General features: G+C 45.6%; 5 protein-coding genes across 5 annotated transcripts; all 5 read right to left on the bottom strand.

Annotated features, from left to right (window-relative positions):
• Positions 1-2306: 2306 nt before the first annotated feature.
• Positions 2307-5025, bottom strand: LOC139405729 (growth hormone secretagogue receptor type 1-like). The gene is made up of 4 exons (XM_071148154.1): positions 4939-5025; positions 3350-3745; positions 2775-3240; positions 2307-2599 (listed from the first exon to the last, which is right to left on the bottom strand). The coding sequence occupies exons 2-4, from the start codon at positions 3662-3664 to the stop codon at positions 2319-2321; spliced, it is 1062 nt and encodes a 353-aa protein (XP_071004255.1). The 5' UTR covers positions 3665-3745; positions 4939-5025; the 3' UTR covers positions 2307-2318.
• An 83-nt stretch (positions 5026-5108) lies between these two features.
• Positions 5109-10021, bottom strand: LOC139405730 (protein phosphatase 1 regulatory subunit 35-like). Its single transcript, XM_071148155.1, has 6 exons — positions 9890-10021; positions 9192-9442; positions 8879-8999; positions 8416-8640; positions 5577-5710; positions 5109-5433 (listed from the first exon to the last, which is right to left on the bottom strand). The coding sequence occupies exons 2-6, from the start codon at positions 9393-9395 to the stop codon at positions 5263-5265; spliced, it is 855 nt and encodes a 284-aa protein (XP_071004256.1). The 5' UTR covers positions 9396-9442; positions 9890-10021; the 3' UTR covers positions 5109-5262.
• Positions 10022-10252: 231 nt separating this feature from the next.
• On the bottom strand, positions 10253-14556 carry LOC139405716 (TSC22 domain family protein 1-like). Its single transcript, XM_071148138.1, has 4 exons — positions 14527-14556; positions 11027-11238; positions 10856-10907; positions 10253-10721 (listed from the first exon to the last, which is right to left on the bottom strand). Exons 1-4 carry the CDS (start codon positions 14554-14556, stop codon positions 10575-10577), a joined length of 441 nt encoding a protein of 146 aa, XP_071004239.1. The 3' UTR covers positions 10253-10574.
• Positions 14557-15276: 720 nt separating this feature from the next.
• Positions 15277-18024, bottom strand: LOC139388261 (ictacalcin-like). The gene is made up of 3 exons (XM_071134817.1): positions 17931-18024; positions 15969-16111; positions 15277-15715 (listed from the first exon to the last, which is right to left on the bottom strand). Exons 2-3 carry the CDS (start codon positions 16104-16106, stop codon positions 15575-15577), a joined length of 279 nt encoding a protein of 92 aa, XP_070990918.1. The 5' UTR covers positions 16107-16111; positions 17931-18024; the 3' UTR covers positions 15277-15574.
• A 5894-nt stretch (positions 18025-23918) lies between these two features.
• On the bottom strand, positions 23919-26715 carry LOC139388252 (ictacalcin-like). The gene is made up of 3 exons (XM_071134805.1): positions 26652-26715; positions 24604-24746; positions 23919-24350 (listed from the first exon to the last, which is right to left on the bottom strand). The coding sequence occupies exons 2-3, from the start codon at positions 24739-24741 to the stop codon at positions 24210-24212; spliced, it is 279 nt and encodes a 92-aa protein (XP_070990906.1). The 5' UTR covers positions 24742-24746; positions 26652-26715; the 3' UTR covers positions 23919-24209.
• Between the last annotated feature and the right edge of the window lie 34233 nt (positions 26716-60948).

Below are 60948 nucleotides of genomic sequence, written 5' to 3'. Positions count from 1 at the left end.
ATTTGACGTGATTTCTGTGGCCAATGACCGTGAGCCTTCTTGGAAGGGCACTTCTAATGTAACTCTATGCAACACCCAAAGGGCTCACATTATTGATGTCTAACCTTACTAAAGGCGGGTGACAGTATCTCCATGAGTGACAGAACACTGAGCCAATCACTGTGCAATGCTCCTATTTTCTGCTGGCCTGCCCCACCACTACAGAAAGGACTGAGCTAGGCTGAAGCACCTGCATTTTGGAGCTACCTGTTTGTGCGGCTTTATTAACTCAATTATATGTATATATATATTTTTAACGTTGTTTACAAAACTGATATGTGACACCTATTAATGCCAAAAGAACATGCAAAACAGGCAAGCCCGCCCATTTGTTTTGCAAAAAATGTAGGGCTCAAAACTTAGACCCACCTGCTCTGAATGACGGGTTGCCACTGGTTATGATTGATGTACTGTAACAGGCCCTTTACAGATCTACTAATGTCCGATTTGGATATATTTGGTTGTTTTTGCTGTATAACATTTAGAAGTTGTTCCTTTTCAGGTTTAGAAAAAGTGACTTAAATGCCAACTCCCGTTCGTATAAGCTGGTAGTATAGTTAGCAGACGGAAGTCAGTGGTGGTAGTCAGTTGTTCTTTAACTGCAATGCAGTTGATTGGTGACGATGATGTGTGTTGGGTTTGACATCCAGGCAAGTATTATGTTCTGATTTTTACCACAACATAGTGTAAAATACACATATAAACAGCCTAAATGTCAACTCATTTTGCTGGGGGACAATGTATTTCCATTGGCCTGATACCACATCTATCAGCTCTCCTCCTGAGAGGTATAGTAGAATGGAAGCAGGAAGAATAGCAGAGGCTAGAAGACAAGTGTGCCATGATGGTGCTAGGCAGGTCGAGGGGGGTGGATTGGCTGAATAGGAACTCTACTCTGAAACACAGAGCCCAAGATACACACAATATAAAGACACATTTCAGATTCTGTCATTCTCTCTCTCCATCATGACAGGTTGAGCGAGTCTGTCATGAAAGAAAGTGAATCAAATGAAGAGTGCAGGGTTTATTATCAGTCAAATGTTTTATTTAGATTAACTTCAAAAATGTACATTAATAGAAAATACTAAAATGCACAGTAGAGGACTGAATATGTTGTACTGTAATGTGAAAAAAGGGCCTTTAAAAAAACTTTGCTGTGATATTCAGATCTGAGCCTGGAGGTTTGCAGTAGCCCCTAGTGTCCTTGTCTCCCTTGTTAATTGATGTCACTGATTTCCTAGAATGGGGGGCCCCCCAAGAGCTTCCCAGGAGCTGTGTGAGAGAGTGGGGTGGGTGGGCTTGCAGGTGTCAAGTCTGCTAAATCAGTCAGTCTGTGATGAGACAGAGTGGAACTCTGAGCACGCTGTCAACTCAAAGGCTGCAACCTCCTACTGCTACACACACACCTTACATCCCTCCCTCCCTCACATTAACCAATAATCCCAGTAACCCCCTCTAATCAATCTTCCAACCCGCCAATACTCCCCAGGGGCCATTCTTACCCTCACCAGTCACCATGGTGACACAGAAACACAGAAACACACACACACACCAGACCTAAAGTACCACAAAGACAAAAGGCTGTTTATTACAGTTTATTACACATCACTCTGAGAACACACACACCTTCAGGGGTTTAGAACCAACAGTCATCAAAATGGCAAATATATATGAAACAAATATTATACAATAAATCTGACAATATGTCTCACTAAAGACAAAGTCTTATTCCTCCATCCATCTCCAAGGTTTTCTGTGTGTGAGTTAGAGTGGTGGTAGAGTGTTGTGGGGTGAGTGGGGGGTGGTGGGAGCGGGGTGTGTGTGAGTTACAGAGTGGTGGTAGAGTGTTGTGGCGTGAGTGGGGGGTGGTGGGAGCGGGGTGTGTGTGAGTTACAGAGTGGTGGTAGAGTGTTGTGGGGTGGTGGGAGCGGGGTGTGTGAGCAGAGTGGTGGTAGAGTGTTGTGGGGGGTGTGTGTGAGTTACAGAGTGCGGGGTGTGTGTGGTAGAGTGTTGTGGGGTGAGTGGGGTGGTCGGGGTGTGTGTGAGTTACAGAGTGGTGGTAGAGTGTTGTGGGGTGGTGGGAGCGGGGTGTGTGTGAGTTACAGAGTGGTGGTAGAGTGTTGTGGGGGGTGGTGGGAGCGGGGTGTGTGTGAGTTAGCGGGGTGTGTGTGAGTTACAGAGTGGTGGTAGAGTGTTGTGGGGTGGTGGGAGCGGGGTGTGTGTGAGTTACAGAGTGGTGGTAGAGTGTTGTGGGGTGGTGGGAGCGGGGTGTGTGTGAGTTACAGAGTGGTGGTAGAGTGTTGTGGCGTGAGTGGGGGGTGGTGGGAGCGGGGTGTGTGTGAGCGCAGCAGGCTGCGGACAGCGTGGCGGTAGCGTGCTGACATGGTGTTGTAGAGGATAGGGTTGACAGCAGCACTGAGGTAGAACAACACAAAGGAGACCAGGTTAAAGTACTGAGAGATGTAGTACATATCAGCGCTGGAGCCCAGAGTCATAGAGAACAACGTCCGACCAACGTGGAACGGCAGCCAACACAGAACAAACGCCAGCACGATCATCCCTAGAGAGAGAGGAGAATATGGGATGGAGCGACAGAAAGAGTTGACATTAGAACTCATTATTACTGTATGTGTGATATAGTTGGTTCACAATGGCTGCTAAGCTGTAGTATTGCTGAGGCCCAAACCAGTAAATCAAAGTAACTGTAAAATACAGAGACTCTCTCACAGCCTCACCGAGCATCTTGATGGTGTGTCGCTGGGCGCGGTCTCGGCTGCTGCGTTGTGGGCGGAGCCAAAGCTTCCTGCCGATCAGACCATACACAACTCCCAGAATGCCCAGCGGCACCAGGAAGTAGAGGTTGGAGAGCCACATCATGGCCCCCAGCAGGCCTGAGGAGACGGCGTAGTCCGTACACCGACACTCGCTCTCCCCCTCACCTCCCCCCAGCTCCTCTACCCCTACCATAGCAAACACCGGCCCAGCGCTGATCACGGCCACAACCCACAGGCAGCCAATGAGAGTGCGGACGCGGGTCCGTGTGACTAGGGTCTTGGCTGTGAGTGGTCGACAGACAGCGAGGTAGCGCTCCAGAGAAAGGGCGGTGATGTGGAGGATGGAGGAGTAGGTACAACTCTCACTGATGAACACACTCAGCTTACACACTGCATCACCCAGATCCCAGGGCCGGAACCTCCACAGCTAGAGGGACGAACACACAGATAGGTTACACACACACAACCCAGCACAGACCCTATATCATCTAACCCCCAGGGCCAGAACCTCCACAGCTAGAGAGACTCCCCCTTACCTTGTAGTACAGATCTAAAGGCATCAGAAGCAGTATGAGGAGGTCGGAGACGGCCATACTACTCAGGTAGAGGTAGGTGGTGCTTCTCAGGTGTGGCCGGAGCCAAACTACCAGGATGGTTAACATATTTCCTGCGATGCCCAGGGCTAGCAGCAGCACACACACGGCTGTCACACACACCAGCTCAGCCCCACTGAAGTCCTCCCATTCCCAGTCAGTCTGGTCATTCTGGTTCCCACAGTCCTCCAGACAGCCAGACCCTAGCACACAATCCTCTGAACAGCTGCTCCCACTGCCCAGCGCTGACACGTCCATGGTCAGAGAGAGATGCCCAGGTCTCAGAGACTGGGGTGTGTGCGTGAGAGAGAGAGGTGAGCTGAGATGGTACAAGCGTGCCTGTGTGTGAGAGAGAGAGAAAGTGTGGATGGTCTATATCACCCAGGTTACAGCACAGGGTGACGTAGGCTGATGGATTCTAACTGGAGATGGTCCTGAACCACACATCTAGGAGATGTAAAACACAACACATCTAGGAGATGTAAAACACAACACATCTAGGAGATGTAAAACACAACACATCTAGGAGATGTAAAACACAACACATCTAGGAGATGTAAAACACAACACATCTAGGAGATGTAAAACACAACACATCTAGGAGATGTAAAACACAACACATCTAGGAGATGTAAAACACAACACAACACATCTAGGAGATATAAAACACAACACATCTAGGAGATGTAAAACACAACACATCTAGGAGATATAAAACACAACACATCTAGGAGATGTAAAACACAACACATCTAGGAGATGTAAAACACAACACATCTAGGTGATTTGGGCTCAATTCCATGTCAATTGAGTTAATCTGGGAGATGGAGTACCATTTTCACAAAATGACAGAATTGTTCCCACCACTGAAACACAAACATGTCTATCCTGTGGTAGGGAAAGGACTTGCTCGATGTTATCAATCACACACACCAACACAAAACTCCCTGTTATACCAATGTGTTACACACAACAACACTACATAATAAACACACTCTAACCTCTGGTTCGTTCAGCCATTCCTATTGGGGAAATTAAATGGGGAAAGAATAGCGTTTTGGGATAAACATAGAAAATAAGGTCTGAGGTTAACACAGGCTTAGATCTTATTCATAGAATATCAGAGAGACTCCCCCTTACCTCGCTACTGTTATTTCACTGTCTTTTTACTGTTGTTTTTATTTACTTATCTATTGTTCACCTAATACCTATTTTTTACTTAAAAATAGCACTGTTGGTTAGGGCAGGTAAGTAAGCATTTCACTGTAAGGTTCACCTGTTGTATTCAGCGCTGGTGACAAGCAAACTTGGATTTGGTAATGCCTTTGTGCTTGTTTTGATTACATAAATGCTTTGGCATTTATCCTCAAACCCTCCAAAAAAACCCATACATGTGGCCCATACTTTGGCCAACAAGCCATGGCAGAGTTAGCTTCCGTTAGTGTCTACAAGAGACACCATTACTATTGCTCTCTATACCACCGTTACAAACAGTACACACCCAGCAGTGTGAATTGAAGCTGTGTACTCACCTCACAGCAATCTTCGATCCCTGGACAATCTCTCCCTCACCTCTTCATCCCTCTACCACCTCTACCTCCTCCCTCGCTCTCCAACGCCCACAACTCGTACACACATGCAAGCAAGCATAAACGAAGGCTCAAGCACACACGCAAGCAGTAAAGATCGCTCAACAACATGATACAGGTTTATTCCTTTAATATCTTAAATTAGTTTAAAATATAATATTTATATCTGAGAATGACGGAGGTAGGGAGGGAAAGAAGGGATAATGCTTTTCTTAAGTTTTGGGACAGGGCCTTTCAGTCTAGAGGTTCAGAGTAAGTGTGTTTGTGTCAGGGTCCAGCCTCCCAGCATGTGTGTCTATGGTAGAGGTCGAAGGTTGTGTCTGCGGGGCGTGGGATGGGCTGGGGGCGTGGTATGGTAATCTCCTCCCCTGGTAGGAGGGGCTTCTCTCTCAGCAGATCCCCCCTGAAGAAAACCTGCAGGTCAGGACTGTCCTCTTTCTGCTCACACACACACGGATTACAAATACAGTTATGGACTAGTTGCAGGTCATGAGTGCTTTCGCTCTACACACACTTTTATTTACATATTACTTACACACACACGTAAATGTAATCAGATGGGGTCAGTGAGAGGGACTTGCCTTGTTGCTATGGCTGCATGTGGGCGAGACCAGCTGAAGCCTGTCACGTAGAGCCTGGCTGATAAGCTCCTCCTCCTCCACATTCACATTGACCAATGCCATGTAGAGGTGCTGGGATGGAGGGACGTTCACCCCTATAGACAAAGACAGGACATACACTCAGTTAGTGTGTGGTGTGTGTTTATGTCTGCATGTGTGTGTTTATGTCTGCATGTGTGTGTTTATGTCTGCATGTGTGTGTTTATGTGTTTATGTCTGCATGTGTGTGTTATGTCTGCATGTGTGTGTTTATGTCTGCATGTGTGTGTTTATGTCTGCATGTGTGTGTTTATGTCTGCATGTGTTTATGTCTGCATGTGTGTGTTTATGTCTGCATGTGTATGTTTATGTCTGCATGTGTGTGTTTCTGTGTGTGTTTATGTCTGCATGTGTGTTTATGTCTGCATGTGTGTGTATGTCTGCATGTGTGTGTTTATGTCTGCATGTGTGTGTTTATGTCTGCATGTGTTTATGTCTGCATGTGTTTATGTCTGCATGTGTTTATGTCTGCATGTGTTTATGTCTGCATGTGTGTGTTTATGTCTGCATGTGTGTGTTTATGTCTGCATGTGTGTTTATGTCTGCATGTGTGTGTTTATGTCTGCATGTGTATGTTTATGTCTGCATGTGTGTGTTTATGTCTGCATGTGTGTGTTTATGTCTGCATGTGTATGTTTATGTCTGCATGTGTGTGTTTATGTCTGCATGTGTATGTGTATGTTTCTGTGTGTGTTTATGTCTGCATGTGTGTGTTTATGTCTGCATGTGTATGTTTATGTCTGCATGTGTGTGTTTCTGTGTGTGTTTATGTCTGCATGTGTGTTTATGTCTGCATGTGTGTGTATGTCTGCATGTGTGTGTTTATGTCTGCATGTGTTTATGTCTGCATGTGTGTGTTTATGTCTGCATGTGTGTGTTTATGTCTGCATGTGTGTTTATGTCTGCATGTGTGTGTTTATGTCTGCATGTGTATGTTTATGTCTGCATGTGTGTGTTTATGTCTGCATGTGCATGTTTCTGTGTGTTTATGTCTGCATGTGTGTGTTTATGTCTGCATGTGTATGTTTCTGTGTGTGTTTATGTCTGCATGTGTATGTTTATGTCTGCATGTGTGTTTATGTCTGCATGTGTGTTTATGTCTGCATGTGTATGTTTCTCTGTGTGTTTATGTCTGCATGTGTGTGTTTATGTCTGCATGCATGTGTTTATGTCTGCATGTGTTTGTTTATGTCTGCATGTGTGTTTGTCTGCATGTGTATGTTTCTGTGTGTGTTTATGTCTGCATGTGTGTGTTTATGTCTGCATGTGTTTATGTCTGCATGTGTTTATGTCTGCATGTGTTTATGTCTGCATGTGTTTATGTCTGCATGTGTTTATGTCTGCATGTGTTTATGTCTGCATGTGTGTGTTTATGTCTGCATGTGTTTATGTCTGCATGTGTTTATGTCTGCATGTGTTTATGTCTGCATGTGTGTGTTTATGTCTGCATGTGTTTATGTCTGCATGTGTGTGTTTATGTGTGTGTTTATGTCTGCATGTGTGTGTTTATGTCTGCATGTGTGTTTATGTCTGCATGTGTGTGTTTATGTCTGCATGTGTGTGTTTATGTGTTTATGTCTGCATGTGTGTGTTTATGTCTGCATGTGTGTGTTTATGTCTGCATGTGTGTGTTTATGTCTGCATGTGTGTGTTTATGTCTGCATGTGTTTATGTCTGCATGTGTGTGTTTATGTCTGCATGTTTCTGTGTGTGTTTATGTCTGCATGTGTATGTTTCTGTGTGTGTTTATGTCTGCATGTGTTTATGTCTGCATGTGTGTGTTTCTGTGTGTGTGTATGTCTGCATGTGTTTGTTTATGTCTGCATGTGTGTGTTTATGTCTGCATGTGTGTGTATGTCTGCATGTGTTTGTTTATGTGTGTGTGTATGTCTGCATGTGTGTGTTTATGTCTGCATGTGTTTATGTCTGCATGTGTTTATGTCTGCATGTGTTTATGTCTGCATGTGTTTATGTCTGCATGTGTTTATGTCTGCATGTGTATGTTTCTGTGTGTGTTTATGTCTGCATGTGTGTGTTTCTGTGTGTGTTTATGTCTGCATGTGTATGTTTATGTCTGCATGTGTGTGTTTATGTCTGCATGTGTGTTTATGTCTGCATGTGTGTGTTTATGTCTGCATGTGCATGTTTCTGTGTGTTTATGTCTGCATGTGTGTGTTTATGTCTGCATGTGTGTTTATGTATGCATGTGTATGTTTCTGTGTGTGTTTATGTCTGCATGTGTATGTTTATGTCTGCATGTGTGTTTATGTCTGCATGTGTGTTTATGTCTGCATGTGTGTGTTTCTCTGTGTGTTTATGTCTGCATGTGTGTGTTTATGTCTGCATGTGTTTATGTCTGCATGTGTTTGTTTATGTCTGCATGTGTGTTTGTCTGCATGTGTATGTTTCTGTGTGTGTTTATGTCTGCATGTGTGTGTTTATGTCTGCATGTGTGTTTATGTCTGCATGTGTGTTTATGTCTGCATGTGTTTATGTCTGCATGTGTGTGTTTATGTCTGCATGTGTGTGTTTATGTCTGCATGTGTTTATGTCTGCATGTGTGTGTTTATGTCTGCATGTGTATGTTTCTGTGTGTGTTTATGTCTGCATGTGTATGTTTCTGTGTGTGTTTATGTCTGCATGTGTATGTGTATGTTTCTGTGTGTGTTTATGTCTGCATGTGTATGTTTCTGTGTGTGTGTGTGTGTTTATGTCTGTGTGTGTGTGTTTATGTCTGCATGTGTGTGTTTCTGTGTGCTACCCTCTGTAGCCCGGGCGCTGATGCTGTTCTTGGTTCTGTCTGACTTCTGTAGTTGCTCCTGCACAGCTTTCTGGGAGTTAAACTCTGCCCCTGCCACGTTATCTAGCTCAGCCCTCAGAGCCAGAGTAGTATTTAACTCCGCCCCTTCAGGGAGGCTGCCACCCCTCTCCTCACAGGGAGCCTCCTCATTGGTTGCTGACCTTGCCCTCCAACACAGATCTCCACCTATGTGAGGAATACAGGAAGAGTTATTGACCAGTCCTCTGCTCAGACATTGCTGACTCATGCCAGATCTTATAACACCTGGATAGGTATTTTACGTATCAACCTAACCACATCACGTTATAGCAATCTGGTGCGACGGCACAGTCCATGACGTGGCAGACAAACATTGGTTGATGCATGCAACTCCTGTGCAGGGGAACATGAGTACATCAGACTCTAGACCAGGAGGGTTAGTTACCATGGAGTCTTTTCCCCTTTGAGTAACTGCTGGAGTGTCCAGGGCATTGCCAAGGTGGAGGGTCTTTGCTAGGCTCTGCTATCACCGTGACAACCACAGGCTCCTCGGAGGCAAATCGCACCTGTAGAGTCAGGGGCACACACTTCAGTGATGTCTCTCCAAAAACACAGACCGACACACACAGATCTCTCATCATTTCTACGGCTGTCTTGACAACTGAGAAAAGCACCATCTGTGACTATCCGTCAGTGTGTGTGTGTGTGTGTGTGTGTGTGTGTGTGTGTGTGTGTGTGTGTGTATGTGTCAGACTGACCTGCCGGTGGCTGCGTCCTCTCAGCAGGCTAGCTGGGTTGGGTCGTGGCGGGTCTGGGCTGAGGGGGAGAGACAGGTCCAGTTCCGGGCACCGCAGGAGGCTAGCGGGGACCAGGGGCACCGGGGCAGGCATTGGGACCAGTCGGATGTCTGGGTCATTGCACCCTGCTAGAGGACGCTGCTGCAGGGGACCTACTCTGGTCATCTTAGGTCACCAGTCTGGGTCTTTATCTTTGGGCGACGGCTCTGTTACTGATGTTAGGTAAGATACAAGGCAAAATATTTTGTGTGGTTCTGAATGGCAGTTACACTTTGCCTAACACCCCCTAACCTAACCTTTCCGATGGAGCAAACTGAACATATTTTGAGTCCTATGCCGAACCCAGTCCCTTACCATTGTTGGATCTGTAGTGTAGGTTGAATAACGTTAACTTTACACTTCCAACCAGATATGACGATGTGACGTTATCTAGCTAACGTTAGATCTCTGGCTAGATTCCATTCAGTGGGAGCTTTCAGCACACAGCCAGCTAGCTAGCTAACGACGACAGCAGACATTCTAGAAAGTTCATCAGTCAGTTAGCCAGCTAACTGTACTTGTTGTACTACTAGCCAGCTAACGTTATAGGGTTTGTTTGGCTAATTAGCTAGCTAACTAAAGCTATGCAAATTCAATCATGTCGTTTATTCTCCGCTTACTGTTATGAGGAAGCGCCCCGAATGACAGCTGAGCTCACGCGTTTCTTGTAGTTTTCACTGTTAATACATGAGGTTAGATTGACTCTATTTAGCAGGATCTGCTCACTTTTGAAATTCCCTCCACTGGCGCCGCCATAACACCTTCTACAGAACAAAACAATCACACTTCCGGTTTCTTCGTTAGTAGGAAATTATCCAATGGCGCCCCTTGGCGTGCATGTTACGTTGCGTGTGCTTGTGTAAGTGGTGGACTCTAGAGCACAAGTCAAACTCTTCTTTAGTAACAGTTATTTTTTTGATTCATATTTTTTTTGCAGAATTACAGAATATGCACACCACACTTTCTCTTTCAGAACCCCTCTTCATTAGCCTGGTTACCAGTCTCCGTTTAGCTAACATTCCACTCATTAACTGCCATTGGCACACGACATGGAATATACTAAGAAATGGTACGTTATAGAGACTGGCAACCAGGCCTCTTCATAACTACAGAATCATCATCATAGCCAGGCTGTCATTGTAAATAAGAATATGTTCTTGACTCGCCTGGGTACATAAAGGTTAAATATAAATACACATTTTACAGGACTAATCAAAACACCCCTTTAAATAGAAAATGAAAGGCATGTACTAATACTGTTAACTTCTCTTTGTGTATGTGTTTGTGTGTGCGTGGATGAGTGCGTTAGTGTCTCTGTCTGTCTCTCAGTGCTCTCAGTATGTAGTTCTCTCTCTCCAGCTGGGCGTTCCTCTCTGACAGCTGGTTGATCCGCTTCCTCAGTAGCTCCTCCTCCTCTCTCACAGCCAGCATCAGGTGGCTCTTCACCAAGTCCTACAGCAATATACAACATATCATTATAGCATATCATCAAATATGTCACAATTCTTCCAGCAACAGATGGGTCTTCACCAAGTCCTTCAATACAACACATTACAGACACTATAACCATAAACACACGGTCCTACCATGGCTTGCTCAATCTTGTTGTCAATTGCAATCTTACTGCTACTGGAGCCACTGCAACAACAACAACAAAAACAAAGGAGATTGTGTCTTAGTGCACATGGTTCACATTGATGTCTATTCCTGAACAGTCACCTCCCAACAACAAATGGCCAGGCCATTTCCATGGTTACCTGTGGCAGAAGAGCAGCAGGGCTGCCTCAGCATTCCGGACAGAAGGTGTACCCTTCAGACACAGCGACCAGGATGGGAGCGGGGCCAGGGTCTGGTGTTGAGGTTGGGGTTGAGTAGTTGTCTGGGGTTGAGGTTGAGACTTAGAAGTAGTCTGGGGTTGATGTTCGGGTTGAGTAGTGGTCTGGGGTTGAGGTTGAGACTTAGAAGTAGTCTGGGGTTGATGTTCGGGTTTAGTAGAGGTCTGCGGGTGAGGTTTTGGTTTTGGTTGAGTATTGGTCTGGGGTTGAGGTTGGGGTTGAGTAGTGGTCTGGGGTTGAGGTTGGGGTTGAGTAGTGGTCTGGAGTTTAGTAGTGGTCTGGGGTTGATGTTCAGGTTGAGTAGTGGTCTGGGGTTGAATAGTGGTCTGCGGTTGAGATTGGGGTTGAGTAGTGGTCTGGGGTTGAGGTTGGGGTTGAGTAGTGGTCTGGAGTTGATGTTCAGGTTGAACAGTGGTCTGGGGTTGAATAGTGGTCTGCGGTTGAGATTGGGGTTGAGTATTGGTCTGGGGTTGAGGTTGGGGTTGAGTAGTGGTCTGGAGTTTAGTAGTGGTCTGGGGTTGATGTTCAGGTTGAGTAGTGGTCTGGGGTTGAATAGTGGTCTGCGGTTGAGATTGGGGTTGAGTAGTGGTCTGGGGTTGAGGTTGGGGTTGAGTAGTGGTCTGGAGTTGAGTAGTGGTCTGGGGTTGATGTTCAGGTTGAGTAGTGGTCTGGGGTTGAATAGTGGTCTGCGGTTGAGATTGGGGTTGAGTAGTGGTCTGGGGTTGAGGTTGGGGTTGAGTAGTGGTCTGGAGTTGAGTAGTGGTCTGGGGTTGATGTTCAGGTTGAGTAGTGGTCTGGGGTTGAATAGTGGTCTGCGGTTGAGATTGGGGTTGAGTAGTGGTCTGGGGTTGAGGTTGGGGTTGAGTAGTGGTCTGGAGTTGAGTAGTGGTCTGGGGTTGATGTTCAGGTTGAACAGTGGTCTGGGGTTGAATAGTGGTCTGCGGTTGAGATTGGGGTTGAGTAGTGGTCTGGGGTTGAGGTTGGGGTTGAGTAGTGGTCTGGAGTTGAGTAGTGGTCTGGGGTTGATGTTCAGGTTGAGTAGTGGTCTGGGGTTGAATAGTGGTCTGGGGTTGAGGTTGGGGTTGAGTAGTGGTCTGGAGTTGAGGTTTAGTTGCGGTCCAAAAGTGTTGTGGAATCTCCATGGTGACAGATGTTTGGTTTCTTATCTGAAGCTCCTGCCGTCCGCTCGGCCATGAGTTCCTAACCCTGACCCCCCCACGACCTCTCAGCCCTCCATGACCCCAACCCGTATCACTCACTCCCTCCCTGCCTTCTTCTCCTACTCTCCATCTAGCAGGAAGTTGTAGTGGTTGGTGGACAGGTGGGGGGTTAAGGGGGGGTCTGGGTTTGGTCTGAGGGTAGAGGGAGGAAGGGCAGCTGGAGAAGGAGGAAGGGCAGCTGGAGAGGGAGCCAGAAGGAGAGGAGTGTCTCTTTAAGGGGGACTGGGGGGCTTTTTTACTGGACCTGAGAGGGGATAGGGAGGAAGGGAGGGATAGGGGAAGAGATGAAGAAACAGATGCAGGAAGAGAAGGAGTTAGAGATGGAGGGAGAGATGGAGGGAGGGAAGGAGTTAGAGATGGAGAGAGAGATGGATGGAGGGAAGGAGGTAGAGAGAGGGGGCGAGGCTGCCGTCGAGTCTCAAACAGAGAGATGATTTTCTTCACACTGCCGAACATGTCACCAGACAGCCAAAAGCAAACAATAGATTATCTAAACCACATCAAAGGCGCTTCCATCCACCTCCATTCACTACAGCCTTCTGTGCAAAAGCCGGTTACTACCTGTAGTAGGTAGAGAGTCAGAGAGGGTTTAAACTTAGATCCAACAATTACTTCCATGAACAACTACAGAACAGGGGTAGTTGAACAGATCACCATGTGGTTGTATTGAGGTCAATGGGAGAGAGGAAGATTAGATCCATGTGCGTGCTGTCACAAGCGTGATCTGGGATTCCTATTGGAGAAATACATTTTGGGTATCCTCCAATCTTTGCTGGATCAATCCTACAGACCCAGCCAGACGAGCCCAGCCTGCCGAGAAGACCTCCGATTAAAATGGCCTTTGTCTGTGGATTAGGATTAGCCTATGCAGATTACTTCCTTATTCCATCCAGCCGCCAGGTGTAAACTATATAATTCCGGTTAATGCAGGGCGGAGTCTACTGTCCAGGTGAGGAGTGTCTCCACGACAACCCAGAGGTGAGAAGCGTTTCCATGGTGAGGAGCATGTGTGTGTGTGTGTGTCTTTGAGCTCTCACATGATGAGAGACTGTTTTACTTCTCCCCCACGCACACCCCACTGTCTGGCACTCTGATTGGCTCTTACAGGAACCCTCTCATTCCAACCTCCGCCTACTCACTGCCTCAGCCAATGGCAAAGTTTGTGGCATTCCTTGCCTGCCCACTGCCACTGAGCTTATGCTAATTCGTTTCCCAGTACGACAAGTATTGACATCCATAAAAATATGTCCACTGCCTTTGTCCTCCTTCCTCTGGACAGACCACATTAATAAAACTGATGGTCACATGTCTCAGACGTATGTGTTTAGGCTATCTATCTGTGTATGTTGTTGATTGTGAAGAGTATTGAATCCCAACACAAGCTCCTATGGTCTGATGGTGAATGTCCCTGAGTGCAACCTGTCTTTTCAATCATCACAAGAACCGGTGAAGGCCTAGAAGGAATAGGTGCCAAATAAAATACAATGTGTTCTCAATCAACCTACTCTGTAAAATGAACACACAAACAGTAATGAGAACCCACTGGGGGTTCTGCTCAGATGTTCTGGCCGAAACCTTGATGGATGAGAGAACAGCCAAGAGCTCAGCTCAGAACAGCCTCACTCTTTCCTGGCCTCACTTGGCCCTGTCGGTCTCCTCTGCTCCGGCTCCCTGCACTGGACTGGAGCACAACAACATCCACCTTCTAGTCTCACACTCACATATCAAGTACCCTGGATTACTGTAGGCCTAAATGTTATTTTTATTGACACCAGAGTTGTGTCAGTCAATTTCAATTCTCATCAGTTGAATTTGACATAGATGTTCTCCATAGTAGTTCAGTTCAGACTAGAAAGTCAGTGGAATTGGCCCAAACCCTGATCAAGATTAATGCATCATTGAGATGTGTTAGATTCAACCGAGTGGCTGCGTGACCAGGGGCTGTATGTATCGTGCCTCTGAGGAGGAGTGCTGATCTAGGATCAGGTCCCCCTCTGTCCAAGTAGTATCATTCATATTGATCTAAAAAAGCAAAACGGATCCTAAATCAGCACTCCTACTCTGAGACGCTTGAAACATACAGCCACACACTCTCAGGACACCTGTTCCTGACACCTGAACAACCTTTCCTTCTACTGCGTGCTACTTTACACACTGTTTTTATGTAGCCGCTGTTGCTTTCCCCTTCCTTCCTGCTCTGACCCGCGGCGATGATCGTCTGGGGATAGACATGTACAAACTTCCTTACGCAGCCTTGTCTTAGATTTAATCTAAGACTAGGCGATTGCTGGACTACGGATAATCTTAATTTTCATCTTCAGTATTGTCCAATAGGTTCTATATGGAGACCTGCGATACAGTATCATTATTTGGATATTATCTTTGTTGTTTCATTTTGCTGGGTAGGAGGCTTCATCTTGGAGATGGTTCTCTATGGAGACCTGCGATACAGTATCATTATTTGGATATTATCTTTGTTGTTTCATGTTGCTGGGTAGGAGGCTTCATCTTGGAGATGGTTCTATATGTGGCTCTATTGAACCTTCACAGTAACAGTTGACTTCCAGTATTCTTACTGGCTCTGGAGTAGATAACAATATTGTGATGTAATTAAGTAGTCAAATATAGGCTATGCCTCATAACCCCTAATTTCATTGTGTGATTTTGGGTTACGTTGACATAATCAACATATTGTATTATTTCACCAGGTGTCTGAAAACAAAGGTTCATGTTTGATTCATGTTGCTTGCTGTATCCTATTTAGGACATACACAGGCAATCACACATGCACAAACACACAGACACACAGACACACAGACACACACACACACACGCACACGCACACGCACACGCACACGCACACACACACACACACACACACACACACACACACACACACACACACACACACACACACACACACACACACACCTGCACAAATTATAAGTCAGCTTTCTTCCAAACATATTAAAATAGTTTATTTCATTTTTCACTTTAAACAAACCAAAGAGCTTCCTCTCCATCTCATGAGATAGTAGCCTATATGTCTGTATGTGTGACAGTGTCTGTGTCCTTCACCTGTCTGTCTATGTGTGGTGTGTATAATCAACCCAACCCTTTTTCTGTGTATGTGTGTAAACCTGCATCTCTGTCCCTTTGAACCTGCATTGAGGATCTTGCTAATCTTATCATGAATTCACTCATGGAGCAAGAGCTGCTGTTCTGTGGAGAGTGGGCAGGGGGAGCTGTTTCACTTCTTGGTGAAGAACTCATTGCACATCATGGTCAGGCAGGCCACCAGTGTGACATACTCCTGGAAGTCCACACTGCCATCTGAGTTAGCGTCCAGATCTTTGAAGATCTTGTCAACCTTTGCCTGGTCAGTGTTTTTCTGTTATAATGATCAGAGAGAGAGAGAGGTAATGGGTGAGACTTTGATTTCAGAAGTTAAAACTAGAATCCACACAGTTATTTGTTTATAAAGGTGTGAGAGATTAAGTTATTCTATTGGATGAGGCGGGTCATGTGTTTGTGATGTTCCAAGCAATTCAATATTTCAATGGTGTCTGTCTTTAGCAGTATTGTATTTGGTTGTGCTGCTAATAAAGCATGACTGAACTGAACTGTTCCTAGGATGCACTCACCCCCATGATCTCTCCAAGCTCAGCATTGAGCAGATCTTTGAGTTCTCCCTTGCTCAGGGTCGTCTTGTCGCCCTCCTTGCCAGAGTACTTGTGGAAGGCTGAGATGAGCAATGCCATACCCTGCTGGACCTGTGCCATGGTGACTACAACACACACAGAGAGAGAGAGAGAGAGAGAGAGAGAGAGAGAGAGAGATAGAGAGAGAGAGAGAGAGAGAGAGAGAGAATGGAGGTACAAGTATAGGTTATTAATTTGTGGTATTATCAATGTTTTATTATGATAGCAGGATGCTATCATGATGTCCACGCACAGAGAGAGGAATGTTTGCTTACTCTGTATTCACAGTATAATACATCTAATATTATCAACATTATATGAAATATTTGATTAATTTATTTGACTTTTTGAAATGTGAAATCCCAGAAACTAAGTTAAAGGGATAAATGTCTTATTGTTGACTGAATTATCCAATTCAAATCTATTTTTATCTTACATTCGGGTTACCATTCCATACATGTCTGGGAAATAAAGTAATGTTGGCACTGGTTTAATCGTGTTTAAACATAAGGTTCAGGTTGAATAGAGGGTTTAAAGAATATTAATGGTTGTTGCACACGGTTGTTACACACACACCACACCCCACTACTGCAAACAAGTTCTACATCTCTACCACAAAGGGAGGAAGAGAAAGAGAGGGGGAGGAGAGACGGAGAGCAACGCAACAGAGGCAATAAGAGAAAGAGAGGCGGATATGGATTGGAGAAAGGAAGAGAAGAGGGGGCTGAGTTGTTTAAACACAAACAGAGATGGCTCTAGCCAACGCCCTAGCATGTCTCTCTCATTAACTCTGGGGGATTTTAAGGAGAGAAAGATATAAAGTATATATATATAAAGAGAAAGATAGAGAGAGAGGGACAGACACATAGACAAAAAGACAGATGGGAGGAAATTGGTGGGCAGGCTGAAAGCCGCGTTGGTAATTTCAGGCAAACAATAACATAGAAATCCCAGCACCTCCCCACCCCTCACCTGTCTCCACCCTCTTTCTATCTAGTTAGGTTAAGGTGTGCCTCTTCACTCTGTCCCTTCACATATCTCACCACTATATAGGGAGGTGGCTCTCTCTATTCTCTCTTTCTCTGCCTACCCATAGTCTAGTTCTTGAGTTTAAGGAAGCGTCTGTAATGTAAATCCCTCATTTAGCTGACCCTCCTCTCCAGTGTGACTTGCAGTAAGTGCGGTCAAATAAGGACGTTGAAGCAACCATACAGTACGAACATGGTAAGCACAACATTATAGTTGTAAGGAACAACCCCAGTCACTGTGGTGGACTCCACTGATCTCTCTCTGAGTCACTGTCTGCTGCACCAGGACCAGCAGGCATCCAATCAGACACACCTTCTTACCCCCCCCCCCCCCCCTGACTGCCCATCTGATAACTAGAAACACACTCTACTCACAGAATGATCAGAGCGAGGGGAGAGAGAGTTTATGGTAAGGACAGAGTGAAGGAAAGAGAGAGCGAGAGAGAGAGGGTGGTATGGAGGATAGAAAGAGGTAGTGTTCTGCACTATGGAAGGATTGAGGGAGAGAGAGGGGAGGAGGAGGAAGAGAAGAGAGATTCTTTCATTTAAACTGCGTAGTGCTCTGAGTAGCACCCACACGTTTGAATGGAAAGGCAGACAGAGTTACGCCCTCCGCAGAGCTTGGCTCAAGAGCACAAACAGTGTAGACAGGCGCTTACTAACTGTTGCAAAGCACACCCTGAAGTCATTCATACTTTTGCAGTCAAGTATAAAACATTAAACTACACACAATTGCAAATAAATGTTGTAAACCCCCCATTGAGAATGTATAATTTGACACATCTAACATATCAGAGACAACACAGCTAAAACAAACTGAAGGTTTTATTAGCGAGGCACTCAGGTACATGTTTTACTAGGTTTAGTTTTCACTCACCGAAGTTGTGCGAGGAGTTGGACAGTCAGAGAAAGAGAGAGAGAGGGAGTGAGGAAGAGAGGGATGGGCTGTTGGTTTTATACATTGATTACCACACCCCACTCTCCCCTCCCCTTTCCTCTCCTTGTCCCTCTTTATCTGATGGAAATGGAAACTCTAATGTACATGTGAACTAGTTCTTCATGTGAACTAGTTACTGAACAAATTATACTAGGCATATATATTTTCTAAAGTTAGTAATTACTTCACATGACTGTATCACCATAGTAACCAAACAATAACAGAAAACATACAGGAAGGAGAAATCCCTGCATATGTCTAATGTCAACGCATCATCGGGGGCAAACTACCTGCCCTCCAGGACACCTACACCACCCGATGTCACAGGAAGGCCATAAAGATCATCAAGGACATCAACCACCCGAGCCACTGCCTGTTCACCCCGCTATCATCCAGAAGGCGAGGTCAGTACAGGTGCATCAAAGCTGGGACCGAGAGACTGAAAAACAGCTTCTATCTCAAGGCCATCAGACTGTTAAACAGCCACCACTAACACTGAGTGGCTGCTGCCAACATACTGACACTGACTCAACTCCAGCCACTTTAATAATGGGAATTGATGGGAAATTATGTAAATATATCACTAGCCACTTTAAACAATGCTACCTTATATAATGTTACTTACCCTACATTATTCATCTCATATGCATACGTATATACTGTACTCTACATCACCGACTGTATCCTTATGTAATACATGTATCACTAGCCACTTTAAACTATGCCACTTTGTTTACATACTCATCTCATTTGTACATACTGTACTCGATACCATCTACTGTATCTTGCCTATGCAGCTCTGTACCATCACTCATTCATATATCCTTATGTACATATTCTTTATCCCCTTACACTGTGTACAAGACAGTAGTTTTGGAATTGTTAGTTAGATTACTTGTTATTACTGCATTGTCGGAACTAGAAGCACAAGCATTTCGCTACACTCGCATTAACATCTGCTAACCATGTGTATGTGACAAATAAAATTTGATTTGATTTGATTTGATTTGATGTCTTTGAATGAGAGTGAATACCTCTTATTCTGACTGTAGTTATTCCTCCAACTACTTTTCAGTTAAGAAGAATGTAGTAACACTGCAGCGTTCTCCAAACTGGCCAAGCTTCTCCAAACTGGCAAAATTTCTTCAAACTGGTCAAGCTTCTCCAAACCGGAAAAACTTCTCCAAACTGGCCAAGCTTCTCCAAACTGGCCAAGCTTCTCCAAACCGGCAACACTTCTTCAAACTGGCCAAGCTTCTCCAAACTGGCAAAATTTCTCCAAACTGGCCAAGCTTCTCCAAACTGGCCAAGCTTCTCCAAACCGGCAAAACTTCTCCAAACTGGCCAAGCTTCTCCAAACCAGAAAAACTTCTCCTAGTATAATTTTACCGGAAAAACATCTCCAAACTGGCCAAGCTTCTCCAAACTGGCCAAGCTTCTCCAAATTGGAAAAACTTCTCCAAACTGGCCAAGCTTCTCCAAACTGGCCAAGCTTCTCCAAACCGGAAAGACTTCTTCAAACTGGCCAAGCTTCTCCAAACTGGCAAAATTTCTCCAAACTGGCCAAACTTCTCCAAACTGGCCAAGCTTCTCCAAACCGTCAAAACTTCTCCAAACTGGCCAAGCTTCTCCAAACCAGAAAAACTTCTCCTAGTATAATTTTACCGGAAAAACATCTCCAAACTGGCCAAGCTTCTCCAAACTGGCCAAGCTTCTCCGAATTGGAAAAACTTCTCCAAACTGGCCAAGCTTCTCCAAACTGGCCAAGCTTCTCCAAACCGGAAAGACTTCTTCAAATTGGCCAAGCTTCTCCAAACCGGAAAAACTTCTCCAAACTGGCCAAACTTCTCCAAACTGGAAAAACTTCTCCAAACTGGCCAAGCTTCTCCAAACCAGCAACACTTCTTCAAACTGGCCAAGCTTCTCCAAACTGGCAAAATTTCTCCAAACTGGCCAAGCTTCTCCAAACCGGCAAAACCTCTCCAAACTGGCCAAGCTTCTCCAAAATGCAAATTAATTACTTAAAAATCATACAATGTGATTTTCTGGATTTTTGTTTTAGATTCTGTCTCTCACAGTTGAAGTGTACCTATGATAAAAATTACAGACCTCTACATGCATTGTAAATAGGAAAACCTGCAAAATCAGCAGTGTATCAAATACTTGTTCTCCCCACTGTATATCAACGAATTGGCGCGGGCACTAGAAAGGTCTGCAGCACCCGGCCTCACCCTACTTGTCACAAACCAAGGAGGGCCTACAGCATCACCTAGATATTCTGTACAGATTCTGCCAGACCTGGGCCCTGACAGTAAATCTCAGTAAGACCAAAATAATGGTGTTCCAAAAAAGGTCCAGTTGCCAGGACCACAAATACAAATTCCATCTAGACACCATTGCCCAGGAGCACACAAAAAACTATACATACCTTGGCCTAAACATCAGCGCCACAGGTAACTTCCACAAAGCTGTGAACGATCTGAGAGACAAAGCAAGAAGGGCATTCTATGCCATCAAAAGGAACATAAAATTCAATATACCAATTAGGATCTGGCTAAAAATAATTTAATCAGTCATAGAGCCCATTGCCCTTTATGGTTGTGAAGTCTGGGGTCCGCTCACCAACCAAGATTTCACAAAATGGGACAAACACCAAATTGAGACTCTGCATGCAGAATTCTGCAGAATTACCCTCTGTGTACAACGTAGAACACCAAATAATGCATGCAGAGCAGAATTAGGCCGATACCCACTAATGAACAAAATCCAGAAAAGAGATTCCACAACAGCCTAAAAGGAAGCGATTCCCAAACCTTCCATAACAAAGCCATCACCTACAGAGAGATGAACCTGGAGAAGAGTCCCCTAAGCAAGCTGGTCCTGGGGCTCTGTTCACAAACACAAACAGACCCCACAGATAATTACTTGACACATTGGAAAGAATTAACAAAAAAACAGAGCAAACTAGAATGCTATTTGGCCCTAAACAGAGAGTACACAGTGGCAGAATACCTCACCACTGTGACTGACCCAAACTTAAGGAAAGCTTTGACTATGTACAGACTCAGTGAGCATAGCCTTGCTATTGAGAAAGGCCGCCGTAGGCAGACATGGCTCTCAAGAGAAGACAGGCTATGTGCTCACTGCCCACAAAATGAGGTGGAACCTGAGCTGCACTTTCTAACCTCCTGCCAAATGTATGACCATATTAGAGAGACATATTTCCATCAGATTACACAGATCAACAAAGAATTTGAAGACAAACCTCTTGAATTGAATTGAATTGAGAGAGATAGAGAGAGGGAGAGAGAGAGAGACAGAGAGCGAAAGGGACACAGAGAGAGAGAGAGAGAGGGAGAGGGGTGGGGCAGTGGGTGGAGTCAGGAGAATAAACTCTGTTAAGTTTGTGTAATTGTGTAACAAAGTTGGTGACTCACTGCAATAGAATGTATCTGTGTGTGTGTGTCTAAGAAGAAGAGATATTGCTTTAGGCTTTAGGACACACACACACACACACACACACACACACACACACACACACACACACACACACACACACACACACACACACACACACACACACAGACACACACAGACACACACACAGACACACACAGACACACACACATATGCAAGCAGACACACAGAAACACACACGCATTCAGGACATTCATGTGATTTGGGGTTGAGACTGGTTGATGTTTAAACATGAAACAGCGAGGATTTGAATTCCAGTGTGGGACCCTTCTGGGCTACCAGGAGCATAACAGTAGTGGAATACCGTAGTACAGTACCACCCATGAAGTGGAGAAATTATCCATGATTTGAAAACACATATTTCAGCTGAGCTTCCCTGGCACTTTCTGTTCCATTAAAACAAAAACAACATGTTACAAACAGAAAACATTGATCCTTCCTGTCAAAGATAGAACCCAGGTAGGGTAGCCATGGTAACTGTACAGAAGGGAAACACGCAGAAAGCAAATAATCCAACTGCCACACTAAAAGAGTATGACTGGAACACAGCTGACCACAGGAATGCTGTAAACACTACCAGTCTGGTCTGCTGCTCTGTTCAGGCTGTTACCCTGTACGACCTTCTCAGACAACTAGCACTGACAGTCAGATATCCTAGACTGGTCTTGGTTTCGTCAGTAGAAAAATATGACATGGTAACATTACTGTTAACTGCTGTCAATGGACATGGTTTACTAAACATCCACTACACTTGGGATGTGTTGTGGGAAAATGCTCCTCTACAACCAGTCTGGTGCCAACCTCAGGACCGTGTGTGTGTATGTGTGTGTGTGTGTGTGTGCATGTCTGTATGTCTGTGCTCCGTGCTGCTAAATGGCATATATTATAATGTGTTTGTGTGTATACCTGCCTGCAATGTGCCTTGGTGAACAGTATATGTCCGGCCACATCCATGTGGTATGAGTCATGAATGAGTCATGGTAGTCATGGTGCGTGCCTTTTGTTGGTAAACAGGCCAGGGAATATTTGTGTGCAGGGACCGAGACTGTCAGCTTCCTTTCTCTCTCTATCTCTCTCGCTCTCTCTCTTTCTCTCACTGTGAAAAACTACAACTGGGGGAGAGGGAGGAAGGGTAGCCGGAGAGGGAGGCGAAAGGAAAGGAGTGTCCCTTTAAGGGGGACAGAGAGGGGATAGGGAGGAAGGGTAGCCGGAGAGGGAGGCGAAAGGAGAGGAGTGTCCCTATAAGGGGGACAGAGAGGGGATAGGGAGGAAGGGTAGCCAGAGAGGGAGGCGAAAGGAGAGGAGTGTCCCTTTAAGGGGGACAGAGAGGGGATAGGGAGGAAGGTAGGGGATTGGGGAAGAGATGAAGAAAGATGGAGGAAGGGAAGGAGTTAGAGATTGGATGGAGAGATGGATGGAGGGAAGGAGGTCGAGATGGAGGGAGGGAAGGAGTTAGAGATGGAGAGAGAGATGGATGGAGGGAAGGAGGTAGAGAGAGGGGGCGAGGCTGCCGTCGAGTCTCAAACAGAGAGATGATTTTCTTCACACTGCCGAACATGTCACCAGACAGCCAAAAGCAAACAATAGATTATCTAAACCACATCAAAGGCGCTTCCATCCACCTCCATTCACTACAGCCTTCTGTGCAAAAGCCGGTTACTACCTGTAGTAGGTAGAGAGTCAGAGAGGGTTTAAACTTAGCACATCCAACAATTACTTCCATGAACAACTACAGAACAGGGGTAGTTGAACAGATCACCATGTGGTTGTATTGAGGTCAATGGGAGAGAGGAAGAATAGATCCATGTGCGTGCTGTCACAAGCGTGATCTGGGATTCCTATTGGAGAAATAGATTTTGGGTATCCTCCAATCTTTGGTGGATCAATCCCACAGACCCAGCCAGTCGCGCCCAGCCTGCCGAGAAGATCTACGATTAAAATGGCCTTTGTCTGTGGATTAGGATTAGCCTATGCAGATTACTTCCTTATTCCATCCAGCAGCCAGGTGTCTGATTGGCTAATCTATTTATTTCCGGTTTATGCAGGGCGGCTTTATACAGTAACAGTTGACTTCCTGTATTCTTACTGGCTCTGGAGTAGATAACAATATTGTGACGTAATTAAGTAGTCAAATATAGGCTATGCCTCATAACCCCTAATTTCATTGTGTGATTTTGGGTTACGTTGACATAATCAACATATTGTATTATTTCACCAGGTGTCTGAAAACAAAGGTTCATGTTTGATTCATGTTGCTTGCTGTATCCTATTTAGGACATACACAGGCAATCACACATGCACAAACACACAGACACACAGACACACAGACACACAGACACACAGACACACACACACACACACACACACACACACACACACACACACACACACACACACACACACACACACACACACACACCTGCACAAATGATAAGTCAGCTTTCTTCCAAACATATTAAAATAGTTTATTTCATTTTTCACTTTAAACAAACCAAAGAGCTTCCTCTCCATCTCATGAGATAGTAGCCTATATGTCTGTATGTGTACATGTCTGTGTCTGTGTCCTTCACCTGTCTGTCTATGTGTGGTGTGTATAATCAACCCAACCCTTTTTCTGTGTATGTGTGTAAACCTGCATCTCTGTCCCTTTGAACCTGCATTGAGGATCTTGCTAATCTTATCATGAATTCACTCATGGAGCAAGAGCTGCTGTTCTGTGGAGAGTGGGCAGGGGGAGCTGTTTCACTTCTTGGTGAAGAACTCATTGCACATCATGGTCAGGCAGGCCACCAGTGTGACATACTCCTGGAAGTCCACACTGCCATCTGAGTTAGCGTCCAGATCTTTGAAGATCTTGTCAACCTTTGCCTGGTCAGTGTTTTTCTGTTATAATGATCAGAGAGAGAGAGAGGTAATGGGTGAGACTTTGATTTCAGAAGTTAAAACTAGAATCCACACAGTTATTTGTTTATAAAGGTGTGAGAGATTAAGTTATTCTATTGGATGAGGCGGGTCATGTGTTTGTGATGTTCCAAGCAATTCAATATTTCAATGGTGTCTGTCTTTAGCAGTATTGTATTTGGTTGTGCTGCTAATAAAGCATGACTGAACTGAACTGTTCCTAGGATGCACTCACCCCCATGATCTCTCCAAGCTCAGCATTGAGCAGATCTTTGAGTTCTCCCTTGCTCAGGGTCGTCTTGTCGCCCTCCTTGCCAGAGTACTTGTGGAAGGCTGAGATGAGCAATGCCATACCCTGCTGGACCTGTGCCATGGTGACTACAACACACACAGAGAGAGAGAGAGAGAGAGAGAGAGAGAGAGAGAGAGAGAGAGAGAGAGAGAGAGAGAGAGAGAGAGAGAGAGAGAGAGAGAGAGAGAGAGAGAGAGAGAGAGAGAGAGAGAGAGAGAGAGAGAGAGAGAGAGAGAGAGAGAGAGAGAGAGAGAGAGAATGGAGGTACAAGTATAGGTTATTAATTTGTGGTATTATCAATGTTTTATTATGATAGCAGGATGCTATCATGATGTCCACGCACAGAGAGAGGAATGTTTGCTTACTCTGTATTCACAGTATAATACATCTAATATTATCAACATTATATGAAATATTTGATTAATTTATTTGACTTTTTGAAATGTGAAATCCCAGAAACTAAGTTAAAGGGATAAATGTCTTATTGTTGACTGAATTATCCAATTCAAATCTATTTTTATCTTACATTCGGGTTACCATTCCATACATGTCTGGGAAATAAAGTAATGTTGGCACTGGTTTAATCGTGTTTAAACATAAGGTTCAGGTTGAATAGAGGGTTTAAAGAATATTAATGGTTGTTGCACACGGTTGTTACACACACACCACACCCCACTACTGCAAACAAGTTCTACATCTCTACCACAAAGGGAGGAAGAGAAAGAGAGGGGGAGGAGAGACGGAGAGCAACGCAACAGAGGCAATAAGAGAAAGAGAGGCGGATATGGATTGGAGAAAGGAAGAGAAGAGGGGGCTGAGTTGTTTAAACACAAACAGAGATGGCTCTAGCCAACGCCCTAGCATGTCTCTCTCATTAACTCTGGGGGATTTTAAGGAGAGAAAGATATAAAGTATATATATATAAAGAGAAAGATAGAGAGAGAGGGACAGACACATAGACAAAAAGACAGATGGGAGGAAATTGGTGGGCAGGCTGAAAGCCGCGTTGGTAATTTCAGGCAAACAATAACATAGAAATCCCAGCACCTCCCCACCCCTCACCTGTCTCCACCCTCTTTCTATCTAGTTAGGTTAAGGTGTGCCTCTTCACTCTGTCCCTTCACATATCTCACCACTATATAGGGAGGTGGCTCTCTCTATTCTCTCTTTCTCTGCCTACCCATAGTCTAGTTCTTGAGTTTAAGGAAGCGTCTGTAATGTAAATCCCTCATTTAGCTGACCCTCCTCTCCAGTGTGACTTGCAGTAAGTGCGGTCAAATAAGGACGTTGAAGCAACCATACAGTACGAACATGGTAAGCACAACATTATAGTTGTAAGGAACAACCCCAGTCACTGTGGTGGACTCCACTGATCTCTCTCTGAGTCACTGTCTGCTGCACCAGGACCAGCAGGCATCCAATCAGACACACCTTCTTACCCCCCCCCCCCTGACTGCCCATCTGATAACTAGAAACACACTCTACTCACAGAATGATCAGAGCGAGGGGAGAGAGAGTTTATGGTAAGGACAGAGTGAAGGAAAGAGAGAGCGAGAGAGAGAGGGTGGTATGGAGGATAGAAAGAGGTAGTGTTCTGCACTATGGAAGGATTGAGGGAGAGAGAGGGGAGGAGGAGGAAGAGAAGAGAGATTCTTTCATTTAAACTGCGTAGTGCTCTGAGTAGCACCCACACGTTTGAATGGAAAGGCAGACAGAGTTACGCCCTCCGCAGAGCTTGGCTCAAGAGCACAAACAGTGTAGACAGGCGCTTACTAACTGTTGCAAAGCACACCCTGAAGTCATTCATACTTTTGCAGTCAAGTATAAAACATTAAACTACACACAATTGCAAATAAATGTTGTAAACCCCCCATTGAGAATGTATAATTTGACACATCTAACATATCAGAGACAACACAGCTAAAACAAACTGAAGGTTTTATTAGCGAGGCACTCAGGTACATGTTTTACTAGGTTTAGTTTTCACTCACCGAAGTTGTGCGAGGAGTTGGACAGTCAGAGAAAGAGAGAGAGAGGGAGTGAGGAAGAGAGGGATGGTTGGTTTTATACATTGATTACCACACCCCACTCTCCCCTCCCCTTTCCTCTCCTTGTCCCTCTTTATCTGATGGAAATGGAAACTCTAATGTACATGTGAACTAGTTCTTCATGTGAACTAGTTACTGAACAATTTATATTTTATTATATTATATTTTCTAAAGTGAATGATTACTTCACATGACTGTATCACCATAGTAACCAAACAATAACAGAAAACATACAGAAAGTAGAAATCCCTGCATATGTCTAATGTCTTTGAATGAGAGTGAATACCTCTTCTTCTGACTGTAGTTATTCATCGAACTACTTTTCAGTTAAGAAGAATGTAGTAACACTGCAGCGTTCTCCAAACTGGCCAAGCTTCTCCAAAATGGAAAATCTTCTCCAAACTGGACAAGCTTCTCCAAACCGGAAAAACTTCTCCAAACTGACCAAGCTTCTCCAAACCGGAAAAACTTCTCCAAACTGGTCAAGCTTCTCCAAACCGGAAAAACTTATCCAAACTGGCCAAGCTTCTCCAAACCGTAAAAACTTATCCAAACTGGCCAAGCTTCTCCAAACCGGAAAAACATCTCCAAACTGGTCAAGCTTCTCCAAACCGGAAAAACTTATCCAAACTGGCCAAGCTTCTCCAAACCGTAAAAACGTATCCAAACTGGCCAAGCTTCTCCAAACCGGAAAAACATCTCCAAACTGGCCAAGCTTCTCCAAACCGGAAAAACTTGTCCAAACTGACCAAGCTTCTCCAAACAGGAAAAACTTCTCCAAATTGGACAAGGTCTCCAAACCGGAAAAACATCTCCAAACTGGTCAAGCTTCTCCAAACCGGAAAAACTTATCCAAACTGGCCAAGCTTCTCCAAACCGTAAAAACGTATCCAAACTGGCCAAGCTTCTCCAAACCGGAAAAACATCTCCAAACTGGCCAAGCTTCTCCAAACCGGAAAAACTTGTCCAAACTGACCAAGCTTCTCCAAACAGGAAAAACTTCTCCAAATTGGTCAAGCTTCTCCAAACCGGAAAAACTTATCCAAACTCGCCAAGCTTCTCCAAACCGTAAAAACATCTCCAAACTGGCCAAGCTTCTCCAAACTGGCCAAGCTTCTCCAAACTGGAAAAACTTCTCCAAACTGGCAAAGCTTCTCCAAACCGGCAAAACTTCTTCAAACTGGCCAAGCTTCTCCAAACCGGAAAAACTTCTCCAAACTGGCCAAGCTTCTCCAAACTGGCCAAGCTTCTCCAAACCGGAAAAACTTCTCCAAACTGGCCAAGCTTCTCCAAACTGGCCACGCTTCTCCAAACCGGAAAAACTTCTCCAAACTGGCCAAGCTTCTCCAAACCGGAAAAACTTATCAAAACTCGCCAAGCTTCTCCAAACCGTAAAAACTTATCCAAACTGGCCAAGCTTCTCCAAACCGGAAAAACTTCTCCAAACTGGCCAAGCTTCTCCAAACTGGCCAAGCTTCTCAAAACCGGAAAAGCTTCTCCAAACTGGCCAAGTTTCTCCAAACTGGCCAAGCTTCTCCAAACTGGTCAAGCTTCTCCAAACCGGAAAAACTTATCCAAACTCGCCAAGCTTCTCCAAACTGGCCAAGCTTCTCAAAACCGGAAAAGCTTCTCCAAACTGGCCAAGTTTCTCCAAACTGGCCAAGCTTCTCCAAACTGGCCAAGCTTCTCCAAACCGGAAAAACTTCTCCGAACTGGCCAAGCTTCTCCAAACCGGAAAAACTTCTCTAAACTGGCCAAGCTTCTCCAAACTGGCCAAGCTTCTCCAAACCGGAAAAACTTATCCAAACTGGCCAAGCTTCTCCAAACCGGAAAAACTTCTCCAAACTGGCCAAGCTTCTCCAAACCGGCAAAACTTCTTCAAACTGGCCAAGCTTCTCCAAACCGGAAAAACTTCTCCAAACTGGCCAAGCTTCTCCAAACCGGAAAAACTTATCCAAATTGGCCAAGATTCTCCAAACCGGAAAAACGTATCCAAACTGGCCAAGCTTCTCCAAACCGGAAAAACTTCTCCAAACTGGCCAAGCTTCTCCAAACCGTCAAAACTTCTCCAAACTGGCCAAGCTTCTCCAAACCGGAAAAACTTCTCCAAACCGGAAAAACTTCTCCAAACTGGTCAAGCTTCTCCAAACCGGAAAAACTTCTCCAAACTGGCCAAGCTTCTCCAAACCGGAAAAACTTCTCCAAATTGGCCAAGCTTCTCCAAACCGGAAAAACTTCTCCGAACTTGCCAAGCTTCTCCAAACCGGAAAAACTTCTCCAAACTGGCCAAGCTTCTCCAAACTGGCCAAGCTTCTCCAAACCGGCAAAACTTCTCCAAACCGGAAAAACTTCTCCAAACCGGAAAAACTTCTCCAAACCGGAAAAACTTCTCCAAACTGGCCAAGCTTCTCCAAACCGGAAAAACTTCTCCAAATTGGCTAAGCTTATCCAAACCGGAAAAACTTCTCCCAACTATTCAAGCTTCTCCAAACCGGAATAACTTATCCAAACTCACCAAGCTTCTCCAAACCGGAAAAATTTATCCAAACTGGCCAAGCTTCTCCAAACCGGAAAAACTTATCCAAACTGGCCAAGCTTCTCCAAACCGGAAAAACATCTCCAAACTGGCCAAGCTTCTCCAAACCGGAAAAACTTCTCCAAATTGGCCAAGCTTCTCCAAACCGGAAAAACTTCTCCGAACTTGCCAAGCTTCTCCAAACCGGAAAAACTTCTCCAAACTGGCCAAGCTTCTCCAAACTGGCCAAGCTTCTCCAAACCGGCAAAACTTCTCCAAACCGGAAAAACTTCTCCAAACCGGAAAAACTTCTCCAAACCGGAAAAACTTCTCCAAACTGGCCAAGCATCTCCAAACCGGAAAAACTTCTCCAAATTGGCTAAGCTTATCCAAACCGGAAAAACTTCTCCCAACTATTCAAGCTTCTCCAAACCGGAATAACTTATCCAAACTCACCAAGCTTCTCCAAACCGGAAAAATTTATCCAAACTGGCCAAGCTTCTCCAAACCGGAAAAACTTATCCAAACTGGCCAAGCTTCTCCAAACCGGAAAAACATCTCCAAACTGGCCAAGCTTCTCCAAACCGGAAAAACTTCTCCAAACCGGCAAAACTTCTCCAAACTGGCCAAGCTTCTCCAAACCGGAAAAAACTTCTCCAAACCGGCAAAACTTCTCCAAACTGGCCAAGCTTCTCCAAACTGGCCAAGCTTCTCAAAACCGGAAAAGCTTCTCCAAACTGGCCAAGTTTCTCCAAACTGGCCAAGCTTCTCCAAACTGGTCAAGCTTCTCCAAACCGGAAAAACTTATCCAAACTCGCCAAGCTTCTCCAAACTTGCCAAGCTTCTCAAAACCGGAAAAGCTTCTCCAAACTGGCCAAGTTTCTCCAAACTGGCCAAGCTTCTCCAAACTGGTCAAGCTTCTCCAAACCGGCAAAACTTATCCAAACTGGCGAAGCTTCTCCAAACCGGAAAAACTTCTCCAAACTGGCCAAGCTTCTCCAAACTGGCCAAGCTTCTCCAAACTGGCCAAGCTTCTCCAAACCGGAAAAACTTATCCGAACTGGCCAAGCTTCTCCAAACCGGAAAAAACTTCTCTAAACTGGCCAAGCTTCTCCAAACTGGCCAAGCTTCTCCAAACCGGAAAAACTTATCCAAACTGGCAAAGCTTCTCCAAACCGGAAAAACTTCTCCAAACTGGCCAAGCTTCTCCAAACCGGCAAAACTTCTTTAAACTGGCCAAGCTTCTCCAAACCGGAAAAACTTCTCCAAACTGGCCAAGCTTCTCCAAACCGGAAAAACTTCTCCAAATTGGCCAAGATTCTCCAAACCGGAAAAACTTATCCAAACTGGCCAAGCTTCTCCAAACCGGCAAAACTTCTCCAAACTGGCCAAGCTTCTCCAAACCGGAAAAACTTCTCCAAACCGGAAAAACTTCTCCAAACTGGTCAAGCTTCTCCAAACCGGAAAAACTTCTCCAAACTGGCCAAGCTTCTCCAAACCGGAAAAACTTCTCCAAATTGGCCAAGCTTCTCCAAACCGGAAAAACTTCTCCAAACTGGTCAAGCTTCTCCAAACCGGAATAACTTATCCAAACTCACCAAGCTTCTCCAAACCGGAAAAATTGATCCAAACTGGCCAAGCTTCTCCAAACCGGAAAAACTTCTCCAAACCGGCAAAACTTCTCCAAACTGGCCAAGCTTCTCCAAACCGGAAAAACTTATCCAAACTGGCCAAGCTTCTCCAAACCGGAAAAACTTCTCCAAACTGGCCAACCTCCAAACCGGAAAAAACTTCTCCAAACCGGCAAAACTTCTCCAAACTGGCCAAGCTTCTCCAAACTGGCCAAGCTTCTCAAAACCGGAAAAGCTTCTCCAAACTGGCCAAGTTTCTCCAAACTGGCCAAGCTTCTCCAAACTGGTCAAGCTTCTCCAAACCGGAAAAACTTATCCAAACTCGCCAAGCTTCTCCAAACTGGCCAAGCTTCTCAAAACCGGAAAAGCTTCTCCAAACTGGCCAAGTTTCTCCAAACTGGCCAAGCTTCTCCAAACTGGTCAAGCTTCTCCAAACCGGCAAAACTTATCCAAACTGACGAAGCTTCTCCAAACCAGAAAAACTTCTCCAAACTGGCCAAGCTTCTCCAAACTGGCCAAGCTTCTCCAAACTGGCCAAGCTTCTCCAAACCGGAAAAACTTCTCCGAACTGGCCAAGCTTCTCCAAACCGGAAAAAACTTCTCTAAACTGGCCAAGCTTCTCCAAACTGGCCAAGCTTCTCCAAACCGGAAAAACTTATCCAAACTGGCCAAGCTTCTCCAAACCGGAAAAACTTCTCCAAACTGGCCAAGCTTCTCCAAACCGGCAAAACTTCTTCAAACTGGCCAAGCTTCTCCAAACCGGAAAAACTTCTCCAAACTGGCCAAGCTTCTCCAAACCGGAAAAACTTCTCCAAATTGGCCATGATTCTCCAAACCGGAAAAACTTATCCAAACTGGCCAAGCTTCTCCAAACCGGAAAAACTTCTCCAAACTGGCCAAGCTTCTCCAAACCGCCAAAACTTCTCCAAATTGGCCAAGCTTCTCCAAACCGGAAAAACTTCTCCGAACTTGCCAAGCTTCTCCAAACCGGAAAAACTTCTCCAAACTGGCCAAGCTTCTCCAAACTGGCCAAGCTTCTCCAAACCGGCAAAACTTCTCCAAACCGGAAAAACTTCTCCAAACCGGAAAAACTTCTCCAAACCGGAAAAACTTCTCCAAACTGGCCAAGCTTCTCCAAACCGGAAAAACTTCTCCAAATTGGCTAAGCTTATCCAAACCGGAAAAACTTCTCCAAACTGTTCAAGCTTCTCCAAACCGGAAAAACTTCTCCAAACTGGTCAAGCTTCTCCAAACCGGAATAACTTATCCAAACTGGCCAAGCTTCTCCAAACCGGAAAAACATCTCCAAACTGGCCAAGCTTCTCCAAACTGGCCAAGCTTCTCCAAACCGGCAAAACTTCTCCAAACCGGAAAAACTTCTCCAAACCGGAAAAACTTCTCCAAACCGGAAAAACTTCTCCAAACTGGCCAAGCTTCTCCAAACCGGAAAAACTTCTCCAAATTGGCTAAGCTTATCCAAACCGGAAAAACTTCTCCAAACTGTTCAAGCTTCCCCAAACCGGAAAAACTTCTCCAAACTGGTCAAGCTTCTCCAAACCGGAATAACTTATCCAAACTGGCCAAGCTTCTCCAAACCGGAAAAACATCTCCAAACTGGCCAAGCTTCTCCAAACCGGAAAAACTTATCCAAACTGGCCAAGCTTCTCCAAACCGGAAAAACATCTCCAAACTGGACAAGCTTCTCCAAACCGGAAAAACTTCTCCAAACCGGCAAAACTTCTCCAAATTGGCCAAGCTTCTCCAAACCGGAAAAAACTTCTCCAAACCGGCAAAACTTCTCCAAACTGGCCAAGCTTCTCCAAACTGGCCAAGCTTCTCAAAACCGGAAAAGCTTCTCCAAACTGGCCAAGTTTCTCCAAACTGGCCAAGCTTCTCCAAACTGGTCAAGCTTCTCCAAACCGGAAAAACTTATCCAAACTCGCCAAGCTTCTCCAAACTGGCCAAGCTTCTCAAAACCGGAAAAGCTTCTCCAAACTGGCCAAGTTTCTCCAAACTGGCCAAGCTTCTCCAAACTGGTCAAGCTTCTCCAAACCGGCAAAACTTATCCAAACTGGCGAAGCTTCTCCAAACCGGAAAAACTTCTCCAAACTGGCCAAGCTTCTCCAAACTGGCCAAGCTTCTCCAAACTGGCCAAGCTTCTCCAAACCGGAAAAACTTATCCAAACTGGCAAAGCTTCTCCAAACCAGAAAAACTTCTCCAAACTGGCCAAGCTTCTCCAAACCGGCAAAACTTCTTCAAACTGGCCAAGCTTCTCCAAACCGGAAAAACTTCTCCAAACTGGCCAAGCTTCTCCAAACCGGAAAAACTTCTCCAAATTGGCCAAGATTCTCCAAACCGGAAAAACTTATCCAAACTGGCCAAGCTTCTCCAAACCGGAAAAACTTATCCAAACTGGCCAAGCTTCTCCAAACCGGCAAAACTTCTCCAAACTGGCCAAGCTTCTCCAAACCGGAAAAACTTCTCCAAACCGGAAAAACTTCTCCAAACTGGTCAAGCTTCTCCAAACCGGAAAAACTTCTCCAAACTGGCCAAGCTTCTCCAAACCGGAAAAACTTCTCCAAACTGGTCAAGCTTCTCCAAACCGGAATAACTTATCCAAACTCACCAAGCTTCTCCAAACCGGAAAAATTGATCCAAACTGGCCAAGCTTCTCCAAACCGGAAAAACTTATCCAAACTGGCCAAGCTTCTCCAAACCGGAAAAACTTCTCCAAACCGGCAAAACTTCTCCAAACTGGCCAAGCTTCTCCAAACCGGAAAAACTTATCCAAACTGGCCAAGCTTCTCCAAACCGGAAAAACTTCTCCAAACTGGCCAACCTTCTCCAAACCGGAAAAAACTTCTCCAAACCGGCAAAACTTCTCCAAACTGGCCAAGCTCCTCCAAACTGGCCAAGCTTCTCAAAACCGGAAAAGCTTCTCCAAACTGGCCAAGTTTCTCCAAACTGGCCAAGCTTCTCAAAACCGGAAAAGCTTCTCCAAACTGGCCAAGTTTCTCCAAACTGGCCAAGCTTCTCCAAACTGGTCAAGCTTCTCCAAACCGGCAAAACTTATCCAAACTGGCGAAGCTTCTCCAAACCGGAAAAACTTCTCCAAACTGGCCAAGCTTCTCCAAACTGGCCAAGCTTCTCCAAACTGGCCAAGCTTCTCCAAACCGGAAAAACTTCTCCGAACTGGCCAAGCTTCTCCAAACCGGAAAAAACTTCTCTAAACTGGCCAAGCTTCTCCAAACTGGCCAAGCTTCTCCAAACCGGAAAAACTTATCCAAACTGGCCAAGCTTCTCCAAACCGGAAAAACTTCTCCAAACTGGCCAAGCTTCTCCAAACCGGCAAAACTTCTTCAAACTGGCCAAGCTTCTCCAAACCGGAAAAACTTCTCCAAACTGGCCAAGCTTCTCCAAACCGGAAAAACTTCTCCAAATTGGCCATGATTCTCCAAACCGGAAAAACTTATCCAAACTGGCCAAGCTTCTCAAAACCGGAAAAACTTCTCCAAACTGGCCAAGCTTCTCCAAACCGCCAAAACTTCTCCAAATTGGCCAAGCTTCTCCAAACCGGAAAAACTTCTCCGAACTTGCCAAGCTTCTCCAAACCGGAAAAACTTCTCCAAACTGGCCAAGCTTCTCCAAACTGGCCAAGCTTCTCCAAACCGGCAAAACTTCTCCAAACCGGAAAAACTTCTCCAAACCGGAAAAACTTCTCCAAACCGGAAAAACTTCTCCAAACTGGCCAAGCTTCTCCAAACCGGAAAAACTTCTCCAAATTGGCTAAGCTTATCCAAACCGGAAAAACTTCTCCAAACTGTTCAAGCTTCTCCAAACCGGAAAAACTTCTCCAAATCCAAACTGGCCAAGCTTCTCCAAACCGGAAAAACATCTCCAAACTGGCCAAGCTTCTCCAAACTGGCCAAGCTTCTCCAAACCGGCAAAACTTCTCCAAACCGGAAAAACTTCTCCAACCGGAAAAACTTCTCCAAACCGGAAAAACTTCTCCAAACTGGCCAAGCTTCTCCAAACCGGAAAAACTTCTCCAAATTGGCTAAGCTTATCCAAACCGGAAAAACTTCTCCAAACTGTTCAAGCTTCCAAACCGGAAAAACTTCTCCAAACTGGTCAAGCTTCTCCAAACCGGAATAACTTATCCAAACTGGCCAAGCTTCTCCAAACCGGAAAAACATCTCCAAACTGGCCAAGCTTCTCCAAACCGGAAAAACTTATCCAAACTGGCCAAGCTTCTCCAAACCGGAAAAACATCTCCAAACTGGACAAGCTTCTCCAAACCGGAAAAACTTCTCCAAACCGGCAAAACTTCTCCAAATTGGCCAAGCTTCTCCAAACCGGAAAAAACTTCTCCAAACCGGCAAAACTTCTCCAAACTGGCCAAGCTTCTCCAAACTGGCCAAGCTTCTCAAAACCGGAAAAGCTTCTCCAAACTGGCCAAGTTTCTCCAAACTGGCCAAGCTTCTCCAAACTGGTCAAGCTTCTCCAAACCGGAAAAACTTATCCAAACTCGCCAAGCTTCTCCAAACTGGCCAAGCTTCTCAAAACCGGAAAAGCTTCTCCAAACTGGCCAAGTTTCTCCAAACTGGCCAAGCTTCTCCAAACTGGTCAAGCTTCTCCAAACCGGCAAAACTTATCCAAACTGGCGAAGCTTCTCCAAACCGGAAAAACTTCTCCAAACTGGCCAAGCTTCTCCAAACTGGCCAAGCTTCTCCAAACTGGCCAAGCTTCTCCAAACCGGAAAAACTTATCCAAACTGGCAAAGCTTCTCCAAACCGGAAAAACTTCTCCAAACTGGCCAAGCTTCTCCAAACCGGCAAAACTTCTTCAAACTGGCCAAGCTTCTCCAAACCGGAAAAACTTCTCCAAACTGGCCAAGCTTCTCCAAACCGGAAAAACTTCTCCAAATTGGCCAAGATTCTCCAAACCGGAAAAACTTATCCAAACTGGCCAAGCTTCTCCAAACCGGAAAAACTTATCCAAACTGGCCAAGCTTCTCCAAACCGGCAAAACTTCTCCAAACTGGCCAAGCTTCTCCAAACCGGAAAAACTTCTCCAAACCGGAAAAACTTCTCCAAACTGGTCAAGCTTCTCCAAACCGGAAAAACTTCTCCAAACTGGCCAAGCTTCTCCAAACCGGAAAAACTTCTCCAAACTGGTCAAGCTTCTCCAAACCGGAATAACTTATCCAAACTCACCAAGCTTCTCCAAACCGGAAAAATTGATCCAAACTGGCCAAGCTTCTCCAAACCGGAAAAACTTATCCAAACTGGCCAAGCTTCTCCAAACCGGAAAAACTTCTCCAAACCGGCAAAACTTCTCCAAACTGGCCAAGCTTCTCCAAACCGGAAAAACTTATCCAAACTGGCCAAGCTTCTCCAAACCGGAAAAACTTCTCCAAACTGGCCAACCTTCTCCAAACCGGAAAAAACTTCTCCAAACCGGCAAAACTTCTCCAAACTGGCCAAGCTCCTCCAAACTGGCCAAGCTTCTCAAAACCGGAAAAGCTTCTCCAAACTGGCCAAGTTTCTCCAAACTGGCCAAGCTTCTCAAAACCGGAAAAGCTTCTCCAAACTGGCCAAGTTTCTCCAAACTGGCCAAGCTTCTCCAAACTGGTCAAGCTTCTCCAAACCGGCAAAACTTATCCAAACTGGCGAAGCTTCTCCAAACCGGAAAAACTTCTCCAAACTGGCCAAGCTTCTCCAAACTGGCCAAGCTTCTCCAAACTGGCCAAGCTTCTCCAAACCGGAAAAACTTCTCCGAACTGGCCAAGCTTCTCCAAACCGGAAAAAACTTCTCTAAACTGGCCAAGCTTCTCCAAACTGGCCAAGCTTCTCCAAACCGGAAAAACTTATCCAAACTGGCCAAGCTTCTCCAAACCGGAAAAACTTCTCCAAACTGGCCAAGCTTCTCCAAACCGGCAAAACTTCTTCAAACTGGCCAAGCTTCTCCAAACCGGAAAAACTTCTCCAAACTGGCCAAGCTTCTCCAAACCGGAAAAACTTCTCCAAATTGGCCATGATTCTCCAAACCGGAAAAACTTATCCAAACTGGCCAAGCTTCTCAAAACTGGCCAAGCTTCTCAAAACCGGAAAAGCTTCTCCAAACTGGCCAAGTTTCTCCAAACTGGCCAAGCTTCTCAAAACCGGAAAAGCTTCTCCAAACTGGCCAAGTTTCTCCAAACTGGCCAAGCTTCTCCAAACTGGTCAAGCTTCTCCAAACCGGCAAAACTTATCCAAACTGGCGAAGCTTCTCCAAACCGGAAAAACTTCTCCAAACTGGCCAAGCTTCTCCAAACTGGCCAAGCTTCTCCAAACTGGCCAAGCTTCTCCAAACCGGAAAAACTTCTCCGAACTGGCCAAGCTTCTCCAAACCGGAAAAAACTTCTCTAAACTGGCCAAGCTTCTCCAAACTGGCCAAGCTTCTCCAAACCGGAAAAACTTATCCAAACTGGCCAAGCTTCTCCAAACCGGAAAAACTTCTCCAAACTGGCCAAGCTTCTCCAAACCGGCAAAACTTCTTCAAACTGGCCAAGCTTCTCCAAACCGGAAAAACTTCTCCAAACTGGCCAAGCTTCTCCAAACCGGAAAAACTTCTCCAAATTGGCCATGATTCTCCAAACCGGAAAAACTTATCCAAACTGGCCAAGCTTCTCAAAACCGGAAAAACTTCTCCAAACTGGCCAAGCTTCTCCAAACCGCCAAAACTTCTCCAAATTGGCCAAGCTTCTCCAAACCGGAAAAACTTCTCCGAACTTGCCAAGCTTCTCCAAACCGGAAAAACTTCTCCAAACTGGCCAAGCTTCTCCAAACTGGCCAAGCTTCTCCAAACCGGCAAAACTTCTCCAAACCGGAAAAACTTCTCCAAACCGGAAAAACTTCTCCAAACCGGAAAAACTTCTCCAAACTGGCCAAGCTTCTCCAAACCGGAAAAACTTCTCCAAATTGGCTAAGCTTATCCAAACCGGAAAAACTTCTCCAAACTGTTCAAGCTTCTCCAAACCGGAAAAACTTCTCCAAACTGGTCAAGCTTCTCCAAACCGGAATAACTTATCCAAACTGGCCAAGCTTCTCCAAACCGGAAAAACATCTCCAAACTGGCCAAGCTTCTCCAAACTGGCCAAGCTTCTCCAAACCGGCAAAACTTCTCCAAACCGGAAAAACTTCTCCAAACCGGAAAAACTTCTCCAAACCGGAAAAACTTCTCCAAACTGGCCAAGCTTCTCCAAACCGGAAAAACTTCTCCAAATTGGTTAAGCTTATCCAAACCGGAAAAACTTCTCCAAACTGTTCAAGCTTCTCCAAACCGGAAAAACTTCTCCAAACTGGTCAAGCTTCTCCAAACCGGAATAACTTATCCAAACTGGCCAAGCTTCTCCAAACCGGAAAAACATCTCCAAACTGGCCAAGCTTCTCCAAACCGGAAAAACTTATCCAAACTGGCCAAGCTTCTCCAAACCGGAAAAACATCTCCAAACTGGACAAGCTTCTCCAAACCGGAAAAACTTCTCCAAACCGGCAAAACTTCTCCAAATTGGCCAAGCTTCTCCAAACCGGAAAAAACTTCTCCAAACCGGCAAAACTTCTCCAAACTGGCCAAGCTTCTCCAAACTGGCCAAGCTTCTCAAAACCGGAAAAGCTTCTCCAAACTGGCCAAGTTTCTCCAAACCGGAAAAACTTCTCCAAACTGGCCAAGCTTCTCCAAACCGGAAAAACTTCTCCAAATTGGCCATGATTCTCCAAACCGGAAAAACTTATCCAAACTGGCCAAGCTTCTCAAAACCGGAAAAACTTCTCCAAACTGGCCAAGCTTCTCCAAACCGCCAAAACTTCTCCAAATTGGCCAAGCTTCTCCAAACCGGAAAAACTTCTCCGAACTTGCCAAGCTTCTCCAAACCGGAAAAACTTCTCCAAACTGGCCAAGCTTCTCCAAACTGGCCAAGCTTCTCCAAACCGGCAAAACTTCTCCAAACCGGAAAAACTTCTCCAAACCGGAAAAACTTCTCCAAACCGGAAAAACTTCTCCAAACTGGCCAAGCTTCTCCAAACCGGAAAAACTTCTCCAAATTGGCTAAGCTTATCCAAACCGGAAAAACTTCTCCAAACTGTTCAAGCTTCTCCAAACCGGAAAAACTTCTCCAAACTGGTCAAGCTTCTCCAAACCGGAATAACTTATCCAAACTGGCCAAGCTTCTCCAAACCGGAAAAACATCTCCAAACTGGCCAAGCTTCTCCAAACTGGCCAAGCTTCTCCAAACCGGCAAAACTTCTCCAAACCGGAAAAACTTCTCCAAACCGGAAAAACTTCTCCAAACCGGAAAAACTTCTCCAAACTGGCCAAGCTTCTCCAAACCGGAAAAACTTCTCCAAATTGGCTAAGCTTATCCAAACCGGAAAAACTTCTCCAAACTGTTCAAGCTTCCCCAAACCGGAAAAACTTCTCCAAACTGGTCAAGCTTCTCCAAACCGGAATAACTTATCCAAACTGGCCAAGCTTCTCCAAACCGGAAAAACATCTCCAAACTGGCCAAGCTTCTCCAAACCGGAAAAACTTATCCAAACTGGCCAAGCTTCTCCAAACCGGAAAAACATCTCCAAACTGGACAAGCTTCTCCAAACCGGAAAAACTTCTCCAAACCGGCAAAACTTCTCCAAATTGGCCAAGCTTCTCCAAACCGGAAAAAACTTCTCCAAACCGGCAAAACTTCTCCAAACTGGCCAAGCTTCTCCAAACTGGCCAAGCTTCTCAAAACCGGAAAAGCTTCTCCAAACTGGCCAAGTTTCTCCAAACTGGCCAAGCTTCTCCAAACTGGTCAAGCTTCTCCAAACCGGAAAAACTTATCCAAACTCGCCAAGCTTCTCCAAACTGGCCAAGCTTCTCAAAACCGGAAAAGCTTCTCCAAACTGGCCAAGTTTCTCCAAACTGGCCAAGCTTCTCCAAACTGGTCAAGCTTCTCCAAACCGGCAAAACTTATCCAAACTGGCGAAGCTTCTCCAAACCGGAAAAACTTCTCCAAACTGGCCAAGCTTCTCCAAACTGGCCAAGCTTCTCCAAACTGGCCAAGCTTCTCCAAACCGGAAAAACTTATCCAAACTGGCAAAGCTTCTCCAAACCGGAAAAACTTCTCCAAACTGGCCAAGCTTCTCCAAACCGGCAAAACTTCTTCAAACTGGCCAAGCTTCTCCAAACCGGAAAAACTTCTCCAAACTGGCCAAGCTTCTCCAAACCGGAAAAACTTCTCCAAATTGGCCAAGATTCTCCAAACCGGAAAAACTTATCCAAACTGGCCAAGCTTCTCCAAACCGGAAAAACTTATCCAAACTGGCCAAGCTTCTCCAAACCGGCAAAACTTCTCCAAACTGGCCAAGCTTCTCCAAACCGGAAAAACTTCTCCAAACCGGAAAAACTTCTCCAAACTGGTCAAGCTTCTCCAAACCGGAAAAACTTCTCCAAACTGGCCAAGCTTCTCCAAACCGGAAAAACTTATCCAAACTGGTCAAGCTTCTCCAAACCGGAATAACTTATCCAAACTCACCAAGCTTCTCCAAACCGGAAAAATTGATCCAAACTGGCCAAGCTTCTCCAAACCGGAAAAACTTATCCAAACTGGCCAAGCTTCTCCAAACCGGAAAAACTTCTCCAAACCGGCAAAACTTCTCCAAACTGGCCAAGCTTCTCCAAACCGGAAAAACTTATCCAAACTGGCCAAGCTTCTCCAAACCGGAAAAACTTCTCCAAACTGGCCAACCTTCTCCAAACCGGAAAAAACTTCTCCAAACCGGCAAAACTTCTCCAAACTGGCCAAGCTCCTCCAAACTGGCCAAGCTTCTCAAAACCGGAAAAGCTTCTCCAAACTGGCCAAGTTTCTCCAAACTGGCCAAGCTTCTCCAAACTGGTCAAGCTTCTCCAAACCGGCAAAACTTATCCAAACTGGCGAAGCTTCTCCAAACCGGAAAAACTTCTCCAAACTGGCCAAGCTTCTCCAAACTGGCCAAGCTTCTCCAAACTGGCCAAGCTTCTCCAAACCGGAAAAACTTCTCCGAACTGGCCAAGCTTCTCCAAACCGGAAAAAACTTCTCTAAACTGGCCAAGCTTCTCCAAACTGGCCAAGCTTCTCCAAACCGGAAAAACTTATCCAAACTGGCCAAGCTTCTCCAAACCGGAAAAACTTCTCCAAACTGGCCAAGCTTCTCCAAACCGGCAAAACTTCTTCAAACTGGCCAAGCTTCTCCAAACCGGAAAAACTTCTCCAAACTGGCCAAGCTTCTCCAAACCGGAAAAACTTCTCCAAATTGGCCATGATTCTCCAAACCGGAAAAACTTATCCAAACTGGCCAAGCTTCTCCAAACCGGAAAAACTTCTCCAAACTGGCCAAGCTTCTCCAAACCGCCAAAACTTCTCCAAATTGGCCAAGCTTCTCCAAACCGGAAAAACTTCTCCGAACTTGCCAAGCTTCTCCAAACCGGAAAAACTTCTCCAAACTGGCCAAGCTTCTCCAAACTGGCCAAGCTTCTCCAAACCGGCAAAACTTCTCCAAACCGGAAAAACTTCTCCAAACCGGAAAAACTTCTCCAAACCGGAAAAACTTCTCCAAACTGGCCAAGCTTCTCCAAACCGGAAAAACTTCTCCAAATTGGCTAAGCTTATCCAAACCGGAAAAACTTCTCCAAACTGTTCAAGCTTCTCCAAACCGGAAAAACTTCTCCAAACTGGTCAAGCTTCTCCAAACCGGAATAACTTATCCAAACTGGCCAAGCTTCTCCAAACCGGAAAAACATCTCCAAACTGGCCAAGCTTCTCCAAACTGGCCAAGCTTCTCCAAACCGGCAAAACTTCTCCAAACCGGAAAAACTTCTCCAAACCGGAAAAACTTCTCCAAACCGGAAAAACTTCTCCAAACTGGCCAAGCTTCTCCAAACCGGAAAAACTTCTCCAAATTGGTTAAGCTTATCCAAACCGGAAAAACTTCTCCAAACTGTTCAAGCTTCTCCAAACCGGAAAAACTTCTCCAAACTGGTCAAGCTTCTCCAAACCGGAATAACTTATCCAAACTGGCCAAGCTTCTCCAAACCGGAAAAACATCTCCAAACTGGCCAAGCTTCTCCAAACCGGAAAAACTTATCCAAACTGGCCAAGCTTCTCCAAACCGGAAAAACATCTCCAAACTGGACAAGCTTCTCCAAACCGGAAAAACTTCTCCAAACCGGCAAAACTTCTCCAAATTGGCCAAGCTTCTCCAAACCGGAAAAAACTTCTCCAAACCGGCAAAACTTCTCCAAACTGGCCAAGCTTCTCCAAACTGGCCAAGCTTCTCAAAACCGGAAAAGCTTCTCCAAACTGGCCAAGTTTCTCCAAACTGGCCAAGCTTCTCCAAACTGGTCAAGCTTCTCCAAACCGGAAAAACTTATCCAAACTCGCCAAGCTTCTCCAAACTGGCCAAGCTTCTCAAAACCGGAAAAGCTTCTCCAAACTGGCCAAGTTTCTCCAAACTGGCCAAGCTTCTCCAAACTGGTCAAGCTTCTCCAAACCGGCAAAACTTATCCAAACTGGCGAAGCTTCTCCAAACCGGAAAAACTTCTCCAAACTGGCCAAGCTTCTCCAAACTGGCCAAGCTTCTCCAAACTGGCCAAGCTTCTCCAAACCGGAAAAACTTATCCGAAATTGGCCAAGCTTCTCCAAACCGGAAAAAACTTCTCTAAACTGGCCAAGCTTCTCCAAACTGGCCAAGCTTCTCCAAACCGGAAAAACTTATCCAAACTGGCAAAGCTTCTCCAAACCGGAAAAACTTCTCCAAACTGGCCAAGCTTCTCCAAACCGGCAAAACTTCTTCAAACTGGCCAAGCTTCTCCAAACCGGAAAAACTTCTCCAAACTGGCCAAGCTTCTCCAAACCGGAAAAACTTCTCCAAATTGGCCAAGATTCTCCAAACCGGAAAAACTTATCCAAACTGGCCAAGCTTCTCCAAACCGGAAAAACTTCTCCAAACTGGCCAAGCTTCTCCAAACCGGCAAAACTTCTCCAAACTGGCCAAGCTTCTCCAAACCGGAAAAACTTCTCCAAACCGGAAAAACTTCTCCAAACTGGTCAAGCTTCTCCAAACCGGAAAAACTTCTCCAAACTGGCCAAGCTTCTCCAAACCGGAAAAACTTCTCCAAATTGGCCAAGCTTCTCCAAACCGGAAAAACTTCTCCAAACTGGTCAAGCTTCTCCAAACCGGAATAACTTATCCAAACTCACCAAGCTTCTCCAAACCGGAAAAATTGATCCAAACTGGCCAAGCTTCTCCAAACCGGAAAAACTTATCCAAACTGGCCAAGCTTCTCCAAACCGGAAAAACTTCTCCAAACCGGCAAAACTTCTCCAAACTGGCCAAGCTTCTCCAAACCGGAAAAACTTATCCAAACTGGCCAAGCTTCTCCAAACCGGAAAAACTTCTCCAAACTGGCCAAGCTTCTCCAAACCGGAAAAAACTTCTCCAAACCGGCAAAACTTCTCCAAACTGGCCAAGCTTCTCCAAACTGGCCAAGCTTCTCAAAACCGGAAAAGCTTCTCCAAACTGGCCAAGTTTCTCCAAACTGGCCAAGCTTCTCCAAACTGGTCAAGCTTCTCCAAACCGGAAAAACTTATCCAAACTCGCCAAGCTTCTCCAAACTGGCCAAGCTTCTCAAAACCGGAAAAGCTTCTCCAAACTGGCCAAGTTTCTCCAAACTGGCCATGCTTCTCCAAACTGGTCAAGCTTCTCCAAACCGGCAAAACTTATCCAAACTGGCGAAGCTTCTCCAAACCGGAAAAACTTCTCCAAACTGGCCAAGCTTCTCCAAACTGGCCAAGCTTCTCCAAACTGGCCAAGCTTCTCCAAACCGGAAAAACTTCTCCGAACTGGCCAAGCTTCTCCAAACCGGAAAAAACTTCTCTAAACTGGCCAAGCTTCTCCAAACTGGCCAAGCTTCTCCAAACCGGAAAAACTTATCCAAACTGGCCAAGCTTCTCCAAACCGGAAAAACTTCTCCAAACTGGCCAAGCTTCTCCAAACCGGCAAAACTTCTTCAAACTGGCCAAGCTTCTCCAAACCGGAAAAACTTCTCCAAACTGGCCAAGCTTCTCCAAACCGGAAAAACTTCTCCAAATTGGCCATGATTCTCCAAACCGGAAAAACTTATCCAAACTGGCCAAGCTTCTCCAAACCGGAAACCAAACTCGCCAAGCTTCTCCAAACTGGCCAAGCTTCTCAAAACCGGAAAAGCTTCTCCAAACTGGCCAAGTTTCTCCAAACTGGCCATGCTTCTCCAAACTGGTCAAGCTTCTCCAAACCGGCAAAACTCCAAACTGGCGAAGCTTCTCCAAACCGGAAAAACTTCTCAAAACTGGCCAAGCTTCTCCAAACTGGCCAAGCTTCTCCAAACTGGCCAAGCTTCTCCAAACCGGAAAAACTTCTCCGAACTGGCCAAGCTTCTCCAAACTTCTCCAAACTGGCCAAGCTTCTCCAAACCGGAAAAAACCGGAAAAACTTCTCCAAACTGGCCAAGCTTCTCCAAACCGGAAAAACTTCTCCAAATTGGCCATGATTCTCCAAACCGGAAAAACTTATCCAAACTGCCAAGCCAAAGCTTCTCCAAACCGGAAAAACTTCTCCAAACCGGAAAAACTTCTCCAAACTGGTCAAGCTTCTCCAAACCGGAAAAACTTCTCCAAACTGGCCAAGCTTCTCCAAACCGGAAAAACTTCTCCAAATTGGCCAAGCTTCTCCAAACCGGAAAAACTTATCCAAACTGGCCAAGCTTCTCCAAACCGGAAAAACATCTCCAAACTGGACAAGCTTCTCCAAACCGGAAAAACTTCTCCAAACCGGCAAAACTTCTCCAAATTGGCCAAGCTTCTCCAAACCGGAAAAAACTTCTCCAAACCGGCAAAACTTCTCCAAACTGGCCAAGCTTCTCCAAACTGGCCAAGCTTCTGAAAACCGGAAAAGCTTCTCCAAACTGGCCAAGTTTCTCCAAACTGGCCAAGCTTCTCCAAACTGGCCAAGCTTCTCAAAACCGGAAAAGCTTCTCCAAACTGGCCAAGTTTCTCCAAACTGGCCAAGCTTCTCCAAACTGGTCAAGCTTCTCCAAACCGGCAAAACTTATCCAAACTGGCGAAGCTTCTCCAAACCGGAAAAACTTCTCCAAACTGGCCAAGCTTCTCCAAACTGGCCAAGCTTCTCCAAACTGGCCAAGCTTCTCCAAACCGGAAAAACTTATCCGAAATTGGCCAAGCTTCTCCAAACCGGAAAAAACTTCTCTAAACTGGCCAAGCTTCTCCAAACTGGCCAAGCTTCTCCAAACCGGAAAAACTTATCCAAACTGGCAAAGCTTCTCCAAACCGGAAAAACTTCTCCAAACTGGCCAAGCTTCTCCAAACCGGCAAAACTTCTTCAAACTGGCCAAGCTTCTCCAAACCGGAAAAACTTCTCCAAACTGGCCAAGCTTCTCCAAACCGGAAAAACTTCTCCAAATTGGCCAAGATTCTCCAAACCGGAAAAACTTATCCAAACTGGCCAAGCTTCTCCAAACCGGAAAAACTTCTCCAAACTGGCCAAGCTTCTCCAAACCGGCAAAACTTCTCCAAACTGGCCAAGCTTCTCCAAACCGGAAAAACTTCTCCAAACCGGAAAAACTTCTCCAAACTGGTCAAGCTTCTCCAAACCGGAAAAACTTCTCCAAACTGGCCAAGCTTCTCCAAACCGGAAAAACTTCTCCAAACCGGAAAAACTTCTCCAAACTGGTCAAGCTTCTCCAAACCGGAAAAACTTCTCCAAACTGGCCAAGCTTCTCCAAACCGGAAAAACTTCTCCAAATTGGCCAAGCTTCTCCAAACCGGAAAAACTTATCCAAACTGGCCAAGCTTCTCCAAACCGGAAAAACTTCTCCAAACTGGCCAAGCTTCTCCAAACCGGAAAAACTTCTCCAAACCGGCAAAAACTTCTCCAAACCGGAAAAACTTCTCCAAACTGGCCAAGCTTCTCCAAACCGGAAAAAACTTCTCCAAACCGGCAAAACTTCTCCAAACTGGCCAAGCTTCTCCAAACTGGCCAAGCTTCTCAAAACCGGAAAAGCTTCTCCAAACTGGCCAAGTTTCTCCAAACTGGCCAAGCTTCTCCAAACTGGTCAAGCTTCTCCAAACCGGAAAAACTTAAAACTCGCCAAGCTTCTCCAAACTGGCCAAGCTTCTCAAAACCGGAAAAGCTTCTCCAAACTGGCCAAGTTTCTCCAAACTGGCCAAGCTTCTCCAAACTGGTCAAGCTTCTCCAAACCGGCAAAACTTATCCAAACTGGCGAAGCTTCTCCAAACCGGAAAAACTTCTCCAAACTGGCCAAGCTTCTCCAAACTGGCCAAGCTTCTCCAAACTGGCCAAGCTTCTCCAAACCGGAAAAACTTAGCTTCTCCGGAAAAAAAGCTTCTGGCCAAGCTTCTCCAAACCGGAAAAAACTTCTCTAAACTGGCCAAGCTTCTCCAAACTGGCCAAGCTTCTCCAAACCGGAAAAACTTATCCAAACTGGCAAAGCTTCTCCAAACCGGAAAAACTTCTCCAAACTGGCCAAGCTTCTCCAAACCGGCAAAACTTCTTCAAACTGGCCAAGCTTCTCCAAACCGGAAAAACTTCTCCAAACTGGCCAAGCTTCTCCAAACCGGAAAAACTTCTCCAAATTGGCCAAGATTCTCCAAACCGGAAAAACTTATCCAAACTGGCCAAGCTTCTCCAAACCGGAAAAACTTCTCCAAACTGGCCAAGCTTCTCCAAACCGGCAAAACTTCTCCAAACTGGCCAAGCTTCTCCAAAGAAAAACTTCTCCAAACCGGAAAAACTTCTCCAAACCGGAAAAACTTCTCCAAACTGGTCAAGCTTCTCCAAACCGGAAAAACTTCTCCAAACTGGCCAAGCTTCTCCAAACCGGAAAAACTTCTCCAAATTGGCCAAGCTTCTCCAAACCGGAATAACTTATCCAAACTCACCAAGCTTCTCCAAACCGGAAAAATTGATCCAAACTGGCCAAGCTTCTCCAAACCGGAAAAACTTATCCAAACTGGCCAAGCTTCTCCAAACCGGAAAAACTTCTCCAAACCGGCAAAACTTCTCCAAACTGGCCAAGCTTCTCCAAACCGGAAAAATTTATCCAAACTGGCCAAGCTTCTCCAAACCGGAAAAACTTCTCCAAACTGGCCAAGCTTCTCCAAACCGGAAAAAACTTCTCCAAACCGGCAAAACTTCTCCAAACTGGCCAAGCTTCTCCAAACTGGCCAAGCTTCTCAAAACCGGAAAAGCTTCTCCAAACTGGCCAAGTTTCTCCAAACTGGCCAAGCTTCTCCAAACTGGTCAAGCTTCTCCAAACCGGAAAAACTTATCCAAACTCGCCAAGCTTCTCCAAACTGGCCAAGCTTCTCAAAACCGGAAAAGCTTCTCCAAACTGGCCAAGTTTCTCCAAACTGGCCATGCTTCTCCAAACTGGTCAAGCTTCTCCAAACCGGCAAAACTTATCCAAACTGGCGAAGCTTCTCCAAACCGGAAAAACTTCTCCAAACTGGCCAAGCTTCTCCAAACTGGCCAAGCTTCTCCAAACTGGCCAAGCTTCTCCAAACCGGAAAAACTTCTCCGAACTGGCCAAGCTTCTCCAAACCGGAAAAAACTTCTCTAAACTGGCCAAGCTTCTCCAAACTGGCCAAGCTTCTCCAAACCGGAAAAACTTATCCAAACTGGCCAAGCTTCTCCAAACCGGAAAAACTTCTCCAAACTGGCCAAGCTTCTCCAAACCGGCAAAACTTCTTCAAACTGGCCAAGCTTCTCCAAACCGGAAAAACTTCTCCAAACTGGCCAAGCTTCTCCAAACCGGAAAAACTTCTCCAAATTGGCCATGATTCTCCAAACCGAAAAAACTTATCCAAACTGGCCAAGCTTCTCCAAACCGGAAAAACTTCTCCAAACTGGCCAAGCTTCTCCAAACCGCCAAAACTTCTCCAAACTGGCCCAGCTTCTCCAAACCGGAAAAACTTCTCCAAACCGGAAAAACTTCTCCAAACTGGTCAAGCTTCTCCAAACCGGAAAAACTTCTCCAAACTGGCCAAGCTTCTCCAAACCGGAAAAAACTTCTCCAAATTGGCCAAGCTTCTCCAAACCGGAAAAACTTCTCCGAACTGGCCAAGCTTCTCCAAACCGGAAAAACTTCTCCAAACTGGCCAAGCTTCTCCAAACCGGAAAAACTTCTCCAAACTGGCCAAGCTTCTCCAAACCGGCAAAACTTCTCCAAACCGGAAAAACTTCTCCAAACCGGAAAAACTTCTCCAAACCGGAAAAACTTCTCCAAACTGGCCAAGCTTCTCCAAACCGGAAAAACTTCTCCAAATTGGCTAAGCTTATCCAAACCGGAAAAACTTCTCCAAACTGTTCAAGCTTCTCCAAACCGGAAAAATTTATCCAAACTGGTCAAGCTTCTCCAAACCGGAATAACTTATCCAAACTCACCAAGCTTCTCCAAACCGGAAAAATTTATCCAAACTGGCCAAGCTTCTCCAAACCGGAAAAACTTATCCAAACTGGCCAAGCTTCTCCAAACCGGAAAAACATCTCCAAACTGGACAAGCTTCTCCAAACCGGAAAAACTTCTCCAAACCGGCAAAACTTCTCCAAACTGGCCAAGCTTCTCCAAACCGGAAAAACGTATCCAAACTGGCCAAGCTTCTCCAAACCGGAAAAACTTCTCCAAACTGGCCAAGCTTCTCCAAACCGGAAAAAACTTCTCCAAACCGGCAAAACTTCTCCAAACTGGCCAAGCTTCTCCAAACCAAAAAAAACTTCTCCAAACTGGCCAAGCTTCTCCAAACCAAAAAAACTTCTCCAAACTGGCCAAGCTTCTCCAAACCGGAAAAGCTTCTCCAAACCGGAAAAACTTCTCCAAACTGGCCAAGCTTCTCCAAACCGGAAAAACTTCTCCAAACTGGCCAAGCTTCTCCAAACTGTCCTAGCTTCTCCAATCTGGCAATACTTCTCCAGACTTGCCAAACTTCTCCAAACTGGCCAAACTAACCTATAGGGCTACCTTACTGGCTGACTGGCTCCATAGACCCCTCCGTGTTATTGTGAACATTACTATTCCAAAGTAGAAAATCAGAATTCAGGTGACATGCCCTGTGAAACTACGCATACATACAAACACAGACAGACACACGCAACACCCTGTGAGCAGAGGCATCAAACAACACCCTGTGAGCAGAGGCATCAAACAACACTCTGTGAGCAGAGGCATCACACAACACCCTGTGAGCAGAGGCATCACACAACACCCTGTGAGCAGAGGCATCAAACAACACCCTGTGAGCAGAGGCATCACACACACAACACCCTGTGAGCAGAGGCATCACACACGGTGGTGTGACTTATTTACAGTGCTTGACTTGGACTGAAATTGGTTCCGGTAATCATTTTGGTTGGCGGTACTGTTTATATTTAGGTGCAGGAGCACCACAATACTTTTGAGATAATATTCTATAAGAGGAACAGGAGCTCAAGCAGAAAAGAACTTGAGGTGCTGGTACTCAGCTTCGGTGAGCTCCTGCCCAAGTCAAGCACTGCTTATTTATCCTTTATCTCACAGGAAACACACCACACACAAGACTTTACCCTAGAGAGGTAACTAAGCAAGATAGTGCTGGTCATTTAGTACCACTCTAGTTCTACAATCAGTCTTGTGTGTGTGTGTGTGTGTGTGTGTGTGTGTGTGTGTGTGTGTGTGTGTGTGTACACGTGTCTGCATGGATGTAATTTTTTTTATTGAATTTTTTTTTAGTTCACCAGGTAGGCAAGTTGAGAACAAGTTCTCATTAACAATTGCGACCTGGCCAATAGCAGTCAGACTAATATCACATGCTTCTCTGAGGGGTGTGTGGTGTTGTGTGAGCCTGATTACAGCAACAAGCACCACAAAGACTCATTCACAACCATCCCCACTTCCTGGAACCCATCTCAGCTCTAGAGAAAGAAAAATCTACACTCTGGGAAAAAAAAGATTCTGATAGAACCAAAAAGGCTTTGCTTGCTTCATGCTGTATATGGCACCCCTTAAGGTTCTATAAAGAACCAAAATTGTTTCCAAGGGTTCAAATTTATATGGAACCCATTTTGGTTCAGTGAAGAATAACCCCCGGGGTTCTTATCAAATAGGGTTCTATATAGAACCTTCAGGGGTGCCAAGCAATATAACCCCTTTTGGTTCTATCCAGAACCTTTTTTTCTAAGAGTAGAAAAAGAGGAATTAAGTATCCCTTTTTGCCTTGAGCTCTCCAGCACAGTTAATGCCATAAAGCATATTCCTAATGATACTGATCTCCTCCAGCCCATCCTTAACATACCCCTGCACTGTACACACTAATATCCTCACTATAATGATGCCTATATGCCTGGCTGCACATTAACATCAGGTGTGTTTGTGTAAAGATAAACTAGAGGGATATTAGCCTTTCTTAGCTGTCCTCTCCTGTGTGTGTGTGTGTGTGTGTGTGTGTGTGTGTGTGTGTGTGTGTGTGTGTGTGTGTGTGTGTGTGTGTGTGTGTGTGTGTGTACAGCTGCTATAGTTACAGTGATTAAGTGGCAGCTCTATGCTAGTTGTTATAGTGCTAAATGAGGGAGGGGCTGAATAAATCATTTCTATGGATACGATGTTATTAGCCCTCTGCCTCTAGAGAGAAAGAGGGAGGAGAGAGAGACAGAGAGAGAGAGGGCGAGAGAGAGAGAGAGAGAGAGAGAGAGAGAGAGAGAGAGAGAGAGAGAGGGAGAGAGAGAGAGAGTGTGTCACGTCCTGACCTTAGTTCCTTTTTTATGTCTCTATTTTAGTTTGGTCAGGGAGTGAGTTGGGGTGGGCATTCTATGTTTTGTTCTGTGTGTTATATTTGTAGGTGTTTGGCCTGGTATGGTTCCCAATCAGAGGTAGCTGTCATCATTGTCTCTGATTGAGAACCATACTTAGGCAGCCTGTTTTCCCACTATGGGTTGTGGGTAGTTTTTTTCTGTTTAGTGTGTTTTGCACCTGACGGAGCTGTTTCGGTTGTGCCTTTTGTTACTTTGTATCTAGTGTTCAGTTATATTTAATAAAATGCCGAACACGTACCACGCTCCACCTTGGTCCTCACCTTCTTCCACTAACGGCCGTTACAGAGGGGTGGGGGCAGTGGGTGGTGTCAGGAGAATAAACTCAGTTAAGTGTGTGTCATTGTGTAACAAAGTTGGTGACTCACTGCAATAGAATGTATCTGTGTTTGTGAGTGAGTGTGTGTGTGTGTGTGTGTGTGTGTGTGTGTGTGTGTGTGTGTGTGTGTGTGTGTGTGTGTGTGTGTTGGAACTGCTAACAGAAGTAGGGAAACTTCCAGAAATATGTTGAACCTAAATATCCAGCACCAGAGCACTGGCAATGCCCGGCACTGTTACCATGTGGAACTCCAATCAGGACAACACAGATAATAGGACTGATACATCCTCTGGGATCAATATGTAAAGCTATACTCTACAGTCATCTCTAGGAGAGCCAGGAAGACTCTGCTCAGATCTGTGAAACAGCACTCACAGTGAGAGAGTGAATGGAGAAGGGGGAGAGAGAAGATGAATGGAGAAGGGGGAGAGAGAGAGAGAGAGAGACGATGAATAGAGAAGGGGGAGAGAGAGAAGATGAATGGAGAAGGGGGAGAGAGAGAGAGAGAGAGAGAGAGGATGAATGGAGACGGGGGAGAGAGAAGATAGGATGACTGGAGAAGGGGGAGAGAGAGAGAGAGGATGAATGGAGAAAATGACCGAGAAGAGAGGCAGTGAGAAAGAAAGGAGTGGAGAAAGGAGGGCATGTGGTAGAGAGATGATTGACAGAGAGAGAAAGACGGGAGGGATGGGGAGAAGGAAAAAGGGAGAGTCTCGAGGGGGCGGAGAGACAGACAAGTTATTCTTGTTGCAGACAGCTGAGACAAAGTCTAAAATAAGATGTGTACTAGCTAGGGCTGTGACGGTCATGTAATTTTGGATGATACTAATTGGCCAGCCAAATGACCACGGTCTCCCTAATAACCGTTCAAGTAGCAAATAATACAACATATACAGTGCATTGCGAAAGTATTCGGCCCCCTTGAACTTTGCGACCTTTTGCCACATTTCAGGCTTCAAACATAAAGATATAAAACTGTATTTTTTTGTGAAGAATCAACAACAAGTGGGACACAATCATGAAGTGGAACGACATTTATTGGATATTTCAAACTTTTTAACAAATCAAAAACTGAAAAATTGGGCGTGCAAAATTATTCAGCCCCTTTACTTTCAGTGCAGCAAACTCTCTCCAGAAGTTCAGTGAGGATCTCTGAATGATCCAATGTTGACCTAAATGACTAATGATGATAAATACAATCCACCGGTGTGTAATCAAGTCTCCGTATAAATGCACCTGCACTGTGATAGTCTCAGAGGTCCGTTAAAAGCGCAGAGAGCATCATGAAGAACAAGGAACACACCAGGCAGGTCCGAGATACTGTTGTGAAGAAGTTTAAAGCCGGATTTGGATACAAAAAGATTTCCCAAGCTTTAAACATCCCAAGGAGCACTGTGCAAGCGATAATATTGAAATGGAAGGAGTATCAGACCACTGCAAATCTACCAAGACCTGGCCGTCCCTCTAAACTTTCAGCTCATACAAGGAGAAGACTGATCAGAGATGCAGCCAAGAGGCCCATGATCACTCTGGATGAACTGCAGAGATCTACAGCTGAGGTGGGAGACTCTGTCCATAGGACAACAATCAGTCGTATATTGCACAAATCTGGCCTTTATGGAAGAGTGGCAAGAAGAAAGCCATTTCTTAAAGATATCCATAAAAAGTGTTGTTTAAAGTTTGCCACAAGCCACCTGGGAGACACACCAAACATGTGGAAGGAGGTGCTCTGGTCAGATGAAACCAAAATTGAACTTTTTGGCAACAATGCAAAACGTTATGTTTGGCGTAAAAGCAACACAGCTCATCACCCTGAACACACCATCCCCACTGTCAAACATGGTGGTGGCAGCATCATGGTTTGGGCCTGCTTTTCTTCAGCAGGGACAGGGAAGATGGTTACAATTGATGGGAAGATGGATGGAGCCAAATATAGGACCATTCTGGAAGAAAACCTGATGGAGTCTGCAAAAGACCTGAGACTGGGACGGAGATTTGTCTTCCAACAAGACAATGATCCAAAACATAAAGCAAAATCTACAATGGAATGGTTCAAAAATAAACATATCCAGGTGTTAGAATGGCCAAGTCAAAGTCCAGACCTGAATCCAATCGAGAATCTGTGGAAAGAACTGAAAACTGCTGTTCACAAATGCTCTCCATCCAACCTCACTGAGCTCGAGCTGTTTTGCAAGGAGGAATGGGAAAAAATTTCAGTCTCTCGATGTGCAAAACTGATAGAGACATACCCCAAGCGACTTACAGCTGTAATCGCAGCAAAAGGTGGCGCTACAAAGTATTAACTTAAGAGGGCTGAATAATTTTGCATGCCCAATTTTTCAGTTTTTGATTTGTTAAAAAAGTTTGAAATATCCAATAAATGACGTTCCACTTCATGATTGTGTCCCACTTGTTGTTGATTCTTCACAAAAAAATACAGTTTTATATCTTTATGTTTGAAGCCTGAAATGTGGCAAAAGGTCGCAAAGTTCAAGGGGGCCGAATACTTTCGCAAGGCACTGTAGCAGCGTTTAGATTCAAATTTATTTCAAATCAAACGTATTTATATAGCCCTTCTTACAACAGCTGATATCTCAAAGTGCTGTACAGAAACCCAGCCTAAAACCCCAAACAGCAAGCAATGCAGGTGTAGAAGCACGGTGGCTATGAAAACCTCCCTAGAAAGGCCAAAACCTAGGAAGAAACCTAGAGAGGAACCAGGCTATGAGGGGTGGCCAGTCCTCTTCTGGCTGTGCCGGGTGGAGATTATAACAGAACATGGCCAAGATGTTCAAATGTTCATAAATTACCAGCATGGTCAAATAATAATAATCACAGTAGTTGTCGAGGGTGCAGCAAGTCAGCACCTCAGGAGTAAATGTCAGTTGGCTTTTCATAGCCGATTATTGAGAGTGTCTCTACCGCTCCTGCTGTCTCTAGAGAGTTGAAAACAGCAGGTCTGGGACAGGTAGCACGTCCGGTGAACAGGTCAGGGCTCCATAGCCGCAGGCAGAACAGTTGAAACTGGAGCAGCAGCACGGCCAGGTGGACTGGGGACAGCAAGGAGTCATCATGCCAGGTAGTCCTGAGGCATGGTCCTAGGGCTCAGTTCCTCCGAGAGAGAGAGAGAAAGAAAGAGAGAGAAAGTGAATTAGAGAGCATACTTAAACTCACACAGGACACCGGAAAAGACGGGAGAAATACTCCAGATATAACAGACTGACCCTAGGCCCCCGACACATAAACTACTGCAGCATAAATACTGGAGGGGTCAGGAGAGACTGTGGTCCATCCGATGAGACTCCCGGACAGGGCCAAAAGCGAGGATATAACCCCACCCACTTTGCCAAAGCACAGCCCCCACACCACTAGAGGGATATCTTCAACCACCAACTTACCATCCTGAGACAAGGCCGAGTATATCCCACAAAGATCTCCCCCACGGCACAACCCAAGGGGGGGCGCCAATCCAGACAGGAAGACCACGTCAGTGACCCAACCCAATCAAGTTACGCACCCCTCCTAGGGACGGTATGAAAGAGCCCTAGTAAGCCAGTGACTCTACCCCTGTAATAGGGTTAGAGGCAGAGAATCCCAGTGGAGAGAGGGGAACCAGCCTGGCAGAGACAGCAAGGGCGGTTCGTTGCTCCAGTGCCTTTCCATTCACCTTTACACTCCTGGGCCAGACTACACTCAATCATATGACCCACTGAAGAGATGAGTCTTCCGTAAAGACTTAAAGGTTGAGACTGAGTCTGCGTTTCTCACATGGGTAGGCAGACCATTCCATAATAATGGAGCTCTATAGGAGAAGGCCCTGCCTCCAGCTGTTTGCTTAGAAATTCTAGGGACAATTAGGAGGCCTGCGTCTAGTGACCGTAGCGTAAGTGTAGGTATAAACTGCAGGAGCCCATGTAGAAGAGATATTACTTTAGGCTTTAGGACACACACACACACACACACACACACACACACACACACACACACACACACACACACACACACACACACACACACACACACGGCCAGCGGGTTTCTCCACGCATCGCGCCGACAGAAACAAACATCTTTCTGGTAAGAAGAGAGGCGGGGGCGTATGCCTTATGGCTAACGAGACATGGTGTGATGAAAGAAACATACAGGAACTCAAATCCTTCTGTTCACCTGATTTAGAATTCCTCACAATCAAATGTAGACCGCATTATCTACCAAGAGAATTCTCTTCGATTATAATCACAGCCGTATATATCCCCCCCCAAGCAGACACATCGATGGCTCTGAACGAACTTTATTTGACTCTTTGCAAACTGGAATCCATTTATCCGGAGGCTGCATTCATTGTAGCTGGGGATTTTAACAAGGCTAATCTGAAAACAAGACTCCCTAAATTTTATCAGCATATCGATTGCGCAACCAGGGGTGGAAAAACCTTGGATCATTGTTACTCTAACTTCCGCAACGCACAACCCTGCCCCGCCCTCCTTTCGGAAAAGCTGACCACGACTCCATTTTGTTGATCCCTGCCTACAGACAGAAACTAAAACAAGAGGCTCCCACGCTGAGGTCTGTCCAACGCTGGTCCGACCAAGCTGACTCCACACTCCAAGACTGCTTCCATCACGTGGACTGGGACATGTTTCGTATTGCGTCAGATAACAATATTGACGAATACGCTGATTCGGTGTGCGAGTTCATTAGAACGTGCGTTGAAGATGTCGTTCCCATAGCAACGATTAAAACATTCCCTAACCAGAAACCGTGGATTGATGGCAGCATTCGCGTGAAACTGAAAGCGCGAACCACTGCTTTTAATCAGGGCAAGGTGACTGGTAACATGACCGAATACAAACAGTGCATCTATTCCCTCCGCAAGGCTATCAAACAAGCTAAGCGTCAGTACAGAGACAAAGTAGAATCTCAATTCAACGGCTCAGACACAAGAGGCATGTGGCAGGGTCTACAGTCAATCACGGACTACAAGAAGAAATCCAGCCCAGTCACGGACCAGGATGTCCTGCTCCCAGGCAGACTAAATAACTTTGTTGCCCGCTTTGAGGACAATACAGTGCCACTGACACGGCCTGCAACGAAAACATGCGGACTCTCCTTCACTGCAGCCGAGGTGAGTAAGACATTTAAACGTGTTAACCCTCGCAAGGCTGCAGGCCCAGACGGCATCCCCAGCCGCGCCCTCAGAGCATGCGCAGACCAGCTGGCCGGTGTGTTTACGGACATATTCAATCAATCCCTATACCAGTCTGCTGTTCCCACATGCTTCAAGAGGGCCACCATTGTTCCTGTTCCCAAGAAAGCTAAGGTAACTGAGCTAAACGACTACCGCCCCGTAGCACTCACTTCCGTCATCATGAAGTGCTTTGAGAGACTAGTCAAGGACCATATCACCTCCACCCTACCCGACACCCTAGACCCACTCCAATTTGCTTACCGCCCAAATAGGTCCACAGACGATGCCATCTCAACCACACTGCACACTGCCCTAACCCATCTGGACAAGAGGAATACCTATGTGAGAATGCTGTTCATCGACTACAGCTCGGCATTCAACACCATAGTACCCTCCAAGCTCGTCATCAAGCTCGAGACCCTGGGTCTCGACCCCGCCCTGTGCAACTGGGTACGGGACTTCCTGACGGGCCGCCCCCAGGTGGTGAGGGTAGGCAACAACATCTCCACCCCGCTGATCCTCAACACTGGGGCCCCACAAGGGTGCGTTCTGAGCCCTCTCCTGAACTCCCTGTTCACCCACGACTGCGTGGCCACGCACGCCTCCAACTCAATCATCAAGTTTGCGGACGACACAACAGTGGTAGGCTTGATTACCAACAACGACGAGACGGCCTACAGGGAGGAGGTGAGGGCCCTCGGAGTGTGGTGTCAGGAAAATAACCTCACACTCAACGTCAACAAAACTAAGGAGATGATTGTGGACTTCAGGAAACAGCAGAGGGAACACCCCCCTATCCACATCGATGGAACAGTAGTGGAGAGGGTAGCAAGTTTTAAGTTCCTCGGCATACACATCACAGACAAACTGAATTGGTCCACTCACACAGACAGCATCGTGAAGAAGGCGCAGCAGCGCCTCTTCAACCTCAGGAGGCTGAAGAAATTCGGTTTGTCACCAAAAGCACTCACAAACTTCTACAGATGCACAATCGAGAGCATCCTGGCGGGCTGTATCACCGCCTGGTACGGCAACTGCTCCGCCCACAACCGTAAGGCTCTCCAGAGGGTAGTGAGGTCTGCACAACGCATCACCAGGGGCAAACTACCTGCCCTCCAGGACACCTACACCACCCGATGTTACAGGAAGGCCATAAAGATCATCAAGGACATCAACCACCCGAGCCACTGCCTGTTCACCCCGCTATCATCCAGAAGGCGAGGTCAGTACAGGTGCATCAAAGCTGGGACCGAGAGACTGAAAAACAGCTTCTATCTCAAGGCCATCAGACTGTTAAACAGCCACCACTAACATTGAGTGGCTGCTGCCAACACACTGACACTGACACTGACTCAACTCCAGCCACTTTAATAATGGGAATTGATGGGAAATGATGTAAATATATCACTAGCCACTTTAAACAATGCTACCTTATATAATGTTACTTACCCTACATTATTCATCTCATATGCATACGTATATACTGTACTCTATATCATCGACTGCATCCTTATGTAATACATGTATCACTAGCCACTTTAACTATGCCACTTTGTTTACATACTCACCTCATGTATATACTGTACTCGATACCATCTACTGTATCCTGACTATGCTGTTCTGTACCATCACTCATTAATATATCCTTATGTACACATTCTTTATCCCCTTACACTGTGTATAAGACAGTAGTTTTGGAATTGTTAGTTAGATTACTTGTTGGTTATTACTGCATTGTCGGAACTAGAAGCACAAGCATTTCGCTACACTCGCATTAACATCTGCTAACCATGTGTATGTGACAAATAAAATCTGATTTGATTTGACACACACACACACACACACACACACACACACACACACACACACACACACACGCACACACACACACACACACACACACACACACACACACACACACACACACTTGCAAGCAGACACACAGAAACACACACACGCATGCATTCAGGACATTCATGTGATTTGGGGTTGAGACTGGTTGATGTTTAAACATGAAACAGAAAGGATTTGAATTCCAGGGTGGGACCCTTCTGGGCTGCCAGGAGCATAACAGTAGTGGAATACCGTAGTACAGTACCACCCATGAAGTGGAGAAATCCATGGGTTAAACACATTATCCATGATTTGAAAACACATATTCCAGCTGAGCTTCCCTGGCACTCAGAAACTATCAGTGACATTTCTGTTCCATTATAACAAAAACAACATGTTACAAACAGAAAACATTGATCGGTCCTGTCAAAAGGTGTGTGTGTGTGTGTGTGTGTGTGTGTGTGTGTGTGTGTGTGTGTGTGTGTGTGTGTGTGTGTACAGCTGCTATAGTCACAGTGATTAAGTGGCAGCTCTATGCTAGTTGTTATAGTGCTAAATGAGGGAGGGGCTGAATAAATAATTTCTATGGATACGATGTTATTAGCCCTCTGCCTCTAGAGAGAAAGAGGGAGGAGAGAGAGACAGAGAGAGAGAGGGCGAGAGAGAGAGAGAGAGAGAGAGAGAGAGAGAGAGAGAGAGAGAGAGAGAGAGAGAGAGAGAGAGAGAGAGAGAGAGAGAGGGTGTCACGTCCTGACCTTAGTTCCTTTTTTATGTCTCTGTTTTAGTTTGGTCAGGGCGTGAGTTGGGGTGGGCATTCTATGTTTTGTTCTGTGTGTTATATTTGTAGGTGTTTGGCCTGGTATGGTTCCCAATCAGAGATAGCTGTCATCATTGTCTCTTATTCAGAACTATACTTAGGCAGCCTGTTTTCCCACTATGGGTTGTGGGTAGTTTTTTTCTGTTTAGTGTGTTTTGCACCTGACGGAGCTGTTTCGGTTGTGCATTTTGTTACTTTGTATCTAGTGTTCAGTTATATTTAATAAAATGCCGAACACGTATCACGCTCCACCTTGGTCCTCACCTTCTTCCACTAACGGCCGTTACAGAGGGGTGGGGGCAGTGGGTGGTGTCAGGAGAATAAAATCAGTTAAGTGTGTGTCATTGTGTAACAAAGTTGGTGACTCACTGCAATAGAATGTATCTGTGTTTGTGAGTGAGTGTGTGTGTGTGTGTGTGTGTGTGTGTGTGTGTGTGTGTGTGTGTGTGTGTGTGTGTGTGTGCGTGCCCCCAGGGCGGCTATTGTTTTATATCTTGACGACTTCACATTCAGAAACACAAAGACTTTGATGTGAATAAGACAACACAACAAACATAACAGTAGAAACATTTAGCAACGTTTAGATTCAAATTTATTTCAAATCAAATGTATTTATATAGCCCTTCTTACAACAGCTGATATATCAAAGTGTTGTACAGAAACCCAGCCTAAATGTCACGCCCTGGTCTAAGTATTTTGTGTTTTTCTTCATGTATTGGGTCAGGCCAGGGTGTGGCATGGGGTTTTTGTATTGTGGTGTGTTTTGTCTTGGGGTTTTGGTGTGTATGTATTGGGATTGTAGCTAGTGGGGTTATCTAGCAAAGTCTATGGCTGTCTGGAGTGGTTCTCAATCAGAGGCAGGTGTTTATCGTTGTCTCTGATTGGGAACCATATTTAGGCAGCCATATTCTTTGAGTTTGTCGTGGGTGATTGTCCTTAGTGTCGTTGTTCCTGTGTTAGATTACACTAGTATAGGCTGTTTCGGTTTTCGTTACGTGTTTTGTTTGTGTTTAGATTCGTGTTTTACGTTTGTTCATTAAACATGGATCACAATCTACACGCTGCATTTTGGTCCGACTCTCCTTCACACCTAGAAAACCGTTACACTAAAACCCCAAACAGCAAGCAATGCAGGTGTAGAAGCACGGTGGCTATGAAAACCTCCCTAGAAAGGCCAAAACCTAGGAAGAAACCTAGAGAGGAACCAGGCTATGAGGGGTGGCCAGTCCTCTTCTGGCTGTGCCGGGTGGAGATTATAACAGAACATGGCCAAAATGTTCATAAATTACCAGCATGGTCAAATAATAATAATCACAGTAGTTGTCGAGGGTGCAGCAAGTCAGCACCTCAGGAGTAAATGTCAGTTGGCTTTTCATAGCCGATCATTGAGAGTGTCTCTACCGCTCCTGCTGTCTCTAGAGAGTTGAAAACAGCAGGTCTGGGACAGGTAGCACGTCCGGTGAACAGGTCAGGGTTCCATAGCCGCAGGCAGAACAGTTGAAACTGGAGCAGCAGCACGGCCAGGTGGACTGGGGACAGCAAGGAGTCATCATGCCAGGTAGTCCTGAGGCATGGTCCTAGGGCTCAGTTCCTCTGAGAGAGAGAGAGAAAGAAAGAGAGAGAAAGTGAATTAGAGAGCATACTTAAACTCACACAGGACACCGGAAAAGACGGGAGAAATACTCCAGATATAACAGACTGACCCTAGGCCCCCGACACATAAACTACTGCAGCATAAATACTGGAGGGGTCAGGAGACACTGTGGTCCATCCGATGAGACTCCCGGACAGGGCCAAAAGCGAGGATATAACCCCACCCACTTTGCCAAAGCACAGCCCCCACACCACTAGAGGGATATCTTCAACCACCAACTTACCATCCTGAGACAAGGCCGAGTATAGCCCACAAAGATCTCCGCCACGGCACAACCCAAGGGGGGGCGCCAATCCAGACAGGAAGACCACGTCAGTGACCCAACCCAATCAAGTTACGCACCCCTCCTAGGGACGGTATGAAAGAGCCCTA

Source organism: Oncorhynchus clarkii, chromosome 3 (assembly GCF_045791955.1).
Source record: "Oncorhynchus clarkii lewisi isolate Uvic-CL-2024 chromosome 3, UVic_Ocla_1.0, whole genome shotgun sequence".
Taxonomy (NCBI): Eukaryota; Metazoa; Chordata; class Actinopteri; order Salmoniformes; family Salmonidae; genus Oncorhynchus; species Oncorhynchus clarkii.
The sequence above is the reverse complement of the archived record's forward strand: the minus strand, read 5'-3'. Positions and strand labels throughout refer to the sequence as shown.

Coding starts and splice junctions, on each gene's coding strand:
- LOC139405729 (XM_071148154.1), bottom strand. CDS start 3,664: ATGGACGTGTCAGCGCTGGGCAGTGGGAGCAGCTGTTCAGAGGATTGT. Junction 3,241..3,349: donor CTTTAGATCTGTACTACAAG/GTAAGGGGGAGT, acceptor TCGTCCCTCTAG/CTGTGGAGGTTCCGGCCCTG. Junction 2,600..2,774: donor ACACACCATCAAGATGCTCG/GTGAGGCTGTGA, acceptor CTCTCTCTCTAG/GGATGATCGTGCTGGCGTTT.
- LOC139405730 (XM_071148155.1), bottom strand. CDS start 9,395: ATGACCAGAGTAGGTCCCCTGCAGCAGCGTCCTCTAGCAGGGTGCAAT. Junction 9,000..9,191: donor GAGGACGCAGCCACCGGCAG/GTCAGTCTGACA, acceptor CTGACTCTACAG/GTGCGATTTGCCTCCGAGGA. Junction 8,641..8,878: donor AAAGGGGAAAAGACTCCATG/GTAACTAACCCT, acceptor TTCCTCACATAG/GTGGAGATCTGTGTTGGAGG.
- LOC139405716 (XM_071148138.1), bottom strand. CDS start 14,556: ATGTCTATCCCCAGACGATCATCGCCGCGG. Junction 11,239..14,526: donor CCAGACGATCATCGCCGCGG/GTCAGAGCAGGA, acceptor CATCAACCCCAG/ACTACTTCTAAGTCTCAACC. Junction 10,908..11,026: donor CTGCTGCTCTTCTGCCACAG/GTAACCATGGAA, acceptor TTGTTGTTGCAG/TGGCTCCAGTAGCAGTAAGA.
- LOC139388261 (XM_071134817.1), bottom strand. CDS start 16,106: ATGGCACAGGTCCAGCAGGGTATGGCATTGCTCATCTCAGCCTTCCAC. Junction 15,716..15,968: donor AGCTTGGAGAGATCATGGGG/GTGAGTGCATCC, acceptor TCATTATAACAG/AAAAACACTGACCAGGCAAA.
- LOC139388252 (XM_071134805.1), bottom strand. CDS start 24,741: ATGGCACAGGTCCAGCAGGGTATGGCATTGCTCATCTCAGCCTTCCAC. Junction 24,351..24,603: donor AGCTTGGAGAGATCATGGGG/GTGAGTGCATCC, acceptor TCATTATAACAG/AAAAACACTGACCAGGCAAA.